We start from the raw sequence: 72089 nt of genomic DNA, 5'->3' as shown, positions 1-72089 counted from the left end.
GGGAAGGAGTTTGTGCTAACACAGCTTGAGCCTGGAGGGAGTGTGATCACCAGCAGGAATGGCAAAACCCCAGCGAACTATGATCAGTATAGTGGGTCAGTTTTGAGCTTCAATCCAAAATAGTAAATGAGAACAATTGAACACCATCTTTAATTATAAATTTGTTTGGTGAGTTTTTAAGCGGCAACAACAAAATATTGCTGTGAATTTGCGGGCGTAACGGAGAGCTGGCTCATAAAAGGGGCAGGACTGGGTAGTAAATAGTTTTTGATACAAGGGGTGGGATTTTCTGGTGGGCTGCAAGACACTGGGCAGGATTCTCCATTTCAAAATCTCAGTGCTGACGCCGGGACTGAATCGGTGGACCGATACGACAGCAAAATTGGACCAATTCATCAACCGTTAATGGGCTAGCACCGGCACCATGTGTAACACAATCGATTCCAATGAAGAACAGTGTCGGATTCGCCAGGATCAGGATTGACACTCAGGAGGCTGACAAGCTGCAGCCACATATAAGGACTCCACTCCCCCCACACAGTCATCCCAGCCAATAAGATGGCAGGACGGAGCGCAGCATCTTGGTTCACTGACGCTGAACCCGAGATCCTGCTGGACCTCATGGAGGAGAGGTGGGCTACCCTGTACCCCAGGGTGGCAAGGGGGTTGCCACCCGCTGCCGTTCACTGGGCCTGGGCGCAGGTGGCAGAGGTCGTGAGTCCTGTGGGCAACATAATAATAATCTTTATTAGTGTCGCAGGCAGTCTGGCATTAACACTGCAATGAAGTTACCGTGAAAAGCCCCTAGTCGCCACATTCCGGTGCCTGTGGGTACACTGAGGGAGAATTCAGAATGTCCAATTCATCTAACAAGCCCATCTTTCGGGACTTATGGGAGGAAACTAGAGCACCCGGAGGAAACACTTGCAGACACAAGGAGAACTTGCAGTTTTTTCACAGACAGTGACCCAAGCCGGGAATCGAACCCGCGTTCCTGCCGTTATAAGAACATAAGAACATAAGAACTAGGAGCAGGAGTAGGCCATCTGGCCCCTTGAGCCTGCTCCGCCATTCAATGAGATCATGGCTGATCTTTTGTGGACTCAGCTCCACTTTCCGGCCCGAACACCACAACCCTTAATCCCTTTATTCTTTAAAAAACTATCCATCTTTATTTTGAAAACGTTTAATGAAGGAGCCTCAACTGCTTCACTGGGCAGGGAATTCCATAGATTCACAACCCTTTGGGTGAAGAAGTTCCTCCTAAACTAAGTCCTAAATCTACTTCCCCTTATTTTGAGGCTATGTCCCCTAGTTCTGCTTTCACCCGCCAGTGGAAACAACCTGCCCGCATCTATCCTATCTATTCCCTTCATAATTTTAAATGTTTCTATAAGATCCCCCCTCATCCTTCTAAATTCCAACGAGTACAGTCCCAGTCTACTCAACCTCTCCTCATAATCCAACCCCTTCAGCTCTGGGATTAACCTAGTGAATCTCCTCTGCACACCCTCCAGCGCCAGTACGTCTTTTCTCAAGTAAGGAGACCAAAACTGAACACAATACTCCAGGTCTGGCCTCACTAACACCTTATACAGTTGCAGCATAACCTCCCTAGTCTTAAACTCCATCCCTCTAGCAATGAAGGACAAAATTCCATTTGCCTTCTTAATCACCTGTTGCACCTGTAAACCAACTTTCTGTGACTCATGCACTAGCACACCCAGGTCTCTCTGCACAGCAGCATGCTTTAATATTTTATTGTTTAAATAATAATCCCGTTTGCTGTTATTCCTACCAAAATGGATGACCTCACATTTGTCAACATTGTATTCCATCTGCCAACCCTAGCCCATTCACTTAACCTATCCAAATCCCTCTGCAGACTTCCAATATCCTCTGCACTTTTCACTTTACCACTCATCTTAGTGTCATCTGCAAACTTGGACACATTGCCCTTGGTCCCCAACTCCAAATCATCTATGTAAATTGTGAACAATTGTGGGCCCAACACGGATCCCTGAGGGACACCACTAGCTACTGATTGCCAACCAGAGAAACACCCATTAATCCCCACTCTTTGCTTTCTATTAATTAACCAATCTTCTATCCATGCTAATATTTTACCCTTAATGCCATGCATCTTTATCTTATGCAGCAACCTTTTGTGTGGCACCTTGTCAAAGGCTTTCTGGAAATCCAGATATACCACATCCATTGGCTTCTCGTTATCTACTGCACTGGTAATGTCCTCAAAAAATGCCACTAAATTAGTTAGGCATGACCTGCCCTTTATGAACCCATGCTGCATCTGCCCAATGGGACAATTTCTATCCAGATGCCTCGCTATTTCTTCCTTGATGATAGATTCCAGCATCTTCCCTACTACCGAAGTTAAGCTCACTGGCCTATAATTTCCTGCTTTCTGCCTACCTCCTTTTTTAAACAGTGGTGTCACGTTTGCTAATTTCCAATCCACTGGGACCACCCCAGAGTCTAGTGAATTTGGGTAAATTATCACTTGTGCATCTGCAATTTCCCTAGCCATCTCTTTTAGCACACTGGGATGCATTCCATCAGGGCCAGGAGACTTGTCTACCTTTAGCCCCATTAGCTTGCCCATCACTCCCTCCTTAGTGATAACAATCCTCTCAAGGTCCTCACCTGTCATAGCCTAATTTCTATCAGTCGCTGGCATGTTATTTGTGTCTTCCACTTTGAAGACCGACCCAAAAAACCTGTTCAGTTCCTCAGCTATTTCATCACTTCCCATTATTAAAAATCCCTTCTCATCCTCTAAAGGACCAATATTTACCTTAGCCACTCTTTTTTGTTTTATATATTTGTAAAAACTTTTACTGTCTGTTTTTATATTCTGAGCAAGTTTACTCTCATACTCTATCTTACTCTTTATAGCTTTCTTAGTAGCTTTCTGTTGCCCCCTAAAGATTTTCCAGTCCTCTAATCTCCCAGCAATCTTTGCCACTTTATATGCTTTTTCCTTCAATTTGATACTCTCCCTTATTTCCTTAGATATCCACGGTCGATTTTCCCTCTTTCTACCGTCCTTCCTTTTTGTTGGTATAAACCTTTGCTGAGCACTGTGAAAGATCGCTTGGAAGATTCTCCACTGTTCCTCAACTGTACCACCATAAAGTCTTAGCTCCCAGTCTACCTTAGCTAGTTCTTCTCTCATCCCCTTGTAATCTCCTCTGTTTAAACACAAAACACTAATATTTGATTTTACTTTCTCACCCTCCATCTGTATTTTAAATTCCACCATATTGTGATCGCTCCTTCCAAGAGGATCCCTAACTATGAGATCATGAATCAATCCTGTCTCATTACACAGGACAAGATCTAGGACCGCTTGTTCCCTCATAGGTTCCATCACATACTGTTCTAGGAAACTATCGCGGATACATTCTATAAACTCCTCCTCAAGGTTGCCTTGACGGACCTGGTTAAACCAATCGACATGTAGATTAAAATCCCCCATGATAACTGCTGTACCATTTCTACATGCATCAGTTATTTCTTTGTTTATTGCCTGCCCCACCATAACGTTACTATTTGGTGGCCGATAGACTACTCCTATCAGTGACTTTTTTGCCTTACTATTCCTGATTTCCACCCAAATGGATTCAACCTTATCCTCCATAGCACCGATGTCATCCCTTACTATTGCCCGGATGTCATCCTTAAATAACAGAGCAACACCACCTCCCTTACCATCCACTCTGTCCTTCCGAATAGTTTGATACCCTCGGATATTTAACTCCCAGTCGTGACCATCCTTTAACCATGTTTCAGTATTGGCCACTAAATCATAGTCATTTACGATGATTTGTGCCGTCAACTCATTAACTTTATTCCGAATACTACGAGCATTCAGGTAAAGTACACTTATGAAGCAATAGTGCTAACCACCGCTAGGACCGGCCAGCAGTCCAGGAAAAAACTGGACTTAGTTAGGCGTGACCTGCCCTTTATGAACCCATGCTGCATCTGCCCAATGGGACAATTTCTATCCAGATGCCTCGCTATTTCTTCCTTGATGATAGATTCCAGCATCTTCCCTACTACCGAAGTTAAGCTCACTGGCCTATAATTTCCTGCTTTCTGCCTACCTCCTTTTTTAAACAGTGGTGTCACGTTTGCTAATTTCCAATCCACTGGGACCACCCCAGAGTCTAGTGAATTTGGGTAAATTATCACTAGTGCATCTGCAATTTCCCTAGCCATCTCTTTTAGCACACTGGGATGCATTCCATCAGGGCCAGGAGACTTGTCTACCTTTAGCCCCATTAGCTTGCCCATCACTCCCTCCTTAGTGATAACAATCCTCTCAAGGTCCTCACCTGTCATAGCCTAATTTCTATCAGTCGCTGGCATGTTATTTGTGTCTTCCACTGTGAAGACCGACCCAAAAAACCTGTTCAGTTCCTCAGCTATTTCATCACTTCCCATTATTAAAACTCCCTTCTCATCCTCTAAAGGACCAATATTTACCTTAGCCACTCTTTTTTGTTTTATATATTTGTAAAAACTTTTACTGTCTGTTTTTATATTCTGAGCAAGTTTACTCTCATACTCTATCTTACTCTTTATAGCTTTCTTAGTAGCTTTCTGTTGCCCCCTAAAGATTTTCCAGTCCTCTAATCTCCCAGCAATCTTTGCCACTTTATATGCTTTTTCCTTCAATTTGATACTCTCCCTTATTTCCTTAGATATCCACGGTCGATTTTCCCTCTTTCTACCGTCCTTCCTTTTTGTTGGTATAAACCTTTGCTGAGCACTGTGAAAGATCGCTTGGAAGATTCTCCACTGTTCCTCAACTGTACCACCATAAAGTCTTAGCTCCCAGTCTACCTTAGCTAGTTCTTCTCTCATCCCCTTGTAATCTCCTCTGTTTAAACACAAAACACTAATATTTGATTTTACTTTCTCACCCTCCATCTGTATTTTAAATTCCACCATATTGTGATCGCTCCTTCCAAGAGGATCCCTAACTATGAGATCATGAATCAATCCTGTCTCATTACACAGGACAAGATCTAGGACCGCTTGTTCCCTCATAGGTTCCATCACATACTGTTCTAGGAAACTATCGCGGATACATTCTATAAACTCCTCCTCAAGGTTGCCTTGACGGACCTGGTTAAACCAATCGACATGTAGATTAAAATCCCCCATGATAACTGCTGTACCATTTCTACATGCATCAGTTATTTCTTTGTTTATTGCCTGCCCCACCATAACGTTACTATTTGGTGGCCGATAGACTACTCCTATCAGTGACTTTTTTGCCTTACTATTCCTGATTTCCACCCAAATGGATTCAACCTTATCCTCCATAGCACCGATGTCATCCCTTACTATTGCCCGGATGTCATCCTTAAATAACAGAGCAACACCACCTCCCTTACCATCCACTCTGTCCTTCCGAATAGTTTGATACCCTCGGATATTTAACTCCCAGTCGTGACCATCCTTTAACCATGTTTCAGTAATGGCCACTAAATCATAGTCATTTACGATGATTTGTGCCGTCAACTCATTAACTTTATTCCGAATACTACGAGCATTCAGGTAAAGTACACTTATGAAGCAATAGTGCTAACCACCGCTAGGACCGGCCAGCAGTCCAGGAAAAAACTGGACTTAGTTAGGCGTGACCTGCCCTTTATGAACCCATGCTGCATCTGCCCAATGGGACAATTTCTATCCAGATGCCTCGCTATTTCTTCCTTGATGATAGATTCCAGCATCTTCCCTACTACCGAAGTTAAGCTCACTGGCCTATAATTTCCTGCTTTCTGCCTACCTCCTTTTTTAAACAGTGGTGTCACGTTTGCTAATTTCCAATCCACTGGGACCACCCCAGAGTCTAGTGAATTTGGGTAAATTATCACTAGTGCATCTGCAATTTCCCTAGCCATCTCTTTTAGCACACTGGGATGCATTCCATCAGGGCCAGGAGACTTGTCTACCTTTAGCCCCATTAGCTTGCCCATCACTCCCTCCTTAGTGATAACAATCCTCTCAAGGTCCTCACCTGTCATAGCCTAATTTCTATCAGTCGCTGGCATGTTATTTGTGTCTTCCACTGTGAAGACCGACCCAAAAAACCTGTTCAGTTCCTCAGCTATTTCATCACTTCCCATTATTAAAACTCCCTTCTCATCCTCTAAAGGACCAATATTTACCTTAGCCACTCTTTTTTGTTTTATATATTTGTAAAAACTTTTACTGTCTGTTTTTATATTCTGAGCAAGTTTACTCTCATACTCTATCTTACTCTTTATAGCTTTCTTAGTAGCTTTCTGTTGCCCCCTAAAGATTTTCCAGTCCTCTAATCTCCCAGCAATCTTTGCCACTTTATATGCTTTTTCCTTCAATTTGATACTCTCCCTTATTTCCTTAGATATCCACGGTCGATTTTTCCTCTTTCTACCGTCCTTCCTTTTTGTTGGTATAAACCTTTGCTGAGCACTGTGAAAAATCGCTTGGAAGATTCTCCACTGTTCCTCAACTGTTCCACCATAAAGTCTTAGCTCCCAGTCTACCTTAGCTAGTTCTTCTCTCATCCCCTTGTAATCTCCTCTGTTTAAACACAAAACACTAATATTTGATTTTACTTTCTCACCCTCCATCTGTATTTTAAATTCCACCATATTGTGATCGCTCCTTCCAAGAGGATCCCTAACTATGAGATCATGAATCAATCCTGTCTCATTACACAGGACAAGATCTAGGACCGCTTGTTCCCTCATAGGTTCCATCACATACTGTTCTAGGAAACTATCGCGGATAAATTCTATAAACTCCTCCTCAAGGTTGCCTTGACGGACCTGGTTAAACCAATCGACATGTAGATTAAAATCCCCCATGATAACTGCTGTACCATTTCTACATGCATCAGTTATTTCTTTGTTTATTGCCTGCCCCACCATAACGTTACTATTTGGTGGCCGATAGACTACTCCTATCAGTGACTTTTTTGCCTTACTATTCCTGATTTCCACCCAAATGGATTCAACCTTATCCTCCATAGCACCGATGTCATCCCTTACTATTGCCCGGATGTCATCCTTAAATAACAGAGCAACACCACCTCCCTTACCATCCACTCTGTCCTTCCGAATAGTTTGATACCCTCGGATATTTAACTCCCAGTCGTGACCATCCTTTAACCATGTTTCAGTAATGGCCACTAAATCATAGTCATTTACGATGATTTGTGCCGTCAACTCATTAACTTTATTCCGAATACTACGAGCATTCAGGTAAAGTACACTTATGAAGCAATAGTGCTAACCACCGCTAGGACCGGCCAGCAGTCCAGGAAAAAACTGCACCACCTTCTCAGGATTGCCAGGGTGATTAGGCAGCACTGTGATCCTAGCACCAACCTCTGTCTAGCATAGCCGTAACCCCACCCCTCCCCACCCACCCAGAGGGTGACCGAACCCCCCACCCTGCACCACCTGTCAGCACTCTTACCGGCTGCCATTTATGGGTGTTCTGGCTACAAAGGCCACCAACTACCCAACCCAGTGCTGCTTGTGTCCGACTGTCCAACACTGTGGGTTTTCAGTCTTCCGCCAGGAGAAGGCGGCCCACAACCAACAGGAGAGGGAAAAGACTGGAAGGTGATGGCTGGACTTGCGGCCATAGTGAAGCAGGTAGGAAGAATCACGAAGGGGGTTGCAGAGGGGAGGTGGTGCGGGATGGGTGTTCATGAGAGGGAGGTGGCTGGCCGATGGGGGAGGAGGCTGGTGTCCACGCCAATGGATGGGGGTGGGGGTGGTGTTCGTGCCAAGGCCCTAGTCAATGTGCCTGGTGACGATTAGTGTTATGTGCACGCCAGCTCTGGCGCACATGTTGTGCAGCCTCCTGTGCTTGCCCATCCCTCCCCCCCCCCCCTCCCCCCATCTTCCTGATTGGACGAGGCCTGGAGTTCATTCTCCTTCTCCAGCCGTCGCTCCTCTGCTGTGCAATGTTATGGATGACGCAGCAGGCCACCATGATGTGGAAGACCGTCTCAGTTCCATACAGGAGGGTCCCTCCAGAGTGGTCCAGGCACCTGAACTGCATCTTCAGGATGCTGAAGCGCCACTCAATCACGCCCCTGGAGGTCATTGCAACGGGTCTTCATGTTGGTCTGCAGCCTCTGGAGAGGTGACAGTGCCACAGCAGAAAACCCTTTGTGCCCAGGAGCCAACCTCTCAGCCGGGGGTGAGCCTTAAAGAGGTCAGGAACTGTGGAGTGTGTCAAGATAAAGGCATCATGCACACTGCCCGGGTACCTGGTGCAGGTGTGCACGATGTGCATCTCATGGTCACCAGCTGTACGTTCATCAAGTGGGAATCCTTTTGGTTTGTGAAGACCAGCCTGTCATGCGCCGATGCTTGGAGGGGGAAATACATCCCGTCGATCGCCCACTCGGCCTGGGGCATCTCGGTGATGATGGCGGACCCTGCTGCCTGGCATCCTGGTGGGCTCGGTGCACATTGAAATGGACGTATTGAACCGCCTAGGCATATAGGGCCTCTGTGATGGCACAGTTGCACCATGATCTGGCAAATATGTTGCACTGTCCCACCTCTAAGCCGGTACACTCGAGGTCTCATGCAGTGACTCCTTCCCACCTCCTCCTCGGCTGTTGCGCGGCCGGTGCCCCATTCTCAGCAGCTGCTTCCTGTTCCTCTGTGGCAGACTCTGCTGCTGCAGGGTCCCCCTTGAGCAGCTCCTGCTCGGGCAGCATCCCCAGGGCTGTGGCGACTAGGATAAAGGCTACCATTCCAGGTTGAATTCTGAAGTACATTGCCTGTAGGTGTGGAAATCAGACATGTTAGCATGATGCGTATTTCCGTACCCTACCAGATCCACCGGGCTAAACGGTAGCCCCAGATTGCACTGCAGACCCTGCCCACGCATGTCCCCCACCCTCTGCCATCCCCACACCCATCCCCGGTCGTTCCCCCTGTCGCCCTACCCTCTGCACCCCTGGCTCCGTCAGTACCTGGCACACTGGGGGCATCTAGCCATGTCGCTTATCCCTATTGCCAGGTGCACCGGTGTTTGTGTTGCTCTGCCGGCAGGTGGCGGCCGGTTTTGGGGGGAGGGGGAGTTGGTGGGATGGAGGGTGAGGGCTGTAATGCTGGGGTGGTGGGGTGCAGGGTGAAGGGTGGGAGGTAGAGTGGGGCGGAGAATGGGTGGGGGCACCCATACGAACGGTGTCACTCTGTACAACCACAGGCCATGGAGGGTGGTCAGTGGGATACACATCAAGATGGCTGCCTTGCAGGCCGCGGCAAAAGCGGTCCATGCCTGGGTGCCCAGGTCCCATGTTGGGGCACTACGAACCCATGGCCCATCCCCTGGTCACCACCCTCCCCAACGCCACGCTCCGCCATCCCCCGCTGCACCTCCCTGGGCCTTGCAGAGCCCCCAACCCCCCTCCCCCCGCATCCAGCCCTGCCAGTGACAGAACCGATAGCCCACAGTGTGCCTCTGCATGCCCTACTTCCTCTCCCTCCCTCATCATTCACAGTGTGAGGCGGAGGGCATAGCTTAGGTACAAAATGAGTTCTTAGGATCTGACTTTACTGAGGAAGAAGATGCTGGCAAAGTCATAGTGAACGAGGAGGCCATTGAGATATTGAATCAGCTATACAGTGATAAAGTGAAGGTATTGGAAAGACTGGGTGCCATTTAGCAACCGCGATGTGCCAGGTTAATTCTGCTGTAAGACTTTACCATGATTCCTCCTTGTTCCCAGTGAGACATAATTAGGTAACTACATTCTTGAAGAGGTAATGTACAGACAATAAAAGCAGTCCATGCTTGATAAATATTGAAATCTTAGGTCAAAGTAACAATGCAGTTGTTTTTTTTTATAAATTTAGTGTACCCAATTCATTTTTCCAATTAAGGGGCAATTTATCATAGAATTTACAGTGCAGAAGGAGGCCATTCAGCCCATCGAGTCTGCACCGGCTCCTGGAAAGAGCACCCTACCCAAGGTTAACACCTCCACCCTATCCCCATAACCCAGTAACCCCACCCAACACTAAGGGCAATTTTGGACACTAAGGGCAATTTAGCATGGCCAATCCACCTAACCTGCACATCTTTGGACTGTGGGAGGAAACCCACGCACACACGGGGAGGATGTGCAGACTCTGCACAGACAGTGATCCAAGCCGGAATCGAACCTGGGACCCTGGAGCTGTGAAGCGATTGTGCTATCCACAATGCTACCGTGCTGCCCACAAATTTAGCGTGGCCAAACCATCTAGCCTGCACATCTTTTGGGTTGTGGGGGCGAAACCCAAGCAAACATGGGGAGAATGTGCAAATTCCGCACGGACAGTGACCCAGAGCCGGGATCGAACCTGGGACCTCGGCGCCGTGAGGCAGAAGGGCTAACCCACTGCGCCACCGTGCTGCCCTCACAATGCAGTTGTTAAGGTTTTCACACTGAGCAGACTCCATCATGGGACATTTTATTGCACCATGATTATGGGGGCTAAATTGGGTAGCCGCTGAAAAGGAGCACAGCAAACGCAATGTGCCTATTGTACCCAACTTGCACCCATTGATTGCAATTCCAGCAGCATGCTATGTTTGTTCTGCCTGCTCATTTATGTTGCTGGCGGGATTTTCCCGTTCCACCAAAGTCAATGGACTTTTCAATGACTCGCCGCATTTTTCTGGCTCAACCCACATCACCCCAGAGCCATACATGCATTTGCTGAGGAGTCAGCAGTGGGGCCAATATCATGAGTGGTGAGCACCACTTGAAATTAGCTGATATTGCTTAAAGCTAGTCTGCACTTCATTGTGGCTAAAGCAAGTGCTGACAGCTGTACTTGAATAGAATCTGATTGAAAATTTGAAAGATTGAGGAATGGCACCACAGGAGGGAGTCAGTGGGCTCCACTTGCAGAAGGAGGCCATTTGGCCCATTCTTGGACACTCCACTGGAGGTCTTGGTGGAGCAGGTGGAAAGTGGCAGAGAAGTCCCATATCCACAGGAAGCCAGGAATCTGATACAACTTCGATTGCAGAACAATCAGCAGCCACCGAATATCATGCAAGCTCAGGCTGCTGCAAACATATGCTGTGATAGTCAGTTACAGAGGGAAGGTCTTTGATGGGATGTGGGTGTCACAGGCAAGACCGGCAATTGTTGCTTATCCCCAATTGCCCTTGAACTGAGTGGCTTGCTAGACTGTCTCCTTTCAGAGGACAATGACATTATCATTACATTATCATTGCACCACACCTCCCAGTGTTGATACTACTAGCTCACCCGGTTGAGTTGTTCACTGACAACCAGGGCAGAAAGAGGCCAATTGTGTTCATAGAATAGAATTCATAGACTCCCTGCAGTGCAGAAGGAGGCCGTTCGGCCCATTGAGTCTGCATCAACCCTCTGAAGGAGCACTCTACCTTAGTCCACACAACCGGCATATCCCATTAACCCCACCTAACCTGAAAATCTCTGGACACTAAGGGGAAATTTTTATCATAGCCAATCAATGTAACCTGCACATCTTTGGACACTAAGGGGAATTCTTTATCATAACCAATCCACCTAACCTGCACATCTTTGGACTGTGGGAGGAAACCAGAGCACCCAGAGGAAACCCACGCAGATACGGGGAGAACACGCAAACTCCACACAGAGAGTGACCCAAGGCCAGAATCGAACCGGATCCCTGGTGCTGTGAATATGCAGTCCTAACCACTGTGCCACCGTGCATCCTCCCCTTCCTCGTCTTTTCCCCCTTCTCCAATATGACATGTGGCATAGTTTTCTTGACAAGTGCACTCATAAGCGTCAAAAAAAGGCATTAATGTGATCTTTGTTTTTGACCCATGGCTTTTCTTAAAAGGGAGGATATGTTTTTATAGCAGTTGGAAATAATGGGAGAATGAGATGGCAGGAGGACGATTACATCTTGCCTCAGGCAACATGACTAATAAATGCACTGTCAACCCCATATTGAGATTAGGAAAGACTGATGTGAAGCCCCTCCTCCAACCAAATAGGCAATCCCGTTAACAAATGAAAACAGTCCATTTTATTCACTACAACTTCAATTTTTATGTCAACTTCAGTAACTTACTCTGAAGCAATTAGCCATGATGTGGAGATGCCGGCGTTGGACTGGGGTAAGCACAGTAAGAAGTCTTACACCAGGTTAAAGTCCAACAGGTTTGTTTCAAATACGAGCTTTCGGAGCGCTGCTCCTTCCTCAGGTGAATCATTCACCGGAGGAAGGAGCTGTGCTCCGAAAGCTCGTGTTTGAAACAAACCTGTTGGACTTTAACCTGGTGTTGTAAGACTTCTTACTGAAGCAATTAGGACAACTACTAAATGATTGTTAAGTACATACCTGAATAAAAAGCAATAAGTGTAACTGTTAAAATAAAATCTCTGTACCTGGTAGTTGAATGGAGCAAATGAGCCATGTGATTCCCTAACAGTTTATCGGTGGTTTTCATGCGATTCAGTGGTGTGCTGGTAAAGAACGTGGATCATATTCCCTGATTGTCCATTTGCTAGCCCTAAAGAATGGTTGTAACTGTCCTCTCTGGTGGGCTCTTAACAGGGGTGTTTGAGGAACCTATCTGTCAGATGATGAACATACTTTCTCGAGGTCTGTTGTGGCATGCACCATCTCCTCTGGGTGATTAAAGAGGGCTAGTATATGAAGTGATGTTGACAGTGGGGGGAAGCAACTCTTTTCAATTTCCCAATTATGTAATCGCAGAATTCTAAAGCACAATTCTTTGTTTTATTTGTGACGATTAATCCACTTCATTATTTTCAAAATGGGACATATTACATTTCTCAGTTACCACAACAAACTAAGTGTAAGTTTAGAAAACAGCTGGAAAAGTGGAAACATTACTAAATTATCATTTTTTTAAACTGTTAAAAATTGGGAACTGATAGGAAATGCAATCTTTGAACATACTATCCAAAAAGGGAAAATTTTGGAAAGTATGAATCATGAACCGCAATTAGAATTGGCCAACTGCTATAATTGTTATTTAATCAGTTACATATTTTTAGCCTTGGAACCTTTGCTAATATAAGTGATAAAGTCATGTTAGATTTTGGCTGTGAGCATAAATACGAGTTAATGTATTCTTCTTCACAAGTGATTAGCAGTCTAAAAGGATTTCTAAGCTAATTTTAAAAATTCAGCGGACCATTGCTTGTGAATAAACAAATTAAGGGCCATGCAGAAGTGTGAGGTAATTTCTATCCCAGTCCTGGTCTAACTCAATAATCACCTATTCACAAAGTTCATCGGTCATTTAGGGCTAATTCCCTTGTACATTCCACACTGGTGATTTATTACTTCAAAGAGATGTTTTACAATAATCACATCTGAATCACAGCCAAATGTGTTAAAAAACAGAGTTGTGTGCAAATATGAAAATAAAAAATACAAATGTATACAACTATTATTATTAGGGACTGCATATTCCGTACTGGCAAGCTTAGGAAAGTTAAATTTTACCAGTGCCCACCTATCTGAATGCCCCAAATTGTAAATTGGCCCTCACCTCCTCATGTTTCAGATTAAACGTTTTAGCGTTGACTGACTTGGTAGTGAAAAGTGATCTTTAAAATGACAATGAGATCTGTATATTCTGTTTTCTGTGGTGGCATTTGCGATCCATTGGCTGCACAGCTGTTTTCGCTGAAAAACTAGGCATTTGCAAGCTCAAAGGGTCAGAGGGACAAAAAGTAATGGCTCTCCAGATTTTCCCATCCCGCCCACGACGATGCCCATGAATGGCGGGGCTCGATAGTCCTGTTCACTCAAAAAGTATAATTACTTAGGATGGCTTGTAAGTTTTAAACTGTAAATTGCTATGCAATGCATTTTCTCTTAAGCCTAAGGCAGATGTGGAAAATGTTTCACCAATCTATAATTCAAAATTTGTCGTAGCAAGTAATATTTGGCAGCAACTCCTTGCTCCGTAGGACCAGTTCATCAGCACAAGGGTGCTGTTTGATGGCAGATTGGCATCAGCAACTCATGTCCACACATCTGTTGTAGGTCATGCCGGAGACCATTTTGGTGAGGGTGTCAATTTGGGTGCCAGGAAGTGTGCAGATCTTGACATTAGTCAGCTTGGAATACTGATTTGATGCCATGCTACCATTTTTGATTTCAATGACCCAGCTAACACTCACTTTTAATATCTCAAAGAGGAATGTCCCACCAATGTTATTTGACAGGATCATCAGTCACACTCTGGTCAGTTGTTGATTGATTTCTGCTGGCCACTGTTCAGTTCGGAGAAATACTTGGTGCTTTGTACAGTTATTCAGAGTTGGTGAAGTTAACAGAGATTGGTGTGTCACATGGAGAAGCCCTGGATTCTCACTTCAATGTTCTGCTTAGACAACTCAGCCCTGGATGAAGTTGGAGTTTCAGTTCCCCCACGGCCCGCAGAATGTCAGGGAGAATGAGCAGAAGTGACACAGAGCTGGACAAGCGGCTCGAAGAGGGAGGAGGGGAATCTGGGCTCCCAGCAGGAGGCCTTATCCATCCAGGTTTTCAGGGACCAGTTTAGCAGGCACACAGTGTATTATGTCTCAATTTTACAAAAGAAGTGCCCACTGCAATGTGCCAATTGCTGCAGGCAAACCTGCAGCTTCAATGCAAGGTGAGAGCAACATGGCCAATGACTGTGGAAGTGACCATGGTAATGAACCTGTTTGCTTCGGACCCTGCCAGGATGGAGGAGATAGGGGAGGATTTAAAAAATAAATAAATTTAGAGTACCCAATTATTTTTTTCCAATTAATGGGCAATTTAGCGTGGCCAATCCACCTACCCTGCACATCTTTTGGGCTGTGGGGGCGAAACCCATGCAAACACGGAGAGAATGTGCAAACTCCACACGGACAGTAACCCAGAGCCGGGATTGAACCTGGGACTTTGGCGACATGAGGTAACCGTGCCTACCACTTGCGCCACCATGCTGCCATGACGGGGGAGGAGTTAACCTCCCACCCCCCCTTCACAGCGTATTTTCCGGCGGTGGAAGCAACTCATCATTGGTGAGATCTTCTGGTGTTTTGAATGGCTCCGCTGCCCTGCTGCCGAAAAGCCCAACACAAGGGGTTGCTTTCGGCAGGACTGGAAGATCCCACCAATGGGAAGGGCTGAAAAATCCCTGAGGATATCTCCCAGTTCACTGCCCACCGCTATATAAGAGAATTGCCATTCCTGTGTCTTTATCAGGTTATCGCCATATACAATGAATTGCAGACAAAAAGCAGGCTTGTATTAATTAGTGCAGGCTAGCTTGAACTCATGCTAGACTCGCACAATTCTGGGGCCCCTATTCAGGGATGCAGCCACTCAACAAGTCTCAAAACACCGACTGTACACGGCAATCACGCGATTGAGCAGGCAGCATGAGATTTGAATATATCAGAAGGAAGGGGTGCAAGTTAATCAAGCGTCATGGTCCCCATGCCCGTTTCTGGACCTCATCCAACATTTCCCCCAAAGTGACTCTCACATAGAATGCCGTGTCTTTTTAACTAAAAGTAGCAGGAAGGGTGCCTTTACTAAGAGGTGGAAATTCAAACTAGTCATTTCAGACACATCATTTCACATCAGGATGTTCCACTAGGCATCTACATTGGTGAACCTGACAATATTTATATATGTAGGATGCCAGTTACATCAGGAGAAAGTCTTGGCATTAGGCCATGCAGCTTTCTTGCAGTTAGAGTGCGGGGTATACGTGAACATAAGTCCTGCAGAGACTAACATCCAATCTGCCTGTCACAAGTGCAATGAGTTCAATCAAGTGCCAGTCAGCTCATTTCTAGGCTTTTGCTCGTCAAGAAAAAAAGCCTCTCACTTTAACTCATTAGTAAATTCTTCATGGCCTGTAGTGACTTCAGTAGCAAAGATTTAAATATTAACTTTGCTGAAAGGTTAACTGACCGCAGTAGGTAGCTCTCTCTTGTTGCAACCAAAGGAGGAGGGGTGAAGTGAGTCCCCTATTCTCCCTCTCCAGGTTTGGCTGTAACAGGGTTTCTTTGTGAATTTCATTTCTGTAAGAGTCCCACTTTTAGGTTAGAAAGAATTAGTTGCACAGGTTTTCTTAGGTTAAACAAAGAATAAGATAAATTTATTGAAATTATTTCCTGAACTAAGAAAAACTAGATATACCGCAACCACCATTCATACATCACACACATTCGTCCGGATCCATGTGCATACTAGTTCAGATGGCAGAGTAAGAGGGTAGGCTGTGACTGATTTAGAATTTCTGATCTGGATTATTAATCTTAATAGTCTGCTTCTGACCAAGTCACTGAAAGAGGGAAAGTTATTTGATGCACTATCAATTACGAAGAGACGAGAGTAGAGTGTGATGCACTATCAATTACAAAGAAACGAGAGTAGAGTGTGATGCACTATCAATTACGACGAGACGAGAGTGGAGAGTAATCGAGGCTTTATTATGCAGAGATGTGTAGCCTCCCGCAGCTGCTGCCGAAATGGCCGCAGCTCGGAGAGCCCACACATTTATACTCCGCCTAGTGGGCGGAGCCAGCAGGCAGAGATCTACCCCCGTACCTGTAGTACAGGAGCCTTACTGTAATACACCTCATATGCGATATATATACGACAGTGGTGACTACCACATTATTTTTGCAGACAAAACAGGGAACAGCTCTCACTAAAGAGAGATTACTCTTCTAGGTCTGAAATAGTTAAACAGCTTTCAGTTACTCCCTTGTGGGGGATTGCCCAGATAAGTCGCTCATACTAAAACGTTACTTTTTCACCGTGGATTCTTGTCTCGTAGGACTTTTCCTAACGAGCTTCTAGGAATTTAAGCGTACTCAATTTTTAGTGAGGTTTTCATTATAAACATTTTAAATTATAAAACAGATTTACAAAGTCTACAAAAGGTAAGTTTGCTGACAGTTTGTTGACGTACGTCTGCTAACAGACTGTCATTTCTAAATGAGAAATATACTTAAACATGGATGTCCAAATTTATCTCTGCTACAAAACTTCTAACAGAGTAAGAAAGTCATACTTCCAAAGTCCAGAATGACTTTATTGATGGAATAAGCAGGAACAGAACCTTTGACTCCTCTCTCACTCCTCAGAGAGAGTTTCAGGGAAGGAGTGCTGGTTTGTCGAATCTGTGTCTTTTTATATATTGTTCTTTCCTTTCTCTAGAATAGACTGATGGTAAATAACCTGTACTAGGCTATCTTAGAGATGGCTATTCATATTTGTAGACTAATATATTTTTTTCTAAGGACAGTGAGCTATCTCATAGCCTTGATGGGACGCGCCTGTAGTGGGCCATCTTAAACGTGGCTATCCATTGGTAAAGGGGCCGGGATTCTCTGATCCCGAGGCTAAGTGTTGACGCCGTCATAAACACCGTTGTGTTTTACGATGGCGTCAACAGGCCCCCATGATCAGCGGTCCTGCGCATCACAGGGGGCCAGCAGGGTACTGGAGCGACTAACACAGCTCCTGTTGTCAATACCGACATCAAACAGGCGCTGCGGGTCTGCACATGTGCGATGCGGCCGGCAAGAACTCGCGCATGCGCGCTACTTTCCTTCTCCACACCGGCCCCAACGCAACATAGTGGAGAGCTACAGGGGCCCGGCGCAGAGTAAGATAGCCCCCCACCAGGAGAACCCGGCCTGCCAATCGGTAGGCCCTGATCGCAGGCTAGCCCATAGTGGAGGGCCCTCCCACCCAGGGTCGGATCCCACCTCTTTCTCCAGGTTAAGTCCAGAGTGATTTGCACGCGTTTTATCGCGGGGGTGGAGACTTGGCCCATTATTGGAGAATACCACCCATTGTTTCAAAATGGTTCATTGCACTTTTATGTCTCATCTCAGAAACATTGACAAGTGTAAGGAATGTGTGAACCCAACTGGGCATGGGTCTTTTACACTCCCAAGGGGCTGACTTTTTATTTTTTCATCCCAATTGGTGGAATGTGATATTGTGTGGATTGCAGCAGTCGGAGTAGTTTCGTCATTGTCTCCAGATTTAAAAAAAAATTAATTTACGGGATGTGGGCGTTGCTGGTCCGAACAACATTTATTGCCCATCCACGGTTGCCCTAGATGGTTCTAAGTTGTTTAAAAGCCAGCTAAAAAATAAAAATTAGAAATTGTATCTTTAAAAAGCACATCTTCGTAACAATCTATCCTTGCAAAATCATTAGCGCCCATTGTCACTGTGTACAATTGTAAAATTAATGCTAACTGTTTTTTTTTCAGCTGGTGTAACTATGAACTGGAGTGGGAGAGAAAGAATCAGTATTCATCTTACAACCAGAAATTGCAGCTGCAGCTTTCTTTGATATTTGATCCAGTGAATGGGGGCAACTGGAAAGAAAGCTAACAGAAGGTAAGAAGATATCAAGCAATGTAGAAAAGGTAGATCTTGGGCATTTAATTAGGGTGTGGCATGAAATAAAGACAGGTTCAATCAAGTAAAAGTACATTTGGTACTGATCAATTAATGGAATGGACATGCAGGTAATATTTTGGAATTTATTAACAAGCAATTAGATATCATAAAATTGCTCAGTAGATTGTTCTAGATGGGTGACCCAAGATGTGACAAATGGTTCATTTTTATCTTGTAATCTCTGAACTGTATAGGCTGAGCTTCTGTTTAATCATTCTACAGGTCGGTGCTCCATTGTGAAACTTGAGAAAAGAGCCTGGATTTTCATGGAGGAGACAGGAAGATCAAGTCAGGTAGGAGATAAGCCATTGCCTCCAGATACATGCCAGAGCTGGTAAGGGAGGCAAGCAGATGGTGATCGGTAGGCGGGAACACCTGCCTCCTTTTACTGGGACATTGGCCTAGATTTAATGATGAACATCTGGCCCTCAAATGTTCATCCTCCATCCCTCATAGCTGTCACCCACCACTGCATGTCCTATCATACCCCCATGCCTGTTCTATGCCCCCTCATATTTCCCGGACGCCCCACCATGTCCCCCATGTATCTTCATATCCAATCACCCAGTATCCACTACGAGCAAATTTTATCTCCATTTTTGAAATGGAGATATTTTTAAAAGCTTCTGACAATATAAAGAGCTCTCACTCATGCACACACCAAAATGTAAAAAAAACACTCATTCATAAAAGCCAAATTTAAAAATGTAAATCCTCTCAAGTGGTCAATCTTGGAAAAATGAACTAATCATATCAAAAACAAATAATCCTTTAATTACCTGATAACATTGTCAATTGAATATGAAAATTGACCCCTGCAAAGATAAATGGTGCTGCCCCTGTTGAAACTCAGACAAACATTCACAATGGGCTCAGCTATAATAACAAACCCTGGGAAATGTAAGCAATGGAGTCTTTTAAAATTGTAAAATCAGATTATCTTTTTACCAGCGGTGGCATGGTAGTATTGTCACTGGATTAGTAATCCGAAGACCCAGGGTAATGCTCTGGGCTCCTGGATTTGAATCCTGCCATGGTAAATGGTGAAATTTGAACCCAATGAGAAAATCTGGACTTAAAAGTCTAATGATAACCATCAAACCATTGCCAATTGTCGTAAAAAAAACATTTGATTCACTAATACCTTTCAGGAAAGGAAATCTGCCATCCTTATCTGGTTTGGCTACATGTGACCCCAGACCCACACAGCGATGAGGTTGCTTCAAAGATGTAACGAGGTCAGGAAAGATGAGTCCAGTTCCTGCTCGACATATATCCATTTGAAAATACTACATCACATCATTCATCCAACCATTTAAATTCAAGAATTTGCATGCTTAATCCATAGAATCCCGACAGTGCAGAAAGAGGCCATTTGGCATATCGAGTCTCACTGACCCTCCGAAAGAGCACCCTAACTAGCCCACTCCCCTGTAACCCCATGCATTGATCATGGCCAATCCGCCTAACCTATACATCTTTGGACTGTGGGAGGAAACTGGAGCTCCCGGATGAAACCCACACAGACATGGGGAGAATGTGCCGACTCCACACAGTCACCAAAGGTCACAGTCAAACCTGGTCCCTGGCATCGTGAGGCAGCAGTGCTAATCACTGTGCCACCATAACCTTTTATGCACTTACTCACATCCCTAATTATTCATCCATACACTGAAATTCTTGTGCAATGTGATGCACCTGTCTAATAGTCACCCTCACTGAATGCATTGCATCCATCGAATGAATGCATGACCATTAATCACTCGGAAAGAAATGTAAAATGCAAGGGGCTAAACTGGAGTTGGCTTGACACAAATTGTGTAACTTACAGATGCACAAGAGGAAGCCTTGGAGATAAGTAGCACCTCTGTGTTCCTGATAATCAGAGAAGCTGGGAATTCACAGACACTAGTGACAGAATTAAAAATATCTCTGAAACGCATCTTGTTTTTACTTCAACAATGATTGAACTACACAAAGACTAAGTACAGTAACTGTGTATATCCTTACTTTTCCACGACAAAATTTTATCTATTTCTCCACCACCATGTTGCTTGATGGATACAGCAAGAGTTGACGGAGTTGCATGAGGGTGATTCCTCAGAGGAACTCATTCCTTCTGAGGGAGCGCCATCCTAGAATGGACAACCATGCAAAGGCAGAAATACTCATCTTTTACTGTCCCATTAGAGAGCTGGTTTGTGCTATTACTTGGTGAGTTACATCTCACAAATAAACAAATGCCTGCACTGGTGTTAGGGGAGCTTTGGAGAGTGTGCATGATGAAATGCAATCCTCTCCATTCTCTGCTCAATCAGTAAAGTAAGAATAAAGTCACCAGAAGTCACCAGAGTCCCATAGGCTGCTTTTCCCTTTGACACAGAGAGCTGACTGGTGGTGATTTAACTTGAGGATCAGCACATCTCAGGCAAGAGGCAAGGTTGAGAAGGTAGGGCCTTCATGAATAACCTCAACCTGTACAGGAATTGAACCCACGCTGCTGACCTTGCTCTGCATCATGAACCAGCTGTCTAGCCAACTGAGCTGAATCAGCTCAATTGGAAACAGCTTTTGAACCACAGGGGCCATCGCCGGGAAGGAGACTGCAAGAGGTGTACGGTGATGGAACCATCAATTCACGAGACACGTGCTTTAAGATATGAACAGTGGTTTTAATCTACTTACTACAGAGCCAGCCTGTTACCCGTTGAACTCTCGATGAACTGCAGGCTGGCTCTGGACCCGGTTATTTATACAGCAGTCAAGGGGGAGGAGTCATGGGCGGAGCCAAGGGTGGAGCCCTGTACAAACTCCTGAGCATTCCCAGAGCTACTCCCCCTAGTGGTCGGATAACGCTACTGCGCTTACAATGGTATTGGTAAATACAGTGTGAATTACCACGTTACATTCACCACATACGGCTACTTTGTGAGGAAATGATAGGCATGCCAAATACACACTGCGCAATACTGGATTAATGCTGCTTGTAATTGTGAAAATGTCTGCCATAGAGAGAGTGAACATTCAAGCACAGATTTCAAATAGGTTTTTGAAGGTAAAAGCAAATTACTGCGGATGCTGGAATCTGAAGCAAAAACATAAAATGCTGGACAATCTCAGCAGGCCTGACAGCATCTGTGGAGAGAAAAGGAAGTTAATGTTTCGAGTCTGGATGACTCTTTGTCAAAGCTGACTCGAAACATTAGCTCCCTTCTCTCTCCACAGATGCTGTCAGACCTGCTGAGATTGTCCAGTATTTTAAGTTTTAGAAGGCTATAGCCACAGCCATGCAAAGATGTATGTTGCCTTCAACAAGATGATAAATATCTTATCCATTGCTTTACATTAAACCAATGATCTGCACCAAACTGCTCTCAGTAGAGTCGTGGGAATGAATGGCTCAGACAGGAATGATGGTGAAAGTGGACATGAACTTGGAGAATTCCACTACGGTCTTCCCAATTCTCAACTATTATACTCCCTCATCTAGTACATGACACGCTGTCCCTTCCAATGGACAAGCCTGCAAAAATGCAGGAGGAACAGTGTTTGTCAAATCCTTTGAGGGCTCAATAGCATGAAGAGAATAGGTCAATAGTGTCCCTGAAGTCAGCAAGGACCTGTACAACCCATCTCTCCCCATTCTGAAGCCACTTGGGATGCACTATTTAGCACTAGTAGGAAGTGCAATGTCAAATAATTGTAATTTACCAAGCGTATGCTCATGCAGAGTTCGACAAAATGATCTTTGAGCTTTATTTTTTAGAAAGTCCTGTAGCACTTAACAAACTAGAACACTTCCCCCATTGTGTGCGTGAGACTACCATTTTTCAATATGGGATAAATTCAAATCAGATCCAACTTCACAAAACTGGGCACCACTGAGGAGCTGTGGCCCATCAAGTCCAGCAGAATTATATCACGCTGCACCCTGCAGCCACATGGCCTGGTATATCCCTCACTCTACCATTACAGTCAAACCAGGGGACCAACTCTGGCTCAATTAAGACCAGCACCAGGAATACCTAAAAAAATAGGTACCAACCTAACATAGAACCAACAGCACACCAAATAGAGGAATCTGCATGTTTTCAATAGAGTTCAGTGATCCCACAGTCAATAGATCAAATCAGGGCTTTATATGTCCTGATGCATTCAATTGTGAGTGATGGACAATTAAAAATCTAACAGGAGTAAGAAGTTCCATGAATGTCCTTAATCATGGCACAGCCTAGCATATCAGTGCAAAAGACAAGGCAAAATAAAGCATTTGCAACCAGCTTCAACAGGAAATGCCAAATGAATTATCCATCTCAGATCCCGAGCATTGCAGATAGGGGAGGCAGTGGTCTTGTGGTATTGTCGCTGGGCTAGTTATCCAGATACCCAAAGCCATGTTCTGGGGCCCTGGATTCGAATTCTGCCAAGGTAGGTGCTGAAATTTGAATTCAATAAAAAAAAAACTGGAATTAAAAGTCTAAAGATGACCATGAAGCCATTGTCGATTGTTGTAAAAACCCATCTGGTTCACTAATGTATTGCATGAGCAAATGTAAAAAAAATCTTCAGCCAATTCAATCCACTCACATGGTATCAAGAAATATTGGAGCACACTGAATAGAGCAAAGACTAAGGCCGAGATTCTCCAATTCGGCGGCCAAGTTCTGACGCCAGCGTGAAAAGCGGCGTGAGCCACTCCGGCATTAATGGGCCTCATGTGGCAGGTGTCCACCCCTTCCTAGGGGGCTAGTACGGCGCTGGAGTGGTGTCCGCAGCTCCTGAGCCCGAAAGCCGGTGCGCCATGGCCGGCGCAAGTCCACATGTACGTTCCACGGCCGGCACGAGTCCATGCATGCGCGTGCATTCCCATCTCCCCGCCGGCCCCCGGGCAACACGGCGGAGCCCTACAGGGGCCCGGCGCGGAGTAACATTGGCCCCCACGGAACTAGCCCGCCCACCGAACGGTAGGCCCCGATCGTGGGCCAGGCCTCCGTGGACTCCCCCCCCCACCCCTTCAGGTCGGATCCTGATGTCCCACCCCCCGGTGTCGGATCCCCCCCACCCCCACCAGGACGGCCCCTGCAGACAGAACTCCGAGGTCCCAGCAGGTGGGACCATACATAACCCACACCGGCAGGACTCGGCCGAACTCGGCGGCCACCCGGCCCGTCGAAGCCTGGAGATTCACCGGGGGGGGGGGGGGGTAGCCTTTGAACGGCTCTCACCGGCGCGGCGGCAATCCTGCGGGCGGCCGTGAATCGGCACCGGATAATCGGCGAGCTGGCGTCGGGGTGGCGTGGCTCGATTCTCGCGTGCCCCCGCCGATTCTCCGCCTATCCGCACCTCTACCCAGGTAGTTTCAATATAGCTTTGACATCTAGCTGACAGAATAGAAAATTACCCAACTGTATCCTTTCCACAAAAAGCAGAAACATTTTAATTCAGCCAAAAACTGTTCCATCAGTCTACTCTCAACTATCAACAAAGTGATGGAACACGTCATTGTATTCATCTGCTCACTAATTCTCAGTTTGGGTTCTTGCAGGACTACTCTGCTCCCGACTTCATTGCAGCCTTGCTCCAAACATGGACAAAAGAGTTAAATGCCAGAGTTGAGGTGAGAGTGACTGTCCTTGACATCAAGGCAGCATTCGACTGACTGTGGCATCAAGAAGCCCCTCGCAAAACTAATATCAATGGGAACGAGGAGGACAATTGGCTGAAGTTATGCCGAGCTGAAAGGAAGGTGGCTGTCATTGTCCAATCATCTCAGACTCAGGACATAGTTTCAGGAGCTGTTCAGGGTTGTGTCTCTGACCCAACCATCTGCATCTACTCCATCAATTACCTTCCTTTCATCAGAAGGCCAGAAGTGTGGGATTGCACATTGTCCATTCCATTTACAAAGCCTCAGACATTAAAATACTCTGCCTGCAGGCAGAAAGACCTAGACAACATTCATGTTTAGCCTGATAAGTAGCAAACAACATTTGCATCAAGCATTGCCAGGAAATGGCTATCTCCAATGAAAGATAATCTAACTATCTCCCACTGCAAATGTCAGGTCCCCCAACATCAATATCCCGCGATTCCCCATTGACAAGAAACATAGCTGAATGAGCCACATAAATACTGCAGCTATAAAAAGCAGTTCAAAGGCTAGGTAATCTGTGGCAGGTGAATTACCTCTTGCTCCTCAAAGCCTGTCCATCATCAACAGGATGCAAGTTAGTGGTGTGATGGAATACTCTCCCAGTTACCTGAATTACTACCGGGGCAGCAAATGTATGGGAACACCAGAACTGCAAGTTCTACACCATCCTTAGCTGGAACTACTTTGTTGTTCTTTCACTGTCACTGGGTGAAAATCCACTTACTCCTCCCTAACAGTACCACACGGACTGCAATAGTTCAATATTTTCAGTAGTATTTTCTCAAACAAAAACATTGGCCTTGCCAAACCACAGGGCGGCATAGATTATCATAGAATTTACAGTGCAGAAGGAGGCCATTCGGCCCATTGAGTCTGCACCGGCTCTTGGAAAGAGCACCCTACCCAAGGTCAACAACTCCACCCTATCCCCATAACCCAGTAACCCCACCCAACACTAAGGACAATTTTTGACACTAAGGGCAATTTATCATGGCCAATCCACCTAACCTGTACATCTTTGGACTGTGGGAGGAAACCGGAGCACCTGGAGGAAACCCACGCACACACAGGGAGGATGTGCAGACTCTGCACAGACAGTGACCCAAGCCAGAATCGAACCTGGGACCCTGGAGCTTTGAAGCATTTGTGCTATCCACAATGCTACCGTATGGTATGGTGGCACTGTGGTTAGCATTGCTGCCTCACAGCGCCAATGACCCATATTCAATACCGGTCTTGGATAGCTGTCTGTGGGGAGTTTGCATTTTCTCCCCACGTCTGTGTGGATTTCCTCTGGATGCTCTGGTTTCCTCCCACAGTCTAACGATGCGCAGATTAGGTGGATTGACCATACTAATTTGACCGTTGTGGGTAAGGGGTTACTGGGATAGGGTGGGGAAGTAGGCTTGGGGTGGGTTGCTCTTCCAGAGGCTCAGCGCAGACTCGATGGGCCAAATGGCCTCCTCCTGCACTGTAGGGATTCTCTGGCTGAACGTGACTATAGATCCATTTATGCGTCTAGTGTCTTCTGCAATCCCGCCCCTCCCATCCTCCCCAACAGTTGGTTGGCATGGACCAGTTTGGGCTGGAGGGCCTGTCTCTGTGCTGTAGATTCTATGATTCTATGATTTCTATCAATTCCGCTGTACTCTACACTGTTATCCTCTTTCTGTTCTCCCTTTTCTCTCTTGTGTTCCTCTCTCAAGTGAACCTGCAGCTCCCATCACAGCACTACTTTACTGTCCTGCGGGAAGACTATCTCCCTTGTCCAAAGACTAATGAAAGGTATCCATGATGCTCCCTACCATCTTGATTTGGAATCCCTACCGAGCCCAATCCGGTTGAAAGACTTCAGCTTTTGCGACACATATGACACCACAAGACCTCTTTGAGCAAATCATTTCCCAAGAAGAACATGAAAGCACTGAGCCTATATTTATATTGGGAAATCAAAAATTTAAATAGCAGGGTTAAAGTTCTGTTAACGTTTGCCTTATTTTCTTGAATCGCAGGAAACCCGGGCTGGAAGCATCATTTTTAAATTCCTAAAATAATCTCTTTAGGTTAAGCTTATTAGCATTTGATAGTGAGCGACCCGCCTTTGGGGAGTAGGTTCCTTCCGTACATTCAGGACTCTGTAGAGTCCTGAATGGACATGTTGAGAGTGAATTGAAGTCAGTTTTGGAGAGTTTTGAAATTTTGGCCTATCCCCAAACCACTCACCCTTGGGTATTAAAATTCCCCCAGTAGCTACAGTTTGGTTTGACATAGCTCCGAGCTGGTTATATAGACCTTTAAACACTGAAGGAGCCATCTTACTAACACTTCACTGGCTGGATAATTGTCCATCGCTGTCTCAAGTTTAAAAATTTATACTTATTTTATAGCCATAGGGTACCTTAATCATTTAAGGCTCTCAAATTCTGAAGAGAGTCAATATTTCACACATCTTCGGGTTAGAAAGAAGGCTGCTTTCTTTGTTAAATAAGAAAAAATAGCAAGAGGTTATCAAATCACATCAGTAGAGCTGAAGCAAACACTCACCTCAGGAAGGCTGTAATGTAGACTGATGTGTGTGTTTAAGAATTCCTTGGGGATTTCTCTTTGAGTCTCTATCCTTCTGTAGGTTTCTGTTTTGATGCAGTGTTATTCTCTTGGCCTGATCACCGCAGCAAATAAAATTTGGTATCTCTACTGGCAGCTCTTTGAAAAACCTGTATCTGAACATTTTGTGTTGTGGTTTTCGGTGGGTATATTGTTGGTCTGTTAAACATTGAAATAAAAATACATTATTATTTAAGAATAGACCTGCTGACGTACATCTGAAATATTACGTATCTTCCAAACAGTGGGAAGCATTGATTTCTTGCTGTTCATCAGAGTCCAGTTCTGTGGCTGAAAGAATCATGTTCTATTATGGAAATTGTGTGAGTTGGAGAGTGAGTGTACATGACTGAAGTCTGATGTTGCAACAAGCTTAGTAAAACACTGAGGCTGCTGTTGCGCTACCATGTTCATAACATTCCACAGCGACTTCACATGTGGCAGTACTTGAGAGTCAGCTCAGCAATCCAGCTCTTGAGCACAATAAAACAACTTCTAATAACACCTCCACAGATAGTCTTCTGTGAGTGGACTTTGCACCAGTTGCGGTACGCCATTGCCCACTCTGCACCAGATTTACAAATATCTATAAAAATGTACTAATTAACAGCAGGAGTAGGCCAATCAGCCCCTCAAACCCATTCCACCATTCAATAAGATCATGGCTGACCTAATTGTAACCTCAACTTCACTCTCCCATCTACCCACCATCCCGATAACCTTTTGTCTCCTTGTTATCAAGAATGTATCCACCTCTGCCTTCAAAGCATTCAAAGATTGCTTCCTCCACCTTTTGAGGAAGAGAATTCCAAAGACTCACAACTCTCTGAGAGAAACTTTTTCTCCTCATTTATCTTAAATTAGTAACCCTTTATTTTTAAATAGTGACCCCTAGTTCAAGATTCCCCCACAAGAGGAAACATCCTCTCCACATCCATCCTGTCAAAACCCCTCAGGATTCTATAATAATAATAATAATAATAACCTTTGTCACAAGTAGGCTTGCATTAACACTGCAGCGAAGTTACTGTGAAAAGCCCCTAGTCACCACATTCCAGCGCATGTTCGGGTATACGGAGGGAGAATTCAGAATATCCAAATTACCTAACAGCACGTCTTTCGGGACTTGTGGGAGGAAACCGGACCACCCGGAGGAAACCCACGCAGACACAGGGAGAATGTATAGATTCCACACAGACAGTGACCCAAGCCGGGAATCGAACCTGGGATCCTATTTTCAATCACGTCATCTCTACTCTTCTAAACTCCAGTGGATACAAGCCTAGTCTGTCCAACCTTTCCTCATAAGGCAACCCACTCATTCCAGGTATTTGCTTGGAAAACCTTCCCTGAACTGCCTACAATGCATTTACATCCTTCCTTAAATAAGGTGACGAATACTGTACAAGTTACTCCAAATGTGGTCTCACCAATGTCCTGTATAACTGAAGCATAACCTACCTACTTTTGTATTCAATTTCCCTCACAATAAATGATAATATTCTTATCAGCTTTTTTAATTACTTGCTGCACCTGCATATTGATGTTTTGCAATACATGTACTAGGACACCCAGATTCCTCTGCACTTCAGAACTCTGCAATATCTCACAATTTAGAATACATGCTTCTTTTTTATTCTTCCTGCCAAAATGGACAACTTCACATTTTCCCACTTCACACTCCATTTGCCAGATCTTTGTCCACTCCCTTAACCGATTAATATTACTTTGTAACTTCCTTGCATCCTCATTACAACTTACTTTGCTACCTTAGCTTGTGTCATTCGCAAATTTAACAACCAAGGGCAGGATTTTGCATCCAGCGAAACGCGATTGGGCAAAGAATCGCACGTGAGCTGGAAATAGTGGCTGGCGTTGCGCGCCCAATGGAATGCCATGCTCCAGTCTCTTGACAGCGATGTCAATGCATTCTACTCCGCATATATACAGTAAACAGCATATCATTAAAGGGTCTGACCCGGTATGCACCGGGGCTTCTACGATGCTCTGCCTCCGCCAGGAGGAATTAACAACAGCGAGTTTCACTTGTGCTTTTAAAAATCGGGGAACAGGTGCCGGGGCTGAGGGAGAGCGAGGAGGTAGGACATGTTCCCAGAGGCGCGACCGTGGGCTGCCAGTTTTGCCGCTGGCATGACTGTCTGGTGGGAGACCTCTGCCAGGGCCGGGGGTCTAGTTAGGAGCAGTGGGGGATGGCCAAAGGATAGGCTGTGGCGTTGGGGTGACCCCCTGGACTGGGTTGGTGTCCAGGCATGGGCCGCCATTGCTGCAGCCTGCAAGACAGCCATCTGCTGCGCACCCCACTGACCGCCCACCGTGGCCCATGGTTGCGGAGGGTGGCACGGGCCTTATGGATGCACGCACCCTCCCCCTTCATCCCCAACCCCTCCCTCCAAGCCACCTTCTCCCCAATAATCTGACCCTCCGCCACCCACAACCGAACACCACCTGCTGGATGGCGCCGGATGGTGGCCGCAGAGCGAACCGCTGGCATGGTTACTTCCAGCGACCAGTACCCCTGCTGACAGGAACTGCTGCTTGTGCCAAAGGCCACCGTGCTGTCGAGCACTGGCGGGACCAGAGAGCAGAGTGCCGGGGGACCGGCCAGGTGTGGATGTGGGGATGGGCGAGGAGGGAGAGGGTCATGCAGCGGCAGGGACTGCAGTGCAGTCCGGGGCCACCGTGAAGCCCGTTGGACCTGACTGCGCACGGGGATACACACCACGCTAACATGTCTGCCTTTCTCCCACTGTAGAAGTTCCTTTTGAATTATGGAATGACATTAGCTATTTTCCAATCTCGTGAAACCTTTCCTGGATCTAGGAGATTTTGGAAAATTTGAACCAGCACATCAAATATAGCACTCGCCACTTATTTTAAAACTCCAGGAAAACCTCCATTGGAACCCAGGGGCTTGTCAGCCTGTATCTCTAACTATTTGCCCAGTACAACTTCCCTCGTGGGAAGCGCAAGGCAAAATTCTTGATTTCTTCAATTCTGCACGTGGGAGACTTGGCCTGTCCCCCAATGTGATCCAAACAAAACGCATACATTAACGCACACCTAGTCAGCCAAATATTCCGCCTCTCATATATGTTGTAGGAGAGACTCTGGAATATGTTGAACACTTTACATACGCTGCAACCACCTCTCTCAAAAGGTGACCATTGACGAGGTGATTCAACACTGGATCAGCAATGCTAGCTCATCCTTCTACAAACTAAGGCAGTGAGCGTTTTCCCAACAACAACCCCTCCAAGTCAACAAAAGTTTGAATGTCGAAAATAGTTGTCGCCACCACAATATGTAATGTAGTGAGACCTGGACTATGTGCCAACGACAATGATGAGAGTGTGTGAGAAACTCCAACAGCAATGCCTCCATTGGATTCTCCAGATTCAATTGTCAAACAAACGCTGGTATAATTTCAGCGCAGCGTGACATCAGAAGTAAAGGTGGTGCACTTGAAGCCGCAGGAATGTAATGGATTTAGACTGGACTTATTACTTTTTGGAAGGAAGGTACAGATCTACATGCATATTGTGAAAAATTACCAGTATAAGGCACAGAGCTCAATGTGTATTTAAGTACAAATGTCTCACAATCCTTTCTCTTTGAGATCAGTGTAAAGAGCAGCTGACAGTATAACAGTCTGTCAGCAGCACGTCTCGTTATACAGAAACATGTCTGAATCCTGTATCTCAAATATCCAGGACTCTTAAAAATTCAACATTTCCTCACAGATAAATAATTTGTTCGGGAATCGCGGAGCATTTGGGTAAAAGATCTCTCAGTATCTGCCTGCTTTGGCATCCCAGCATGTATATATACATATATTTACACAGTTATTCAAAATGGAATCAAAGTGCATTTCCCCACTCATGTAACCCAAGTTTGCCAACCACTCATCACCACTCCCCAACACCCATCCAGCTTAAAAGACCAACCACTGACATCTTCAGCAAATGGTTCATTTTCCTGTGACTGCACCATTAGTTTCAGACCCCTCTGAGGTTCTTGGCTAGTTCTTCGTGCTCAACAGCGTGGTTCCCCTTTGCAGGCATGGGGTCAAATTTCACATGTATGCTGACCTCATCCAGCCCCTACTCTACACAACCTCTCTCAACACCTCTACCTTCTCCGTGTTGTTGGATTTCTTACTTAAGATGCATGAGCACCAATGTTATTCAGTTAAATATTGGAAACATCAAAGCTACAAGTTCCATACCCTTGCCGCTGATTCCCCTCCTGACCATTTTCTCTGGTGAACCAGACTTTTCAGAACTCTTCAATCACAAGCTAGGCTTCCAGTCCCAGATCTCACCTCATCACAAATATTGACAACTTGCACTTTCATAATATTGGCCACCTGTTAATAATTTAAGTTTTATTTATGAAGCAGTCTCGCTTGCCTCATTGTACATCATCCAGATGAGAAATTGTACGTGTACGATGCAAAGTTTAAACGATTAAAAAAGTTCATGGGTGTAATTCGCAGACAAAGGGTTAAGTCCATTTTTGGGGGGATTTGGTGGGCTGTTTCTTGGCGGCTGCAGTGCCGAGAATCACCCCGCTATTCAACAGCACTTTACTGTTTTCTCTGGCCCCAGGGAGTTTCGCCACGCCGAGGCCACATTCAGAGAGATTTCCTGCTGGCATTTTGAACGGCAGACCCCACCTTCTTTCAGGCCACCCCACCGCCCTGCTTTCTGGACCCCGCCTCACTCAGCCTCCAACCTTCTCTGACCCCTGGAACCCTCCTGCAACCCCTTCCAATTGGCAAGCCCCCCCCCCCCCCCCCCCCCCCGAGGCCTGGCCCCTGGAAGTACTAACCTGGCACCTGTGCACCCTTGCACTGCCAGACTGACATCCTGTGCCCCTGAAACCAGGACCAGGGTGGCACTGCCAGAGACAATCTGGCAGTGCCAAGGTGCCCAGGTGCCAAGCGGCATTCCAGGGTACCTCCCTGCCCTGTTCCGGATGACTTAGGAGTCTCAGAAACCACCCAAGGTGCCGTTGCATCTAGTCCACATTTGTGGAAACCTGTGCCAAATGATATCTTGGTGAGGTCTCACATCCTGTTGACTCCCACATGCCCAGCGAAGGTAAGATACAGATGCCAAGTGGAGCGAGTCGGATGACTTGTGATCAGCCTGGCTTCGAGGGCAGAGTATGATTTGTGTCTCTCCCAGATTCACCTGGCGCACCAGACCTACCGCATATTAGACATTGGATCATAAACAACTCAGTTTGATTCTGTTGCCATCTTGCAGAATTAACCACAAGATAGAAACATTGGGAAAGTTTCTGAATGACAACACTGACTTAACAGATTGGATTTTTGTGGAGACGGTGGGAGAGCTGAGTCGAGAATCTGCCCAGCTTGGCAGACTGTTTCCTTTATCAGGACCCCTCCATGCCATAGAGACATAGAATTTAGAGTGTAGAAGAAGGCCATTCGGCCCATTGAGTCTGCACCAGCTCTTAGAAGGAGCACCCAAGCCCATGCCTCCACCCTATCCCCATAACCCAGTAACCCCACCTAATCTTTTTGGACACTAAGGGCAATTTAGCATGTTCAAGCCACCTAATGTGCACATCTTCGGACTGTGGGAGGAAACCGGAGCACCCGGAGGAAACCCACCCAGACACAGGGAGAACGTGCAGACTCCGCACAAACAGTGACCCAAGACAGTAATCAAACCTGGGACCTTGGTGGCTATGAAGAAACTGTGCTAACCACTATGCTATCGTGCTGGCCCATATTTACATTCTGCTTAAATGGAGATGGGATGGATTCAGGCCTGCCACCTCATGAGGTAATTCGGAGGCAGCCATGGGGAAGGCATGGGAATGTGAGGGGATATAGGAGATATGAGGGGCAGAGGGGTGGGTGGCAGGGTAAGGGGAGAGGGCTAAAGGGCCTAACAGACTTTAATAAAACTGGGCTAAAATCACAGAGAAACATAGAGAAGGCCCACGTCAGTTCTCAGTTCTCTGTGACTTCAGCCCTCTACTCCTCTCCCCTCACCCTACCTCTCATGTGCCCTCATTTTACCTCATATCTCACATACTCTCTCATATCCCCATGTCTCCTCCATGCCCGCTCATATCACGATACATCCTCTATGCTTCCTCATATCCCATTTCCCCTCTCATATTCTTGAATCCCCTGCACGTCACCTCCATGTACCCTCTCCAAGTACCTTCCATCGCCATTCATCCAGTACCCATTCCTCAAGAGCCATGTGGAGATGAAAAAGACATCTAACAATCTTAGAGTACCAAACGCGTTTGATACTCAAAACCACTTATTCATGAAACCTGTTGAAAAATGTAATCCCAATTAAGTTGTACAAACATCTATTTCACTAACTACATCAAATACAGCTAATCCGTTAACAACCTCTTAAAGCTGTTGTTCAAAAATTATTTTCAACCACTACTGATATAAGTAGTTCTGGGTCTTTTGAAACTCAGCAAAGCATTCATAATGACTTCAGCTAAAGTAACAAGCATTGGGAAATCTAATGAATCTATTGAAATTGCAAAACACAGATGGCTAATGGATTTCTAATGCCATACAAGATATCCTGTCAATGAATGCATTCCAGTAGCCCATATCCTTTGTTTTCACTCGAACTAAATGCTTCAGATTTATTTTTTTTAAGTGCTGGAGATCTGAATCACTTCAGATTATGAGACATAAACAGACCTTACATCTGCCTTCATTCCAAAATTGTGGCTCATCATTCGGTCGGTTTAGGCCGTTGGACTGACTGATGAAAATTTGGTCTGCTTGCATTCAGCAACAAATCAAATAGTCCTGCTGAGTTCAGGTGTTCCATCTGTGTGATTCATGCCCTAACCCCTTTCCCTCTGCCAGCAAAAATGGGATGTCCCTGAAATGGAGACAGGACTTCCACCAGCACTCACCATTTTTAAAGGCTGGGACAACTCAGTGAAAATCTGAGCCAACATGTCTCGTTATGGAGTACATGTTCTCATTAACTATTGCAAAGATAACTATGGATAAATATCTACAAGAACTTGATCGACGAGTTGAACAACTGCAGGAAACCGTAAGGTTGAAGTGCAAAAGAAAATGTAATGCTTGGTATCAAAAAGGTGAACAATGAAAGGCTGAGGATCTTCCTCAAAAAATTGGGTAGAGGGCAGTTATTTTTAAAAAATCTATTGCTCACTGGCTGCTGGAGGCCCAACTCAATTTTTGAACTGGTCTCAAAATGACCACCACACTTTCCTTGAGGAGACAATGTCCCATCTTCACACCGGTGAAATTCTCCGTCGTGTTGTGCAGCACAACTACTCTGTTCGATTGGATAGATTCAGAAGTGTTTGCATCACTATCAGAGGAGGTATCTGAGTCATATGAGGAGGTGAAAAAATCCATCTTAGGTGCATATGATCTAGTGCCGGAAGCCTACAGACAAAGGTTTAGAAATTTAAGGAAAGAACCTGGTCAAACATACATGGAGTTTGAAAGGATCAAACAGAATAATTTTGATCGGCGGATAAGGGCTTTGAAAATAGACCAAACGTATGAAGTTCTCAGAGAAATTAAACTTTTGGAGGAGTTTAAAAGTTCAATTCCTGATGTAGTGAGAACTCATGTGGAAGAGCAGAGGGTTAAAACTGCAAGATTAACGGCAAAAATGGCAGATGATTATGAATTAGTTCATAAATCAAAGTTTGGGTTCCGACATCAGTTTCAACCTGTGAGGGATAGAAACTGGGGACATGAGAAATAGTCAAGTGGTAAAGGTAAAGGTGATCTGATGGGAGATAACAAGGAGAGTGTACCTCAGATTAAGAAAGAAATCCAGGACGGTGGAAAAGAAATGAAAAGTTTCAAATGTTTTCACTGTAATAAACTAGGCCATTTAAAGTCACAGTGTGGGTGGTTGAAGAAAAGCACTGGGAAGGCTAATATGGTAAAACAGAATAAGATTTTGGGGTTTGTTAAAGTGGTAAAGGAAAGCCCAAGTGAAGTGAAGGAGGTGCAAAAGATTGTACAGCCTGATCAAGAGGTGATTGATAAGAAGGTGCCAGATATCTTTAAAGAATTTACTTGTGTGGGTCAAGTTTACTCATGTGTATCAGGAGGAGCAGGTAAAGAAGTCACACTTTTGAGAGATACGGGAGCTAGTCAATCTTTAATGGTAAGAGATGAGGAGTTATGTAGTTTGGTAAGAATGTTGCCAGAAAAGGTGGTAAAATGTGGAATTCAGGGTGAGAGGTGTGGTGTTCCATTATATAAGGAAGGTTGGAAAGTCCAGTGAAGAGTGGTGAAATGGTAGTAGGAGTAATAGAGAAACTATCTTGTCCAGGAATACAGTTTATCTTGGGTAATGATATAGCTGGATCGCAGGTGGGAGTGATGCCTACTGTGGTTCATAAGCCAGTGGACAATCAGACAACTGAAGTGTTGAATGAGGAATATCCTGGGATTTTTCCGGATTCTGTAATAACAAGGTCACAAAGTCACAGGTTAAGACAAGAGGCAAAATCAAAGAGTGAAGAAAAAGGTGAAGTGCAATTATCAGAAACGATTTTTCATCAGATGGTTGAAAAAGAACAAAACAGGTGGAGGATGAGGCGGATATTTTTAGTTCAGGAAAATTATCGGAGTTACAACAAAGATGTAGAAATAAACCGGATGTATCAGAAAGCATATACAGAAGAGGAATCTGAGTGTATACCAGAGAATTATTACCTTAAAAGTGATGTCTTGATGAGAAAATGGAGACCTTTACATATGCAGGCGGATGAAAAGTGAGCAGAAGTTCATCAAGTAGTATTGCCGGTAGAGTATAGAAAGGAGGTGTTGCACGTGGTACATGAGGTACCAGTGGGAGGTCATTTGGGAATAAGGACAACTCAAGCTAAAATCCAGAAACATTTTTATTGGCCTGGACTACATAAAGATGTAGTTAAATTTGGTCAATCATGAAACTAAATGATAAATGAAAATCGCTTATTGTCACGAGTAGGCTTCAATGAAGTTACTGTGAAAAACCCCTAGTCGCCACATTCCGGCGCCTGTTTGGGAAGGCTGGTACGGGAATTGAACCGTGCTACTGGCCTGCCTTGGTCTGCTTTAAAAGCCAGCTATTTAGCCCAGTGTGATAAACCAGCCCCATCACGTCACACATAGAACATAGATAGAACATAGAACATAGAACATAGAACAGTACAGCACAGAACAGGCCCTTCGGCCCTCGATGTTGTGCCGAGCAATGATCACCCTACTTAAACCCACGTAACCCGTATACCCGTAACCCAACAATCCCCCATTAACCTTACACTACGGGCAATTTAGCATGGCCAATCCACCTAACCCGCACATCTTTGGACTGTGGGAGGAAACCGGAGCACCCAGAGGAAACCCACGCACACACGGGGAGGACGTGCAGACTCCACACAGACAGTGACCCAGCCGGGAATCGAACCTGGGACCCTGGAGCTGTGAAGCATTGATGCTAACCACCATGCTACCGTGAGGCCCAGTGTCAAGTGATAGGAAAGCCTCAAGCAATGAGGCTTCCAGCATTTGAGGAACCTTTTACAAGGGTCCTAATTGATTGCTCAGGACTGCTTCCTAAAACAAAAAGTGGGAATCAATGGGCGGGATTCTCCCCTACCCGGCGGGACGGGGGGCCCCGGTGCTGAGGAATGACGTGAACCACTCCGGCATCGGGCCACCCCAAAGGTGCGGAATCCTCCGCACCTTCAGGGGCTAGGCCCGCCCTGGAGTGGAGACGGGGAAGGGGCTTGGCACCATGCCAACCAGTGGCGAAGGGCCTCTGCCGGCCCACACGAGTTGGCGCATGCACAGGAGGGTTCATCTCAGCATCGGCCATCGTGTAGGACCACAGCGGCCGATACGCAGGTATAGAGTGTCCCCACGGCACAGGCCCACCCGTGGATCAGTGGGCCCCGATCGCGGTCCAGGCCACTGTGGGGGCACCCCCCCAGGGCCAGATGGCCATGCCCCCCCCCCCCCCCCGAGGACTCCGGAGGCCACCCACGGAGATAGGTCCCACCGGTACGGACTAACCTTGATTTACGTCGGCGGGACCCTCATTAAACGGGTTGGACTTCGGCCCATCGCGGCTCGGAGAATTCGAGCGGCCCCGGGGCCCATTGCGTCTCGCCGGTCCCCACCATTCTCCGAGGCGCGATTCATGACAGGGCGATTTTTTGGGGGCCGGAGAATTCGGAGGATGGCGGGGGCGGGATTCATGGCGACCCCCGGCGATTCTCCGACCCGGTGGGGGGTCGGAGATTCCCGCCCAATATCTTTTGACTATAATAGAGGTTTTCAGAGGCCATTCCAGTACGTAATATTACAGCTAAAAAGATTGTGGAGGAGTTACTTAAGTTCCTTACTAGATATGGACTACGCACAGAAATACAATGGGATCAAGGATCAAATTTTACCTCAAGGTTATTCAAAGAAGTTATGGATAACTTAGGAATAAAACAATTTAAATCAACTGCGTACCATCCAGAATCGCAGGGAGCGATGGCATCAGACATTAAAGACATTAAAGACAATGTTGAGGGCTTATTGTAAAGATTATCCAGAGGATTGGGATAAAGGAATTCCATTCGTACTGTTTGCAGTTAGAGATGCACCTAATGAGTCAACCAAATTCGGTCCTTTTGAACTAATTTTTGGTCATGAGGTAAGAGGACTATTTAAATTCATTAAGGAAAAATTGGTGAGTGAGAAATCGGAAATTACATTATTGGATTACGTGTCAAATTTCAAGGAACGATTAAATAGAGCAGGTGAATTGGCTAGACAACATTTAAAAGTTGCACAAAATGTGATGAAACGGGTCGCGGACAAGAAATCCAAAGTTCGTAGTTTTGTCAGTGGAGATAATATTTTAGTGTTGTTACCAGTGGTAGGTAAGCCTTTAAAAGCAAGGTTTTATGGATCTTATCAGATTGAAAGGAGATTAAGTTAGGTGAATTATGTGGGAAAAACACTAGATAGAAGGAAGAATCACCGAGTGTGACATGTAAATATGCTTAAAAGGTACTTTGAAAGGGAAGGAGAGCAAATGGAGGAGGTTTTAATGATTCAAACTCAAAGAGATGAACCAAATCCAGATGACTGTGAATTTGACATACCTCAAATTAAATTGGAAAATGAGGATGTACTTAAAAATCGGGATAAATTGTTGAGTTACATTCCAGAGGAAAAATAAACTGACCTGAAAGAGTTATTGATATCACATGGGCGACTTTGTGGAGATAAATTGGGAAGTACTAAAATGACTGTACATGATGTAGATGTGGGAAATGCTGTTCCAATCAAGCAACATCCATACAGACTTAACCCTTTAAAATTGGCACAGGTTAACAAAGAGATTGACAGTATGCTGAAAAATGGCATAATTGAAGTGGGTTGCAGCCAATGGAGCTCACCCATATTGATGGTACCTCAACCAGATGGTACCCAACGGTTGTGTGTGGACTATAGACAGGTTAATGCAGTTACAAGAATGGACCCTTATCCTATCCCACGTTTGGAGGATTGCATTGAGAAAGTGGGACAATCGGCTTTGATTTCCGAATTTAAAGTTTACAGGCAGGTACCGAAAGGGCGAAGGAGATTTCAGCTTTTGTGACTCCAGATGGTATATACCAATTCAAATTTGCCATTTGGCATGAAAAATGCCCCAGCCACATTTCAACGATTAACTAACAAAGTCTTTTCAGGATTACCAAATTGTGCGGTATACATTGACGATCTGGTAATTTTCAGCCAGACATGGAAAGAAAATTTAAAACATCTGATGAAGTTATTCAATCGACTTCAGGAGGCGGGTTTGGTGATAAACCTCGCCAAAAGTGAATTTGGAAAATCCCAAGTCACTTTCCTTGAGGAGTTTCCAATACCCTTGAGACGAAGGGAAGTAATGCGATTTCTTGGCATGAGTGGATTTGATCGAACATTGGTGAACAATTTTTGTAGTTTGGTTGCTCCACTGATTGCTGAAGAAACGTAGAAAATTTCAGTGGACAGTGGACTTTCGACAGGCATTTGACTGCCTGAAAGCTCTGATAACCAATGCTCATGTGTTGGAGAATTACAAAGGACTCTGTGATCAGAGATTGAACTAGAGTATCTGACTTTAAAGAGAATTGCTGAGGCATAGAGAAATGGATGGATCATGCAAATACCTTCTTGTCCAAAGAGACTGTCAATCGGGAAGAATTCCAGTTGGAGGAAAAACAAAAAATGGACTATATTGTTGTACCTGTTTGCTTGTGGGTTTTTTAAAAACGCAAAAGTATATTTACTGTGTGTATTTCTTAAAGGATAGTGAAAAGGTGAAAAATGAAACCATCTTGAAGTTGATGGGTTTTTTTTCTTGTGGGGAGGTGTCATGCAAGAGTACCTTTAAGAAATGGGTGTTTATAAATGGGTGTGTATATAAATATCTGTAGTAAGATTACCTTTAAGAAATGGGTGTTTATTACCGCAATGATGTCAGATAGTGGGTGGAGCTGGGCTGTCTGTCTGCTTTTTACTTTTGTTTTAGGCTGTTTGCTGCAGGGTGCGTTTTAGTTTTATTTTCAGAGCTGGATAGCTGCAGTCACAGCCACAAGGGGTATTAGTATCTCTCTCTCTGTAATCTAAAAACTGTAAATCAATCCTTTGGTGATTTAAAACTAATAACTGCTCTCAGTAGTGACTTTAACGTGATGTGCTTCTGTTAAAGGTTTTGTTTTTAAGTCTTATGGATGTTAAAAGGAAAGCTTAAAGGATTACTTAGTGTTGTATTCTTTGGGGTTGTATTTGAATTAATGGTTGCTAAGATGTTCACTGTATGTTTTAAAAAGGTTAACTTGAGTTCATAAAATAAACATTGTTTTGCTTTAAAAAATACTTTTCCATTTCTGCTCTACCACACTTGTAGAGTTGGCCATGTGCTCCCCATACCACAATCTATTAAAAGTTGTGGGTCAAGTGAACTCCATGATACACTTTGGGGTTCTCCAATCCCTGACCCATAACAATTTGAGCCACAAAAGTACTAGGAAATTATAATCTCCAACGAGAGAGAAGCTAATCATCTCTCCTTGATGTTGACAGCCTTCCCATCATGAAAACCTATTCATAGGGCAGTACGGTGGCGCAGTGGTTAGAATTGCTGCCTACAGCGCTGAGGACCTGGGTTCAAATCCCAGCCCTGGGTCACTGTCCATGTGGAGTTTGCACATTCTCCTCATGTCTGTGTGGGTTTCGCCTCCACAACCCAAAGATGTGCAGGTTAGGTGGATTGGCCACACAAAATCGCCCCTTAATTGGAAAAAAATAATTGGGTACTCTAAATTATTTTTTTTTAAATGAAAACCTTTTCATCAACATCCTGGGAACACTGACCAGAAACTGAACTGAACCAGTGGTGACAAGAGCAAGTCAGATACTGAAAATTCTGCAGCGAACAACTCACCCCCTAACGCACCCCATCTACCACCTTAAACATTCACTCCCTACACCAATGATGCACAGTGACAACTCTGCGCACCATCTGCAAGTTGCCCTGCAGCAACTCACCAGACTTCTTCAACAGCATCTTCCAAACCCGTGACTTCAACCACTGAGAAGGACAAGATAGCGGATGCATCGGAACACCACCACCTGAAAGTTCCCTTCCAAGCCACACACCATCCCAACTTGGAACTATATTACCATTTCTTCATCGTCACTGAGTCAAAATCCTGGAACTCCCTTCCTTCCAGCATTGTGGCTGTACCTACACTACCAGCATTACCTTGTCAAAAGTAATTAGGGATTGGCCGTAAATGCTGGCCTTTCCAGTGACACTCACATCCCACGGAAAAATAAAAGTATGTATCACACAGCGATACGGCTATCAGGATGGAGTGAGGCGATCTGAATGGGGGCAAGCAATGGTCTTGGGGACTGCCATGGAGTAGGGATGAGTACCTCTCCCTCTGGCATCACAGGAAATGTTTGTTAATAACTTTAATAAGATTCCTAATTTTCTTAATTCAGAGGCCTAACATGGCTCCACAGGTTTAGTGACCAATGCCTACAATGTTTGGGTATAATACTGTTTCAATGGTATCTATGGGGCTTTACATCCAAAACATAGCTCAATGTGTTTCAATTTCTAGCCCAAAATATTTATAATCAAGAGTACCTGAATTAGAATACAGTAGAAATTATTCAGTCAAAGCATGTCTTTATCATTTGTTTCTTTTGTACTACAATACATATTGCAGTGGCTAGCCTGTCTTTGATTAGGGAAAAGCTACTGTCATCTGCAGCCCATCATATCCCTAGCCCTGTTATGCATGACACTTCAGCATTGTGTTAATTGCCCACTGAAGATAGGCTATCAGTTTGATCTGTCATTGGTATACTGATTACAGACGTGACCTGTCTGGCTGAGTTAGCATGCAAAGGTTATGGTTCTCCAGACGTGAGTTCAAGGGCACAATATGGTGCATACTCCTGAACAGAGACTGGTCTATTCAGAACAGAAGCACATAGGTTATGATCAGGGCTAATAGAGCAACAATAAATCTGTGTTAGAAATTAATACATGTTTTAGTATAATAGGCATCTGATGTCTACTGATGGATCAGTCAATTAATGAGACTGCCTTGTGTTTTGAGGTCATTTAATGACCATGGAAACTGTTTAAATAAATTAGTCTCCATATGTCCACTGTTACAATGTTAGGCAGAGTTTCCCATTATCCTTGTTAATAAATAGAATTTTCTACAATAAACATTTTATATTAATGATTGAAGCTAGTGAAAATAGTAGTTTTCAAACAATTTTAATTAGATATGACTCTTTTATTTTACACTTCCTCTTAAAATAATATTGGCAAAAGGTAACAATAAGGCACATTTTGCATTGGAACACTGGCAGAATTCACAGGAAGTTGGCATTAAAATTATAACTTTGACTTTCAGTAGATCTTAAGTCATGAGGCAATTGGGCGGGAAATTTGTCAGAGGTCCATTCCTTCCACTATTCTACTGTACCAGATGTGCAAAGTAAATTCTGCTTATATCGTACTACCATCTTGTGGGCGTTACGGTGGCACAGTGGTTCGCACTGCTGCATCACGGCGCCGAGGAACCGGGATCGGTCCCGGCCCCAGGTCACTGTCGTGTGGAGTTTGCCCATTCTCCCCGTGTCAGCGTGGGTCTCACCCTCACAACCCAAAGATGTGCAGAGTAGGTGGATTGGGAAAAAAAGAATTGGATACTCTAAATTTATTTTTAAAAATGTATCATGCTTCCATCAGAAAGGGTGCAGCACTGTGGAATTTCCTGGCCAAAAGATACTTAAAGGTGCACTTGACCAAAGACGTACATTGCTTAATTGTATTTTAGAAACTGTGAAATTCTTTCGCCATTTTATCCTATTTATCGTTCATGGTACAGCTCAATCTGTTCCTTCCATTCTTCAGGCTGATTGCCCAACCTTCTTTGATCTTTATAATAACGTTTCTGTGAGAGCTTAATAAAAGGCATAATATGATGGTGGTGTTTCACAGAGAATGGCTTTTATATACAGTAGTTTTCTGTTAATGAGGGAGCCATAAACAATGTGTTAAGTAAGAAGGACTAACATGTCAAAGATTGTTGTAATGCCAGCTACTGTGATAAAATGTTTCATGGTTGGTTAACTTAAATGTGCTCAGAAATGTAAATAGTGTCTAAATATCAGCTGTTAATATAAATAGAGCACCTGACCCATGAAAAACATATTTTAATTCACGATGTGTTTTAATGGAGCCTTGTAAGTCGATAAATTTCCTCATGAGGCAATTTATTATGCTTGCAAACATGGACATACACCTTAACTGTAGTTACTAAATGGCCCTGATGGCCCAGAATGCCACAATTCATATGGTCAGAAAATATGAACACTGAAATAGTTTAGCTTCCTAATAGCAGTCTTTTGATTGAGATCAATAAAAGAAGTCATAGAGTCATACAGCATAGAAAAGGCCCTTCGGCCCATCACATCTGCACTGGTCTAAAACAACCACCTAACTATTCTAATTTCCCAGCACTTGGTCCATAGCCTTGTGTGCCTTGGGATCGCAAATACACATCTAAATACTTCTTAAATGTTATGAGGGTCTCTGCCTCCACTACCCTTTCAGGCAGTGAGTTCCAGACTCCCAGCACCCTCTGGATAAAAACATTTTTCCTCACATCCCCTCTAAACCTCTTGCCCCTTACCTTCAATTGTGCCTCGCTCATTGATCCCTCCATCAAGGGGAAAAGTCTATTCCTGCCTACTCTATCTATGCCCCTCATAATTTTATACATCTCAATCATGCTCTCCTTCAGTCTCCTCCGCTCCAAGGAAAACAACCCCAGTCTATCCAGTCTTTCTTCACTACTAAAACTCTCCAACCCAGGCACCGTCCCGGTTAATCTCCCCTGCACCCTTTCCAGTGCTATCACATCCCTCCTGCTATATGGATTCCAGAAATGCACACAATACTCCAGCTGTGGCCCTAACAAAACCATGCTGACTGCTCTTGATTAATCCTTGCCTCTCCATTTGCAGGTTAATTCTGTCTCTCAGAATTGCTTCCAATTGTTTCCCCACCTCTGAGGTAAGACTGACTGGCCTGTAGTTTCCTGCTTTATCCCTTTCTCCCTTTCTCCCTCCTTGAATAATGATACCACATTGGCTCCCCTCCAGTTCTCCGGCACCTCTCCTGTGGCCAGAGAAGAATTGAAAATTATTACCAGGCCCCTGTAATTTCTTCCTTTGCCTCGCTCAACAGCCTGGGATACATTTTATCTGACCCTGGAGATATGTCTACTTTTAAGCCTGCCTGACCATTCAGAAGCTCCTTTCTGCCGATGTTAATCTCATTAATGTCATCACAGTCCTTATCCATGATTTCTGTAACTACACTGTTCCTCTCACAAGTGAACACTATCACAAAATATTTGTTTATAACCCGACCTAAATCCTCTGGCTGCGCACACAAATTACCACCTTGGTACTTCAAGGGGCCCACTCTTTCCCTAGTTATCCTTTTATCTTTAATTTACTTCTAAAACAATTGAGGATTTTCCTTTATTTTACCTGCGAGTTTCCTTTCATGTCCCCTTTTTGCTCTACTAATTTCTTTTTTAAGTTCCCTCTTGCACATTCTATATGCTTCTAGGTCTTCTGCTGTTTTGAGCACTCGATATCTGCCAGAAGTCTTCATTTTTCTCCTTATCCAATGTTGTATATCGTTCGATATCCAGGATTCACTGGATTTGTTGGTCCCACCCTTTTTCTTGATTGGAACATGTTGACCCTGCACTATCTCTAGCTCTTTCTTGAATGCGTCCCACTGTTCTTCCACGGATTAACTAAAAGTATCTGCTCCCAGTCCACTCTGGCCAAATCATATCTGATATTATTAAAATCAGTCTTCCCCCAGTTTAGAACTTTGATCTCAGGCCCATCCTGGTCCTTTTCCATAACAGTCTTGAATCTAATGGAGTTATGATCGCTGCCTGCAAAATGCTCTCCCACTGACACTTCAACAACTTTCCCAGCTTTTTTAACAAATATTAAGTCCAGGACCACCCCGTCTCTTGTAGGGCCTGCTACGCACTGGATTAAAAAGCTCCCTTGGATACATTTTAAGAATTCCACTTCCTCTAAACTTTTCAAACTATGATTACCCCAGTTAACATTGGGGAAGTTGGAATCCCCCACTATCAGTACCCTATTACTTTTACACTTCTCTGAAATATCTGTTCTTCTATTTCTCTTCGACTGTTTGGGGGCCTATAGAACACTCCCACCATGTCATTGCTCATTTTTGGGTTTATGTTCTACCCATATGGGTTCGGATGAAGAGCCTTCTCAAATGTCATCCCTCCTTACTGCTGTAATTGCATCCTTGATCAAAATTGCGACATCCCTTTCTCTTTTACCTCCTTCCTTTTCTCGCTTGAAGATTCTGTATCCTGGAATATTAAGCTGCCAATCCTGCCCCTCTCTTAACCATGTCTCAGTGACAAAAATAACATCATATCCCTAATGTTTTAATTTGTGCCCTCAATTCATCTGCCTCGTTCGTCAGACTCCTCGCATTAAAATAAATACCATCCAATCTTGCCAAACTCCCTGGCAACTTCATAGAATTTACAGTGCAGAAGGAGGCCATTCGGCCCATTGAGTCTGCACCGGCTCTTGGAAAGAGCACCCTACCCAAGGTCAACACCTCCACCTTATCCCCATAACCCAGTAACCCCACCCAACACTAAGGGCAATTTTGGACACTAATGGCCAATCCACCTAACCTGCACATTTTTGGACTGTGGGAGGCAACCGGAGCACCCGGAGGAAACCCACGTACACACGGGGAGGATGTGCAGACTCCACACAGGCAGTGACCCAAGCCAGAATCGAACATGGGACCCTGGAGCTGTGAAGCAATTGTGCTATCCACAATGCTACCGTGGTCTAGACATTCTGTGCCTTCCTGACTTACTTGATGCCTCCTCTAATTTTGGCTGTGCATCTATCCCTGCTGAACCCTCTCTCCAAGTCTCTGGCCAAGTTAGTTTAAACCCTTCCCAACAGGATTAACAAACCTCCCTGCAAAGACACTGGTTCCAATGTGGTTCAGGTGCAGCGTTATACAGATACCACCATCCCCAAAATCAGTCCTAATGTCCCAGAAATCTAAAGCCCTCCCTCCTGCATGATCTCTTCAGCCATGCATTCATCTGGACTAACTTCATATTCCTATACTCACTAGCACATGGCAGTGGATTTAATTGAGAGATCACTACCTCTGGGTTCTGTTTATTAATCTATTTCCTAGTTCCCTATATTCTGTGTTCAGGACCTCATCCCCTTTGCTGCCTATATCTTTGGTACCAATGTGTACCACAATATCTGTTTGCCCTCCCCTTTCAGTGTACCCTGCAGCCGTTCAGTGACAACCCTGACCCTGGCACCAGGGAGGCGACATATCATCCTGGAGTCTCTTTTGCAGCCGCACAAACACCTGTCTGTTCCCCTTATAATTGAATCCCCTACCACTATAGCCCTGACATACTTCCTCCTCTCCCCTCCTGCAGCAGGCCCGCCCATGGTGCCTTGTCGTTGGCTGCTACTGCTTTCCCCTACACAGTCACCTCCCCCAATAGTATCCAAAACGTTGGGCTGTATTCTCCGATCCTGCGGTTATGTCCGCAGGGTCCACCTGGTCTTATAACCAGATCCTTCATCCGGTGGGGGGCTAGCAGCTGCACATTGCCACCTGAGAATATGGCTGCAGAATAGGCGGGTTCGTGGTCACGCATGTGCACGGTGGCGGCCTGTGGCGGCCGCGCCGTGCGCGCGGACCCAGCCTGCCAAAAACTGTCCCCCTGTAACTCCCCTCGCCACCACCGGACCACCTCCCACCAATCCACCCAGTCCCCGCTGAAGCCCCCCTTGTCAGCAGAATGACTCCCCCCCCCCTTGGACACAGTCCGCAGCTGCCATGCAAGGTCCCCGAACGGTGTGAAGACATGCACCCCACGCCGTAGGGGACTCGGCCCATGGGGGGGCAGAGAATCGGGGGAGGGCCTCAGGTGATGTCCTGAGGCCGTCCATATGGCGTGCGGCGTACTCGGGTACGCCGTTTCTGAGTGGGCGGAGCATCGCAAAAGTGGCACTGCTCCGATTCCACCGCAAACGTGGATTCTCTGGCCGATCGCCGAACGTGATTTTGGCGTCGCCGATCAGAGAATCCTGCCTGGTATATCTGTTGGAAAGGGGGATGGCCACAGGGGATGCCTGCACTACCTGCCTTCCTCTACTCTGCCCTTTCTACCTGTTCAATCTTCACCTGCTGTGCGACCACATCACTGAACGTGCTGTCCACGACCTGCTCAGCATTGCTGCTGCGGTTAGCCAGTAGCTGCAGTCAGACATACTTCCTGCACACGTGGTCACCAGAGACAACTGAAGCTTTTGCAACAGAGTGCAGGAGGAGCATATCACGGTGCAAGTTCTCCTACCATAACTATCCCTTTAAGTCCCTTATTTACTCACTTTTCACCAAAAAGTAAGCTATATCAGAATATTATTTACTTACCTCCATTACACTAACTTTACTTCCCTTACCCTATTTTGTTTACTGACATTACTTTATTATACCGATCCTGACAGCTGTTTCTCAGTTACGCCCCTCCTCCAAAAAAACTCTACTCATGACTGTTTCACTGTGACGCTAACTGCAAAGTCAATGAGAACAGAAATCCGACCTTGGTGTTTAGTACTAATTACTGGCAGCGGCAGCCAATCCCATGGACAGGAAATCTTTGAGCAGATAAAAAGTGTAATTAAACAAAGCAAGTAGAGAAGTTCAAAAAATAAAGAAAGCATAAAGGGGAGAAAATGACTATATAAATTCAACTTTTGTTTAATACAACGGCTCTGCTGGACCAATACTGGGTATTATCACAGAGCTGTAAGCAGATGGCCATGATTTATCTCTCAATTGCATAATTGTAAAGTTGGCATACATTGCAATTGTTCATATGATCTGGAAAAACCACTGGCACAACTTTCCGACCCAACTTCATTGTGATTAACCTAAGACATATTAAGAGCACAAAGGCTGCGCGGGTGTTTTTCAAATTTAAACTTTACTCATACATTTTCACACTAGACTGGTTTAATTTTACTCATGTGTGTATCTTTGTTATTTGTTGAGACAAGCTTAGTCATAGAGGTAAAGGTACCTAATGGTTGACCCGTATTGATGGCTACAGGGGAGGGAGGAACATTTAATTATATTAAGAGAACTACTGTTGTGTGTTTGCATTCGCTCTTTATTGAATGTTCATGTTAGTGTCCAGCGTTTACTCACCACATTACATACCAATGTGTCATCGATGGCAAATCCTAAAGGTCATTTACATTTTAATGTCCTGACCATACAAACAATGCAAACAAAACTGACTAGCCTCAGATGATTGCATATTTTTGTAGATAAGGGGCGGGATTCTCTGACCCCCCGCCGGATCGCTGCCATATTCTCCGGCGCCAGTTTTCGGGCGGGGGCAGGGATCACACTGCGCCGGGGCCCCCCCCCCGGCAATTCTCCGGGCGCCAATGGGCCGAGCGGCCGTCGATTTCTGACCAGTTCCACCGGCGTGGATTGGACATGGTCCCACACGGTGGGACTCTGCTGGTAGGCCGGCTGGTGCGGTCCTCGGGGTGACACGGGGTATTCTCTGGGCCCTATGATCGGGGCCCACTGATCTGCAGGTGGGCTTGTGCCGTGGGCACACTCCTTCCTTCTGCGCCGGCCTCTGAAGGGCTCCGCCATGGCCGGCATGGAGAAGACACCCTCCTGCGTGTGCGCTAGAATACGCTGGTCGGTCTGCGCGTGCACGGGACCACGCCACCGGTTCTGCGCAAGCACTAACTCGCGCCAGCCTTTCGCTGATGGTTGGCGCAGCGCCAATCCCTCCGGCACAGGCCTAGCCCCCGGAAGGGCAGAGGATTCCGCAACTTCCGGTCGGCCCGACGGTGGTTCAAGCCGCTTTTTACTCCGGTGTTGAGCCATCGCAGGGATTTGGGAGAATCCCGCCCAAGGCGAGAAGAGTCACCTGACTCCCTGAACTCCATCTTGTGTCAATATAAATTGTCTAATTTCATTCCGCTTTTGAAAAGTAGCATCCATCTCTTTCATTAATTGTATGACACAACTACCCTGGCAAAACAATTATTACCATCCCAAAACACCTTGAGGAATATTATCAAACAAAATAACTGGTATAATTTCACACCATTGCTGGAACTATGTTCGGTTGCTTAAGAGATGATTTGCTATCCCGCATAATGGTGTAAGAATCGAAGCTCAACTTATCGAGAAACAAGTTATTTTGATAATTACCCATAATGTTTGTAAATTGTATCCCTGACTGACTGTTTTGGAGTTATGAATGTGTTTTGGTTTACATGGTCACGGAAGGAAAATTGGAACATGCTGTCAGGAAATATAAATACATAAATTATAAGACTGAATCTTCTGCTTGAACCTCATTCCAGAGGATGTGTGCTGGGACAGGATTAAGCTCAATGTAACAATGTGCCCTGGACCCGGCCCGATTTTCTGGTCTAGAGGTTAGTTTAATCATTTTAGTTAGCTCCCCGGGGAAGACATTGACTGCAGCAGGCCTAAGCATAGCATGGATGTCGGCAGAAGTATTAACACTTTTAGTGGTTGTTTTTTAAAAGACCCTTTCTTATCAAATGGATTACTTTATAATTATGTAGGGTGCCAGGTCCTGAGGATTTTAAATACCTTCTCCGGCACTCAGAATAAAATTGTACACAAGGAACACAACTACCACTGAAGGGCTGCAGGGCAAACTGAAAGGGAGAGCAACTGACAGATATTATGGTACACATTGGTACCAACGATGTCGGCAGAAAAACAGATGAGGTCCTGCAAGCAGAATTTAGGGAGCTTGGAAGTAGATTAAAAAACAGGCCCCAGAAGGTAGTGATCTCTGGATTACTTCCAGTGCCACGTGCTAGCGAGTATAGGAGTAGGAGGTTAGTCCAGATGAAAGTGAGCTGGAGAGATAGTGCAGGAGGGAGGGCTTTAGATTTCTGGGACATTAGGACTGTTCTTGGGAATGTGGAATTTGTACAAGTTAAACAGGTTACACCTGAACCACATTGGGACAAGTGTCCTTGCAGGGAGGTTTTCTCATGCTGTTGGGAAGGGTTTAATCTAACTTGGCTAGAGCCTGGGATCCTGAAAGAAGGTTCAGAAGAGATAGATGTACAGCCAAAATTAGAGGAGACATCAAGTAAGTCAGGAAGGCATAGAATATCTCGACCAGTTAGGTCACCAGGGGGTTTGGCAAGATTGGATGGTATTTATTTTAATGCGAGGAGTCTGACAATGCAGATGAATTGAGGGCACAAATTAAAACATGGGGATATGATGTTATTGCTGTAGCTGAGACATGGTTGAGAGAGAGGTAGGATTGGCAGCTCAATATTCCAAGATACAGAATCTTCAAGAGAAATAGGGAAGGAGATAAAAGAGATGGGGATATCGCAATTTTGATTAGGGAATCCATAAAGGCAGCAAGGAGGAATGACATTTGAGAAGGCTCTTCAACCGAGGCCATATGGTTAGAACATAAAAACCAAAAATGAACAATCACATTGGTGGGAGTGCTCAATAGGCCCCCAAACAGTCCAAGAGAAATAGAAGAGCAGATGTGGAGACAAATTTCAGAGAAGTGTAAATGTAATAGTGGGAGATTTCAACTTCCGCATTATTAACAGGGGGAGCCAAAGTGTGAAAAGTTTAAAGAGAACAGAATTCATAAAATGCATGCAAGAGAACATTTTAAGCCAGTAAGTAGAAGGACGTACAAGAGAGGGAGCGGTCTTGAACTTAGTTTTCGGTAATGAAGTTGGGAAAGTGGTTGAAGTATCATTGGGGCAGCGTTTTGTAGACAGTGATCATAACTCCATTAGATTCAAAATTGTAATGGAAAAGGACCAGGTAGGGCCTGAGATCAAGGTTCTAATCTGGGGGGAGGCCGAATTTAATAAGATCAGTTATGATTTGGCCAGAGTGGATTGGGAGCGGACACTTTTAGATAATCTGTGACAGAACAGTGGGACACATTCAAGAGGGAAATAGGGAGAGTGCAGGGCCAAATATCTTCCAATCAAGCAAAAGAGTGGAAGCAACAAATCCAGTGAGACCTGGATATCGAGGGATATACAGCATTGGATGAGGAGAAAAAGGGAGGCCAATGGCCGATATGGAGGGCTCAAAACCGCAGAAGCCTTAGTGGCATATAGAATGTGCAAGAGGGAACTTCAAAAGGAAATTAGTAGAGCAAAAAGGGGTCATGAAAGGAAACTGGCAGGTATAATAAAGGAAGATCCTAAATTGTTTTATAAGAACACCGAGGGTAAATGGGTAACTGGGGAAAGGATAGAGCCCATTAAGGACCATAGTGGTTATTTGCCACGTGAGCCGAAGGATGTTGATAGGGTTCTAAATGAATGCTTTGTGTCAGTGTTTACTTGTGAGAGGAACGGTGTGGCGAGATAAATCAGCGGGAAGGACTGTAATAAAATGTAGAAGATTAACATAAACAGAGAGGAGCTTTAGAGTGGTCTGGCAGGCTTAACATTAGACAAATCTCCAGGACCAGATGAAATGTATCCCAGGCTGCTGAGTGAGGCAAGGGAGGAAATAGCAAGGGCGCTGGCAATAATTTTCAATTTCTCTCTGGTCACATGAGAGACTGGAGAGTAGCCAATGTGGTGCCATTAATCAGGAAGGGATAAACCAGGAAACTACAGGCCAGTCAGTCTAATCTCAGTGGTGGAGAAACCTGGCAATTCTGAGAGTCAGAATAAATCTGCATTTGGAAATGCAGGGATTAATCAAGAACAGTCAGCATGGTTTTGTTAAGGGGAGGTCATGTCCGACCAATTTGATTGAGTTTTTCAAAAAGGTGACCAGGTGTGTAGATGACGTCATGTACCTGGACTTCAGCAAGGTTTTTGATAAGTCCCACATGGGAGACTGATAATGAAGGTAAGAGCCCATGGGATTCACGTAAATTTGGCAAATTGGATCCAGAATTGGCTGAGTGGCAGGAAGCAGAGAGTGATGGTCAAGAGGTATTTTTCTGACTGGAAGCCTGTGTCCAGTGGGGGCCCACAGGGATCAGCAACGGGGCCTTTGCTGTTTGTGGTTTATAGAAATGATTTAGATATGAATCGAGGATGGTTGATCAGTAAGTTCGTGGATGATACGAAAATTGGTGGTGTGGCAAATAGTGAGGAGGATAGCCTTTGATTACAGGAATAAAGAGATGGGCTGGTCAGACGGGCTGATCATCGGCAAATGGAATTCAATCCAGATAAATGTGAGGTGATGCACTTGGGCAGGATAAACAAGGCAAGCGAATACATGATAAATGACAGGTCCGTGGGAAGCACAAAGTATCAGAGGGACTTTGGTGTAGATGTACTCTGGTCTCTTAAGGAAGCTGAGCAGGTGGATACAATGGTTCAGAAGCCATATGATATACTTAATTTTATTACCTGACGCATGTGGGGCTGGTTTAGCACAGGGCTAACTCGCTGGCTTTTAAAGCAGACCAAGGCAGGCCAGCAGCATGGTTCAATTCCCGTACCAGCCTCCCCGAACAGGCGCCGGAATGTGGCGACTAGGGGCTTTTCACAGTAACTTCATTTGAAGCCTACTTGTGACAATAAGCCCATTTCATCGCGTTTAAGAGCAGGGAAGTTATGCTGGAACAGAATAAAATGTTGGTGAGGCCACAGCTAGAGTAATGTGTGTAGTTCTGGAATCCACATTATAGGAGAGATGTGACAGCACTGGAAAGGATGCAGAGGAGATTTACCAGGATGGTACCTGTGCTGGAGAATTTTAGTTATGAAGAGAGATTGGATAGATTTGGGTTGTTTTCCTTGGGACAGAGGAGACTGAGGGGGTCATGACTGAGATGTATAAAATTATGAGGGGCATAGATAGAGTAGATAGGAACAAATCTTTCCCCTTGGTGGAGGGGTCAATGACCAGGGGCCATAGATTTAAGGTAAGGGGCAGGAGGTTTAGAAGGGATGTGAGGAAAAACCTTTTCACCCAGAGGGTGGTCGGAGTATGGAATTCGCTGTTTGAATGGGTGGTGGAGGCAGAGACCCTCATAACATTTAAGAAGCATTTAGGTGTGCACTGGCGATCCCAGGGCTTACAAGACTATGGGCTAAATGCTGGAAAATGGGATTTAAATGGTTAGGTGGTTGTTTGTTTTTGACTATTGCAGACACGATGGGCCGAAGGGCCTTTTCATGGCTGTACGATTCTATGACTCGATGTAGTCCATCTTGTCATTTCTAGCTGGAAATGCTACATGGACAAGAGCAGAGAGAGTGACTCAGAGAAAAGAATTCTGTCACATTCTGGAATAACTCCGATGGAAAACCAAGGCTGCGAGGTGTTTCTTAATTTTCCCCTTGATCTCTAGGCGTCAATTGTAGTTGGGGCCGGGTTTTCTGCTGATCTCCAGCCTCACTTGGGTATTTGCTACTTGGCATTGTCGATGTTGAGCTTGGAGACTGTTCAGCTATGGGTGTGGGTATATTTTGGTCAAGGCTGTTTCTGTCCCTACCTGACATCCATACAAACATAATTCCTTTTCTAGGTTTATTATATTTCGAAAGGTACAAAAGCAACACCAAAAGATGTCATGTCTTGATTAGTAAATCCCTTGCTGATTGGCTTTATATATTTTGTCGTCTACCTGTAACAAGTGGGTTGAAATTATTGTATGGAATCTTCTCGTTTTGTGTAACTCAGAATGGCAACACAGAGGGAGATGCCCCCGGCACTAACCCCAGCCCTACACACACCCTAACCCGCCCCCACGCCCCAGAGGAAGGCCGAATCCCCACCTTGCCCCACATGCCAGCACCCATACCAGCCATCATGACCTGGTGCCCTGGCCACTGAGACCACCAGCTACCCAACCCCTGGGCTGCATGCGTCAGATTGTCTAACACTGTTGTTGTATTTGTTCCCCCCTCCTTCCCCCAGGAGTAGGCCGTGCACAACTGCCGGGAGCGGGAGAAGACCCCACTCTCACCCCACCCCACCATCCCCCCACATCATCCTCACCCTCCACCACCAACACCCACCCCCCCTCCCCACGCCTACCCGCACTCTCCCCTCATGTCCCACGATCTAATAATGCATGTTGTCTTGTGTCTTGCAGGACGTGCCAGAGATGGGGTAGGCCCATCTGGCGGCCCCTGCCCCAAACCAGCGCCAGAGCCGGAGCCCCCTGCTGAGCCGAGCAGTGACGCTGAGTGCAGCTCAGATACCAGCCCTCCGCCTGAGACTCAGGAGACCTCAGAGCTCAGTTCAGAGATTGACACTGATTTTCCATCACAGCTGTCTCCAATACCCTCCAGCATCCCAGAGACACTCGCCTCAGTTGGGCACTATAGTGAAGAGGCTCCTGGGACACTATCTGGTGCACACCACACAGCTGATCCAATACAGCAGGTGGAGGTAGGAACACCTGCGGGGGCAGACGGCCAGAATGCAGGCCATCCCCAGGAACTAGCCGCCGTCCAGATCGGTCCTGGCTTCTGGAACATCCAGACCCAACTACAGTAGAGATGCAGTCAGAGAGCCAGAAACTACATGAGGGTTTGTCAGTGAACATCTAGTACCTGCAGATGCAGGTGAAGGAGTCCAACTGCATGCAGGAGGTGGTGCCGGTCATGCGTGCCACCCAGGCCAACACCGCACAGGTGGCGTCTGCAGTGGAGGCAATGGTGTTGGCTGTGGATCAGCATGTCCAAGGCCTGGGGCATTCTGTGCAGGCAGTAACCGAGACCCAGGACAGGGCTGTCGTCTCACAGGCTGCTATGTGCCAGAGCCATTTGGACATTGCAGCGGCACTTCTGAGCATTGCCCAGTCACAGCCAGTCATGGCTGGGAGTGTCGGCGGCATTGCCCAAGCGCTGGCCAGCGTGGCGCAGATACAGAGGGGGGAGGCCCAGTCCCAGAGGGAGATGGCGCAGTCACTGGCTGATGTGACAAAGACCCAGGACATGGTTGTATAGTCACTGGGTGATGTTGAGCCGTCCCAGAGGGAGATGGTCCACTCCCTGTGTTCCATGGCTACGAGAATGCAGACCCTGGTCGAGACCAGAGCAGGCCTCAAGGATTGGTAGTGCCATGTTGCGGGGGAGCCTCAGGGGATAGCTCTGCTCACACACCCATCCCATGGAGTAGCCCAGGGGCCATCGGGCACCCCAAGGTAGGAGGAGGTGATAGGGCCCCTGCCGATGACTCCCACAGGAGAGGTGCCGGAACACTGCAGCACCTTGGACTCCCTTCTCCTGCTCCTGGTGCACCAGGTGGGTAGTGGGCAGAACAGGGTGGCACCATGCCACCTGGGTCACCTGAGCAGCAGCCAGGCCCATGAAGGCCTGGGCGCCCCAGAAGACACGCTCCAAAAAGGATATTCGTCACAGGTCGGGAGTCACAACAGGTTACCTCCCCTCCTGCTGTACCTTCTAGGGAACCATTTAGACGTAGCGTTCGGGCCCGTAAGGCCAGAAAGTTAGACACTAGTTCAGCTGGTATGGATGCAGGGCACAGTTTAGTCATATGGGCTAGGGCCCAGATCTGTCAATATTTGTTCACAGTAAACACTTGTTACGACTGTTACAACCTGCCTCGGGACTCTGTCTGAGGGGTGGGCTGGTCTGGGCGCTGTATGGGCGTCATTGTAGTAGGTTTCCACGTTGGTCTGTGACCTCCGGATGAGTGCCATCAGCCACGACCGCAGCAGATAACCCCTGTCTCCCAGGCATCAACCCCTCAGTCGGGGGGATTGCCCCTCGAGCATGTCAGGGAATGCCGAGTATGCCAGAATGAAGGCATCATGCACACTGCCCGGGTATCAGGCGCAGACACGTACGATGCCCAGCTGATGGTCAGAGACCAGCTGAACGTTCATTGAGTGGTACCCCTTTGGTTTGTGTACAGCGGCCTGTTATCCGTAGGTGCGCAAAGGGCAACATGCATCCTGTCGATCATCCCCCTGGACTCAGGGCATCCCGGCAATGGTGGTGAACCCCGCTGCCTGGGTATCCTGGTGGGCTCAGTCCACATCGATATGGATATATTGACCCGCCTGGACATATAGGGCCTCTGTGACAGCGCAGATCCACTTGTTCACCGAGCTCTGTAAGATTCCGGACAGGTCCCCACTTGGCAACTGGAAGGACCCTGTCGTGTAAATGTTCAGAGGTGACCGTTACCTTGACGGACACCGGGACGGCTGCTCTCCCCCATACCCCTGCGGTACCAGGTGTACCATCATCTGGCAGATATGTCACACTGTCTCTTTCCACAGCCGGAGTCTTCAACGGCATGCCGGTCCGGCATGTCCTCGAATGTCAAGTGGTGCCGGTACACACGAGGCCTCATGTGGCGCCTCCTTGGCATCTCTTCCTCCTCGGCCTGTTGGGCAGCTGGCTCTCCAGCATGGTCGGCTGCCACCGGGCCCTCTGCTGCCTGCTCCGCTGCTGCCCACCCCGCTGCTGCCTGCTCCGCTGCTGCCCACCCCGCTGCTGCCCGCTCTGCTGCTGCAGCTTCCACCTCCTCTTTGAGCAGCTCCCACTCAGGCCGCCGCAGGGTATCTTGCGCAGCTGTGGCGACCAGCAGGGCAGCCACCATTGCTGGTCAAACTCCAAAAATCCATTGTCTGCGGCGGGGGTGAAAGGCCAGCTTGTTAGCATGGTTCATACTCCCATGCCCAACCAGGTCCACCAGACTACATGGTGGCCCAGGTTGGCACTGTGGGCTTCACCCTCACATTTCCTTAATCCCCCCACCCCATCTCCTCACCCTAGCCCCGTCGATGGCCGGCCCCATGGGGGCGTCCGACCCTAGCACCCATCCCTGATGCCAGGGATACTGTTGGCTGGCACTTTCCTCGCCGGGGTGTTGCCCTGGGTGGTCCGCCGGTGGGTTGTGGGCCGGTTAGGTGGGGAGTTTGGGGCGGGAGGGTCGGTGTGGTGAGGGGATGTTGTGCGGGGGTGGGGCACCCATATAGTTGGTGTTGGTGGTGGGTCCACTAAACTGCACACGGCGTGTGGCGCATTTATCCCACTTTCAAGATAACGGAGAATCGCGATTTGGTGTCAAACCGGCAGCTGCCCCGATTTTGGAGTCGGCTGCTGTTCTCCGCCCACTTGCATTTCCCAATTTCAGCATCAGCCAACAGAGAATCCCACCCATCATTCGTGAGAATATGCACGATAGGAAGGGGTGGGAACAAAGAAGGATGTTTAAATTAAATCAGATCACTATCACAGCCATTGAACAAACATGTCACTGAGAGTAATGCCCGCACAAAGTCTGTTTGAGTAGAATTAAGAAATAACACTGAATCTGTTACCAGATTGGAGTTACACTGGTTCGTGATGCAGAACAAGGCCAATTGCAGGGTAAAATCTGAGTTACTCATGGCTCGTCCGGTCTTCTCAACCTTGCCCCGTGCCTGAGGTGTGGTGACCCTCAGGTTAAACCACCACCAGTCAGCTCTCCCCCTCAAAGGGGAAAGCAGCCTGGGACTATGGCAACTTTACTTTACATTAGAATGATGTGGAGATGACGGCGTTGGACTGGGGTGAGCACAGTAAGAAGTCTTACAACACCAGGTTAAAGTCCAACAGATTTGTTTCAAACACGAGCTTTCGGAGCACTGCTCCTTCCTCAGGTGAATGAAGAGGTATGTTCCAGAAACATATATATAGACAAATTCAAAGATGCCAGACAATGCTTAGAATGCGAGCATTTGCAGGTAATTAAGTCTTTACAGATGTAGAGATAGGGGTAACCCCAGGTTAAAGAGGTGTGAATTGTCTCAAGCCAGGACAGTTGGTAGGATTTCGCAAGCCCAGGCCAGATGGTGGGGGGTGAATGTAATGCAACATGAATCCCAGGTCCCGGTTGAGGCATGTGTGCAGAACTTGGCTATAAGTTTCTGCTCGGCGATTCTGCGTTGTCGCACGTCCTGAAGGCCGCCTTGGAGAACGCTGACCCGGAGATCAGAGGCTGAATGCCCTTTGACTGCTGAAGTGTTCTCCAACTGGAAGGGAACATTCCTGCCTGATGATTGCCGCGTGATGTCCGTTCATTCGTTGTCGCAGCGTCTGCATGGTCTCGCCAATGTACCACGCTTCGGGACATCCTTTCCTGCAGCGTATGAGGTAGACAACATTGGCCGAGTTGCACGAGTATGTACCGCGTACCTGGTGGGTGGTGTTCTCACGTGTAATGGTGGTACCCATGTTGATGATCTGGCACGTCTTGCAGAGATTGCCATGGCAGAGTTGTGTGGTGTCGTGGTCGCTGTTCTGAAGGCTGGGTAGTTTGCTGCAAACAATGGTTGGTTTGAGGTTGCGCGGTTGTTTGAAGGCAAGTAGTGGGGGTGTGGGGATGACCTTGGCAAGATGTTCATCTTCATCGATGATGTGTTGAAGGCTGCGAAGAAGTGTCGTAGTTTCTCCACTCTGGGAAAGTACTGGACGACGAAGGGTACTCTGTAGGTTATACACTAGAATGTATAACCTATACTTAGCTGTGTCAGAACGCAGTTGGCTCATTCAATTGGTGGGTGTCAAGTTCTGTGACCCCACTTACAGCATTCACTGCCAGTTAATAAACAAATGAACGTCCATCTTCCCTCTCCTTGCATCACCTTCTCCTCTTCCTGTCTGCACTGCTGTCATTCTCCATTTGATCCACTTCTAAAATTATTTTCCTGCGTCTAATTTCAACATTTTCAATTGGGAAGGATTTTTTTTGACATCTCCCTTTGTCCACCTGCTGCTTTCCTCTCTCCTCAACCTCAACCTGTTATCCTCTCTCCTCGACGTAAACCTGTTATCTTCTCTCCTTGACATCAACCTGTTATCCTCTTTCCTCGACGTCAACCTGTTATCCTCTCTCCTCGACGTAAACCTGTTATCTTCTCTCCTTGACATCAACCTGTTATCCTCTTTCCTCGACGTCAACCTGTTATCCTCTCTCCTCGAACTCAACCTAATATCCTCTCTCTCCTACCTCAACCTGATAGCACCTCCCCGAGCCCTTAATCCGATATCCTCTGCCCTCGATCTCAGCCAGATATCATCTCTCGTTGACCTCGACCTGATATCATCCCTCCTCGACCTCAACCTCGTGTCACCTTTCCTTGTTGTCAACCTTCTGTTATCTCTCCTCAGTCTTATTCCTTGGCCTCACCATGGTCTTATTAGCCATTAGCTGCAAATTGTACTAACTCAGTTTCTGTCCCTTTTGGCCTGTTTAACATCTTTAGATATTACTGATTCAGTTCCAGCCCCTTTTAAATTTTAACCCTTTGAAATCGTATTCAAAGAACAAAGAACCAAGAAAAGTACAGCACAGGAATAGGCCCTTCGGCCTTTCAAGCCTGTGCCTACCATGCTGCCCGTCTAAACTAAAATCTTCTACACTTCCTGGGTCCGTATCCCTCTATTCCCATCCTATTCATGTATTTGTCAAGATGCCCCTTAAATGTCACTATCGTCCCTGCTTCCACCACCTCTTCCGGCAGCGAGTTCCAGGCACCCACTACCCTCTGTGTAAAAAACTTGTCTCGTACATCTCCTCTAAACCTTGCTCCTCACACCTTAAGCCTATGCCCCCTAGTAATTGACCCCTCTACCCTGGGAAAAAGTATTCATAACCAGGTTAGTTCAGTGTCTTAGTTAACTGCCACAGAGACACCATGGACACCTCCAGCGGTTCAGTCAAATCAATTGTTCGGTCAGTCATCTGAGCATCTTACTTTTATGGAATTGAGTTCCACAGCCTCATATTTGCCTGCACAATAATGTAACCCTGCAGCAATTACACCCAGAACCCTTTATTCATGTCCTTCATATGTTTACATATTGTCAATCTCTCCAAAAGTGGATGGATCTGACAATTGGTGAGACGAAGCTTGGTATGTGGATCATTAAATTGCTTCATTTTACAGTGAATGACACAGATCACAGTTGTGATCAGATTCACGTAGTTCAACCGTTTCCACTTCTCTTCTCATAACCATACAACAATAAACAAGCCATGCTTCTCCATATCAGTCAGTTATCTGGGTTGACTTGAACAAACACGTTCGTAACTATCTCCAACACTGTGGCTTTTGCTGGGTCACTTCACAGCTTTGCAAAATTCTTTTCAGAAAACAAACTGCCTGTGCAGCACCTTTCATACCTGTGCATTCTATTTCTGTTCATAGTCATAAAGGAAAAAGGCCTGTTAGGCCTCCTGCCAAGCAACTGGGCCTAGCAATTCCCCAGTATAATGGTGCTCACAGAAAGACAAATTAACAAATTATTTGCTTTTTGCCATCTCTGACAAAACAACATAAAAGGTGATTCATTAGAATCCTAGCCACTTCTCTTTTCAAAACCCTGACTTTATGTTGCATGAATACACATTGTTTTGAAACAGAACATTAGGGTTACCCCTTTCTTTTCATGGAAAGATCACAAAACATGACAAGTTACTCGTTTCCGTCCGGACTAACGCCATCTTCTCAAGGGCAATTAGGGATGAGCAACAAATGCTGGCCTAGCTGTGAACGAATAAAAAAATTAAAATTCTCCCGAAATAAATCAAACAATTCTCTCAAGATCATCATCCCGTGGGTGGCACGGTGGCACGGTGGTTAGAACTGCTGCCTCACAGCGCCAGGACCGTGGTTCGATTACAACCTTGAGAGGCTGTCTGTGTGGAGTTTGCACTTTCTCCCCGTGTCTGCGCGGGTTTCCTCCGGGTGCTCCGGTTTCCTCCCACAGTCCAAAGATGTGCCGGTTAAGTGGGGCACTGAAATGATGGGGATCGGGTGGGGGAGTGGGCCTCGGTAGGCTGCCCTTTCGAAAGGCCGTTGCAGACTCGATGGGCCGAATGGCCTCCTTCTGCAGTGTAAGAATTCTATGGATATGGATTCTATGAACTACGATTTGTGAAAGCCTATTTCAGATCCAAGTATACTGTACAGCAGAATCTGTGCCTGGCATTTGCTTTGCTGGTATTTGATCTGCACAGAATATGAGTTAGTATGTGTCAAGCTGTAAATTTGGTGTTTCATTCAGTGTGAATACCTGACACGTATGTGAAATAAATCACATTAACATATGCAAATAACTCAGGCTGCATTCCATGCCTTTCTGGTTTGACTGACATTTGTCCCTTTTCTGTCCTTCTCAAGGTCTCTTGCGTCCAGGAACGGATAAATGGTTTGCAGCCTTCTGTGCAATTTTTGACACCAATACTGTACTGCTGATGCTCAACTGACAGTGCCAACTGAGTGCCTCAGCTGCTGTGTATGGGGGCTGGTGCTTTCAACTATTCTCGGAATGTGCAAGGAATTGTGGAGCCATGGCAACAGAAATACACAATGCAGCTAAAAGGAGTGAGAGAGTGTCTAATGGTGGCAATCTGACGCAAAAACAGAAAGTGCCACAAATGCATGTGGGTCCATCATCTGAAAGTGAAGAGTTGGTTAATGCTTCAGGTCTGGAGTCTTCTGTTAGGCAGGATGGCAGCACACCTGAAAGATTAGTCAGTCCTTTCTCTTTCTTAACGCTGATAGACCTGTGTATTTCTGGTGTCATTTTGTTGAGGATTTTTTTTTATTGCAAATATATACAGCACAGATTCTGGAAAAAGTAGCACATTTATTGTGGGAATAATCAGCCACTTCATCTGTTGTGTATCCCCACTTTACTTTGTTTAACTCTGAAAGTGTTTTCAAAACACAATGGAATAAAATCAATTTTAAAACCAATCAAAGCCTAGCCTTTTTACTTTCTATTTTCCGATGTGGTTCTTGGAAAAGAATGCCGTGTAGTGTTAAAGCGATTCTAATCTGTATGATCGCTCATACTAGAATCTCTAGTGAAGTTCCCATCAGGAGTATGTTGTAACTATTGATCCATGTGTCTATATTTCTACAGCAGAAAATGATGGTGTTATAGAAGCAGTGCAGAGGTGTAATAAAATGCCCTCAAGTATACAAAGAAATAAAGATTAAAGCCACCCTACTAATCTCCTTTAACCCTTAAAACATCCCTTGTACTGCATTCTCCACACACACACAGATACAGTCACCAGCTGTTGAAATCAACTGGAACAGAAATAAACCACAACACTGCTACTAAACCATTTCCTTTTTTTTTAATAAATTTAGATTACCCAAATATTTTTTGCAATTAAGGGGCAATTTAGCTCTGCCCTTTCCCGATGCTCTGCTCCTCTAAGGCAGGCGTCTCGCGGACGTGAATTACTACAAGTATTTACAAACATGGACTGGGTGCCATGGCTGCGGAGGGGGAGCGGGAGGCTAATAAAAACACTGAAAAACCATAGAAAACTGTGGGACCTGATGTGGGGGGAAGCTGTGTGGGCCGGGGGCAATAGTGGGTAGTGACTTGGTGCCAAGTCTGTGGACCTGGAGTGCCCCCTCGGAATCAGGTTGGCCTGGCTCAAACTGCCATTGCTGCAGTCTGTCTTTTAAATGTACCCCTTTGGTGTTACTTGCAGCTTCCTGGCTACTCACATTGCTGAGTACTATCTGTTCCTTTAAATGCTCAGAAAGCCCCTGGTCATCTGGGAATCCACCCAGGATATCCCTCTGGACACCCTCATACCGCAACTGTACCATCTAGGGCCAAGCTCAATCTGGAGCCCACCACGTTTTGGACCTCCTCAGAAGCGCTGCCCCATTGCACAGGAAGCAGGGGATTAACAGAGCTCATCCCAACCAGAAAACACCCGCACTGCAACCTTTGGAAACTTCCCTGGTTCTCTGCCCCTCTCAGGGCAGCGGCCTCACCAGTGACCACCTTCCGGATTACCAGCTGAACGTCCCGGTGAGGCTGGCAGTGCTGACTGCCTCTGCCGCCACCTTCCAGGCAGTGTTCAGGAGGGCAGGCTTGAGTCTGTGGCCCACGCTGGGGAAGAGGGTGTAACTCCATTCATCAGTAGCATGGAGCTGTGGGCCCACCTCGGACCCCTAATCTCGCGGGGGAGGTCTTCTCTGAACTATCTTGGTGAATGCAGTGAGTGTGTGGGACGTGGTGCACTTGAAAATAGCACAAGCTGCCAGACGCTTTGGTGCTAACTCCGGCCCCAGCGGTTACAATGAGAATTACACGGAATTCCATGAGCACGTCCTGAATCACTCCGCAAATAGCGCCCCAACAGGAACATGAACCACACACAATTCAGTCCCAGCATCAACACTTAGGGCGGGATTCTCCAAACCTCCACTGGGTCGGAGAATCCCAGGGGGGGCAGTGTTAAGCCCGCCCCGCTGCTCCGATGCCGGCTGCCAAATTCTCCGGTGCCAGTTTTCGGGTGGGGCGGGGATCACGGCGCGCCAGTCGGGGGCCGTTGGCAGCGGTTCCCCGGCACTTCTCCAGGCCCTGAGGGGCCGAGCGGCCGCCCGTTTATGGCCAGTCCCGCCGGCGTGAAATGTGCATGGTCCATCACGGCGGGACCTGGCTGGTAGGCTGGCTAGGTGAGTCCTCAGGGGGGTGCGAGGGGATCTGGCCCTGGGGGGGGGGGGGGGGGGGGGGGGGCCCACACAGTGGGCTGGCCCGCGATCAGGGCCCACCGATCTGCGGGCGGGGCCTGTGCCGTGGTGGCACTCTTCCACGCCAGCCTCTGTCGGGCTCCGCCATGGCCGGTGCGGAGAAGAACCCCCCCTATGCATGCACAGGAATACGCTGGCTGGTCTGCGCATGCACCAACTCGTGCAGGCCCTTCGCCGCTTGCTGGCACGGCGCCAACCCCTCCGCCGCCGGCCTAGCCCCCAGATGTGCGGAGGATTCCACACCTTCCAGTCGGCCCGACGCCAGAGTGGTTCGTGCCACTCTTGGCGCCGGTGTCGGACCATCCGGCCAGTTGCAGGAGAATCCCGCCCTTAGTCTCCCAAATAGAGAATTTCACCAATGTTTCAAGTTTACTATTGCAATGATGCGTGCTACCAACTCCTTTAGAAACTCAACAGATATTTATTGATAAGAAAAGCTGCACAGAGGCCGACAGCCCACCTGCTGTCTTCCAGATGTCTTCCGCCTAAGAGAGGGCTCCAACCCCGGGGGTGATGACCCACTCACAGCCCCAATTGATCCCTCAAGCCAGGTGACTCTTTTCTGCTATATTGGCCTTAAAGGGATAATCACCGCCACTAAAATCTTTTTCAATGAATTTTTCAATGCCGACAAATTGATAAAGGAGAGATTCAGGAAGGTTTTACCTATCCTATATTGAAACATAAGACCCTGAGGGAATTGTCAGGATGGATATTGAAAGCGGATTGTTCCACTTGTGGGAGAGATTTGAAATCAGGGACACAGTTTAGAAATAAGGGGGGGAAGGGTAATTTTCTGGCCATTCTCGGCAGCGTGATCTTCTGCTCCCTCCAATAGTGAACCCCCGCTGTGGGTTTCCCGGCGGCATGGGGTGGATCCAATGGGAATTTCCATTGACAGAAGGGGACCGGACGTTCCCGACGCTGGCCAATGGTGGGCCACTGAGAAAAACGTTGCAGGGGGGGTTACGGAAAATCTCCCCCATGGACTCTCCCATTTATGGTGGACATGAGAAGAAGATTTTTCTCTCAGAGGTTTGTGAGTCTTTGTCACTCTCTTTTCCATAAACCAATGAATATTTTTTTGATGCAGACTGATAAGGGAGTCAAACATTATCGATGGGTATGTAGAATGTGAATTTAAGGCCACAATTAGGTCAGCTATGATCTTATTGAATGGAGAGCAGGCTCAAAGGGCTGAATGGTCTCCTACTGCTCATGATTTGTCCACAAAATAGTTCTATTTTTTATACATTAATTAGTTCTATTATTTCCAATATAAATAAGGATAGCAGTTGGTCGTTCAAAAACATCACGGAGCATCCAACAAAGCAGAGGAATATTTGGAAATCAAACAGAAGAAAAGCAAAAGAAACAGAGCAGTTTGGGGCCAAAACGTTAGCATGTCTTCTGAAAATAGAAAGTAAGCAGATTTGAATTGTGTATTTAGAGGGAACGCAATGCCTGGGGTATCGGCAGCAAAAATAGGAAGGCAGATTATTATTTGAATGGGTGCAAATTGAGAGAGGTGGATTCTCAGCAAGATCTTGGGGTTCTTGTGCATCTGTCACTGAAAGTAAGCACGCAGGTACAGCAGGCAGTAAAGAAGGCAGATGGTATGTTGGACTTCATAGCGAGAGGATTTGAGTCCAGGGATAGAGATTGTTTGCTGCAATTGTATAGGGTATTGGTGAGGCCACACCTGGGGTATTGTGTGCAGTTTTGTGTCCTTATCTGAGGAAGGATGTTCTTGCTATGGAGGGAGTGCAGAGGAGGTTTACCAGGCTGATTCCTGAGATGGCGGGACTGTCATATGAGGAGAGACTAAGTCGGTTAGGATTATATTCATTGGAGTTTGGAAGAGTGAGAGAGTATCTCATAGAAACTTACAAAATTCTAACAGGATTAGACAGGGTAGATTCAGAAAAAAACATTCCAGATGGTGGGGGGAGTCCAGAACTAGGGGTCATTGTTTGAGGATAAGGGGTAAACCTTTTAGGATTGAGCTGAGGAGAAATTTCTTCACCCAGAGGGTGGTGAATCTGGAATTCATTATCACAGAAAATAGTTGAGGCTAAAACGTTGTGTCATTTCAAGAAGGAATTAGATATAGCTGTTGGGGCGAAAGGGATCAAGGCATATGGGGGGATGGCGGAATCAGGCGTATTGAACTTGATGATTAGCCATGATTATAATGAATGGCGGAGCAGGCTTGGAGGGTTGATGGCCTCCTCCTTCTTCTATTTGCTATGTTTCTATAATAGCAGTAAAAAGAAACCATCAATAATGGGGAAAGGAGTGGTGAGGAGGGATAAATCAGCATTTGACAAATGATGGGTAAGTACATAGCTGTACAGCCGGTGAAGATTGTTAATGCCACAATTCAACAGCTGGAATTGCTCAATCCTTAGTGCCTCACTTGCTTATTTCTGCGCCCAAGGGTCTAGGTAAAAGCAGGAGTTAATCTAGGTTTAGATATTGGAGTCAAATCTGCCAAGCGTCAAGTGTATTTCATCCTATCCACTTCTTAAAATTCTTTGTAATATTTGCAGCTCCATTTTGCTGTCTTGGGCCAGATTTACACGACATGTTCCGTCACTGTCCACTTTTGAGAAATTTCAGTTTTGCCCACCCTCAGAGAAGTTTCGAAGTATTGCATCAGAGTTCTTAAATAAACCGATTATTGACACACCCATAGCAAATGTGTCCGACACCTAGGGCAGGTGAACTTTGTTCTGCACTTGATTACTTCTTGACTACCCTCAAAGGCTGAACAAAGGCTGCGTGGGTTTCCTTCAGGTTCGCTGGTTTCCTCCTACAGTCCAAAGATGTGTAAATTAGATAGATTGTCCTCAATCAATTGCCCCTTAGTGCCCAGGGATGTGCAGGTTAGTTGAGGTTGTGGAAATAGGGTGGGGAGTGGGCCTAGGTAGGATACTCTTTCAGAGAATCAATGTAAACTCGATGGGCTGAATGACCTCGTTCTGCATGGTGGGGATTCTATGATTCCATGAAATTGCCCAAGAATATTGCAATATTTGAGTTAGACACAGATTGGGTTACAGAATGAATTGATCAATAAAGGTGCAACAGGTGTTTGGTCTCTGAGGGAATTGAGTGATGTAAGGAGTGGGAGGGAAAGTGGGATTGGAGCTGAAGATCAGTCATGATTGTATTGAATACTGGAGCAGGCTTGATGGGTGTATGGTGTTCTCCTGCTCCTTATGTTCTCATGTAACATATGGATGAAAGCAGTGATAAGTTCATTCTTGCTGCATGTTGAATTAGCTTGACAGTTAGACAGGGGTGGGGCACTATAATTGGACCCTGGCTGGGAGGGTCAAATCTAAGGAGAGTTCCTGCTTGCCATCCTGTGAAAGTGCTCGGGAATGTCGGGGAGGACAGAATCGGGTTCAGCTGTAACTTTGCCTGGGTAAAGGACTGGCAGCTGCCAGCACCTACAGAAACATACTCCAGCATCAGTCATTGAATTCAGAAATAAATTGGGGCAAAAGACATTGGGCTGAATTTTATTATTTATTCATGTTTCAGCGCCCACACAGATGCATTGTCTATGTTTTTCTATTCAGTGGCAGAGAGCAACATTTCACACATCTAAATAAATATTCATGAGGCCATTACGATCACTTTTTGAATCAGTGTGCAGAAATAACTTCAAAGTGTTATGGTGCAAATAGCCTTTTATGGTATATTTAAAATACTCTGGATAGATAGTGGAGCAGGAAATTAAATCTGAAAGAGAGAAAGGCATTACATCTACTGTAACACTCAAGCCATTGGGGTCATGTGTAAGTATGTGAAAAAGAGATAGCTTACTGCCAAATGTACTGTTCCATAGGATACTTTTCCTCACAGTGGTTATACATTACAAAAGTGTATGACCATTATTAATGCATTTCTTCCACTTCAAAAGTTTCCATTGGCTGTAAAGTGCTTCGGCATGTCCTGGGGTCACAGAAAGAGCCATATAAATTTTTATTTTTATATTTTAAAAAATCAGTGCATTGAAATCCCCAAAATTCCTGGGTCTACCTCATTGATAATGCATTAACAATGTTTCTTGCCCTATTAGTGGCACATCACAAGTTAAATGTGGTGCTTTAAAATGATGGTGACTCAGAAAGAATTGGCATTGCATCAACTTGGATTCTTAGCACAGAATGTTGGAGGATGCATTTTTACCACAATGCAAAATAAATGTAATCTAACCTATTGGTGACCTACTGAAGGCATATGACCTAAGTCAACTCTATGATATTCTAATGATTATTATCCCTGACTTATTTTTGAGGTCAGTTTTTTTTGCCTACTATTTATTAATTACGCCCTACTTCAGAAAACTGGCGTTCTATTCTTATGGGTTAGAACATACATTAATTTTGAGATCCCTCATATAGATCCCTAGTATAAAGGTAATTAAAAGCAAACCTTCATGGTCTTTCTTTTTATGTCCACTGAAGATTCTCAAGATCCAGATCCATCTATTTTATTCAGCTGGGCTATATGTTTTGCATCACTGAATATTCATGAGGCCATTACAATCACTTTCACCAGAATCACATCAGGGATGGCAAGGTGAAGTAGCCTTGTATAGGACATATATAAGTCAAGACAGTCAAAATTGCGCATATAAAGGAACGCTCTTCAATATCAATGTCATTGTTTATAAATCATCAAAGATCATGTCGGCTTTGGCAAATACTCTACCATTCTGAATGCTTGAGTCACTTCAGAGCAGAATTGCAAATGCATTCACATTGTCAAATATAATCCCACTAATCAAATGTTAAGATCCAATTGCATGTCCCAAAAAAAGATACTTTGGTGAAGCACCTTTTCTCTTTGAATTTAGGTTGACAGTTAAGAATCAAGGGCCAAATTGTAACCAACCAGATTCAAAAACCAGTTTGAGTTCATTCCCTTGTTTTTGTTCACGTCAGATATTTCCTGCTCAAGTTCATGTATATCCCTTAAGAAAATCATCAAATTGAACTGACAGAGAAACAAAGCACCACTTAACAGAAGCATGCTACCACAATCTCCATCCATCAATAGGTTTTCTTTGAGATACTGAAACAAAGGAAAATACTTCCTATAACATTTATTTTTGTTGCCATATGGTATTCGTACACCTATTCCTTACCTGGTAACCCAGTTAGGGCGGGGAATGGGGCTGTGAAAGAAATGGGCCAATTCTCCCACGTTCACCTTCATGAAATGCACTTCGGCAAAGTGGCACCATCTCAGCCAAGAAAGAATTTTCCTTAATCAACTGTTGCATTATGACCCTGAAATATGCCGGGCTATGATGCCTTCCTTTGTTTTTGATTAAGGCGCCATAAAATAAATCAGGGTTCGTGAGGGGAAACTAATTTAGGGGCAAGTAGTCAAATTGCAGTCATTATTATAATTTCTGTACTTGGCAAATGTTAAATTATGAAAGCCTTAATCATAAATATTGTTACCTTGAGGGGGCTCTTAATGCTGCATACATAATTTCTATTGAGAAACTAAGATGAGGGCTGCTAGTGAGGAACTAGACAGGATGGAAGTGGTGACGGGTCTTCATTCCACTGAACTAAAAATAGTTCTAATTATTACACCTCCTCTAAAATAGTTACATAAGGAATAATGCTTAAATAAACCTGTGGGACTTAAATAGGAAGATGCTGAGCAGACAAGGCATTTAAGTATGGTCCAGATTGAAGTTTACTGAACAATATGGTCAATCTCGGATCTAGATTAGAAAGAAAAGTTTGAATTTATATGGCACCTTTCACAACCTCAGTATATCCCTCAATATATGCCGAGGTGGCACTTCCAGGCTGGCAGGGGCACTACCAAAGTACCAGGCTGGCAGTGCCAAGGTGCCCATGTGCCAGGTTGCCCTGCCAAGGATTGGGCCTGGAGGTCCCTTGTCCTTCTGAAGTGGGGTATGGGGTCAGGGGGGGCTCGAGGACCCTCTTATTGGTCAGTTGAGGTATTGGGGGGGGGGTCCAGAGGCCACGGTGGGGGGTTGCGAGCTTGTTAGTGCAGGAAATGAGTCATAGTGTAGCCTCATGGGGTATTCCTCGCCGAGGCCCAAAAAAGACGCAGAGCCTCAATTGCGACCTAGCAACCTTTATAGTGTAAAATGTTTAAATATGCATATTAGGAGAGAACTGACCAGGTTAATTGAGTTTCTTTTTGTCCAGTGAGCTCATATCGTTTACGAAAGCAGGGAGAGGTCATTTCCACCTCTTAAGGAGAAGATGGATACGTAAAGCAGAGGAAGATACACAGATGTGGGGAGATAGCATGGGAGTGGGATTGGTATTAGAATTCTCTAGCACAGTGCCAGCACAGAGACAATTGGCCAACCAACCTTCTGATATATTAGTTTTTATGGCTTGATATACTACCTGCCAATAATGCTGACGTTTGTAGACATTTTCCCGATGAGCATCAGACAAGGGAAAGTGGGTGAAGTATCAGAAATCTCATACTAACATGTAATTGAAAGGTAGACACAAAATAAAATGAAGAAAAGCAGCAAACACTGACCAGGAGAGTTCTGCCTTGAAACACTCCAACAAATTCAGCGTCAGTTGTATGAGTTTGACCTTATAAAAGGCTTTCTGCAGCAATGCTTAACATTTTAATTTTCTGAACGTTGTTAATAAGATAGCAGTTGAAATTCACTTCAAAACATTTAGAATTTACACACAGGGCTTGCAGTTTAACAGGAGTAATCAATGCAAAGATATCTCCAATAAATTTGATGAAGTAATCTATGAAAGGAATGATGAACTGTAACAACTTTAAAGCACAATCTACCTATTTATATAAGCCGATGGTGGGAAGTTAAAATGCAAATTTTGGAACATGTTCACAGGTGCTGGCTGAGAAACCAGGTAAAATGATGCTGTAACTAGCATTACCAACAAATTATGATGTGTTTGTATTGTAGCAGCAATATTTTGATGATTTAAGATTCAAGATTGAGGCAATAAATCTGTCTAATATAAGTTTACAATCAACTTCAAAGACAGTCTCATCAACATCACCCTCAAAGAATTATAATCAACTTTAACATCCTTTGTTCTTTTGCATCTCTGTTGATTTTTGGTAAATTCTTTTTATTAAAACTGTACGTGCTTGTGATATCTCTTGAGGTACTGATTTGGAAAAATTATGAAGCCCCACAGTTCAAATTAATATTGATAGAAGCAATAATTAACCTAAAGTGCTTCACTGAACTGGGCATTTGATCTGTGCATGTTAATTCAACCTCTGTGAGGCTGAGTAACTGCTTCAATCTAGTTCCTTTATATTGCTTTTATATAATATAGAGCCACTTCAACTAGAAACAGCCCTCTTTGTCTTCGCTGCCACTACCCCAGCATTTTGCATTTCAGGATGAATTTCAAAGCACTGCCAGCAACACAGAAACAACTGCATTTGGAGCAATCGATTGTTTAAAAATCACGATTATGACTTTCATTTTCTGGCTGAAGTTCATCCCCCCCGACATCTGCGGAAAATCGATACAGAGCAGCAATTTGAAAACGACATTCCTGGCCTGTATCGGTAGGCTGATTATCATAATAGATGGTGGCCCCGCTGCCTCATTGCTACCGGCACCAGTTGTTACATTTACCACCATCAGTACGGTGCCTCCTGCAGAGTGAATGGGATGGGCGGGAATTCTTTTTTTGTACATTCAGATACCCGAATGCGGCCTCGTTAATCTGCCAAGTTCACAAAGTCATAATTGGTAATATCATTTGCACCAACTTGACTGGAAATGATGCGAATTAACAAAAGGATGTTTAATTATAATTATTTAGCACTGTTTTTTTAAATCCCAACACTGAGACTCATCATGGTCAGAGCAGCATTCGTTTTCTATTATTCAAAGCATCGTAAAATCGAATACAAATGGCAGCAATTTGAATAGTATGCAAGCAGCATGTACTGTCAAGGATCACGGTGAATCTTTCCTCTAGCCACTCTCATCCTCTATCAAGGATTGTAGCCTGGGAGGGATTGAGAACTCTTCCACATAATTTCAGTTTAAATTAATTTTTAAATATGCCTCCATGCACTTTTAGTAGGCTGAAAACATCACAACCAAATCAAATACACAATATGTACTGATCAATGAATAACCTGCGCAACAATGCGCAAATGTTAGTGCCCAATCCACAAGGTATTACTGAACCTTCGGGGCAACTGTAGCTAACCAGCCAGTTGGTGCTTCTCAGAGTTAATGAGTGACCAGGGTCAAGAATAATATACTGTCAAAGTTCATTACGCTTTACTCCAATGTTATCAGAAGCTTTACTATTGCCTTTCCTCCCACCTTTGGCAAAAAAAACATATCAAGATGGTTGCCATGGCGTTGAAGGGATTTGCATGTATGTTATCTGTCTATTTAAATAAATTCTCGTGGTTTATAACTACTATAATGCATCTTCTTCCAGGAGCCTCAGCTCATTGCTAATTTATGGTCAGCTTAGTGTGTCTGGGTTTCATGATACCATCTGAAGCACGTCGTCTGGACAATTTTCAAAGTACATTGAACGGGGAACTTCAGTCAAATTGTACAATGCAAATAAATACCAAAATGCCATTGGAGACAACATTCTTTATAATCCATTTTCATCTCATTCCAAACTGAAATCACACTTAATAAGTAATTATTTCAAGCGACAAAACAACATTATTAAAAGCTGTTGTGAATTAGCATCAAAACCACCTTTGTTTTTCATTCGTTTTATATTTTAGCATCTGTGTTGCAGCCAAAGCCACCGCTGCCATTATTGCGAACCACTTTAACCAGGAACTACATTAACCTTTAGCCTCTTGGATTTAAGTGTTTTAACTCTTTGAGCCCTGAAAGAGAATTTAAGCAAAGAGATAATGATTATAGAAAAATTGCATTTTTATTTATTTTACAAATTGGAATTATGATATTTTCAATGATTTCC

General features: G+C 45.5%; 1 long non-coding RNA gene across 1 annotated transcript; it reads left to right on the top strand.

The window, feature by feature from the left end:
- The first annotated feature begins 18331 nt into the window (after nucleotides 1-18331).
- On the top strand, nucleotides 18332-61285 carry LOC119977919. Its single transcript, XR_005463322.1, has 3 exons — nucleotides 18332-18461; nucleotides 18747-18817; nucleotides 60709-61285. It is a non-coding gene; the product is annotated as an uncharacterized LOC119977919 (long non-coding RNA).
- Nucleotides 61286-72089: the final 10804 nt, after the last annotated feature.

This window comes from Scyliorhinus canicula, chromosome 1 (assembly GCF_902713615.1).
Source record: "Scyliorhinus canicula chromosome 1, sScyCan1.1, whole genome shotgun sequence".
NCBI classification, from domain to species: Eukaryota; Metazoa; Chordata; class Chondrichthyes; order Carcharhiniformes; family Scyliorhinidae; genus Scyliorhinus; species Scyliorhinus canicula.
Note: the sequence above shows the minus strand (reverse complement) of the source record. Positions and strands in the feature narration are given on the sequence as shown.